Source organism: Dromaius novaehollandiae, chromosome 5 (assembly GCF_036370855.1).
Source record: "Dromaius novaehollandiae isolate bDroNov1 chromosome 5, bDroNov1.hap1, whole genome shotgun sequence".
Lineage (NCBI taxonomy): Eukaryota > Metazoa > Chordata > Aves > Casuariiformes > Dromaiidae > Dromaius > Dromaius novaehollandiae.
Window position 1 is genome coordinate 43,599,609 of NC_088102.1, and position 71,240 is coordinate 43,670,848.

The window sequence follows — 71,240 nt, forward strand, 5'->3', positions numbered from 1 at the left end:
GCATTTTGTCAAGAAGAAAAAAGCCTAGTTTTAAAATAGAGCAGCAGTGGTTTCCTGTTCTTACAGTTTTTGCTTTTGTGCATTCAGATGTTGGCTGTATTGCATCTAGTTGATCTAGTGGGAGATTTAATTGTCTGTAAATGCATGCATTTCAAGGGCTACTAAACCTGTTGGGACTATTTTATGTAAGTTTGTTTTTTCCACTTCTTGTGGCAAAGCTGCTGGTGGAGCGTGGGGAACTCTGGAGGAGAAGGCCTCAGACTCCCTCTAGTCCTGTGAAGGAGGGCCAAATCTTACCCACCCTGATCGAACAAACAGGAATACAATTTTGCAAGCATAGATGTAGATGCTGTGCAAGAATAACGCCAGTAGGGATAATTTGGGTCTTCCTGAAAGCGCTTAAAGAAATGGGATTAAAAAAATTAGAAATCATATCTTGTCCTGTAAGTGAATCCCAAGCCAAGACAGTTATTAAGCCGCTTTGAAAAGATACTAAGTCTGTATCTTCCATGCCACAAGTTGTCACGGAAGAAAAAGAATGAAGGATGAATTAATAAAAATAACCTTTCTGACTGTTCAATCCCACTCCATACTGAGAGAGTATGTATCTATATATTATTTAAATATTATATAACACAAAATAAATATGTATAACTTTTCTGTCAGACGAATGTCACTCAGCTGAACAACTTTGTTGACATCAGTTAATGATTATAAAAGCAGCCTACAGCAGATTGGTTTGCAAAATGCAAATGTAGGGCTGCTAACAGTGAGCAGACAAGCTCACGTCTGAAGTTTCAAGTAACCCAGGCTGTCACAGAATCATGGAACCTGAACTGTAAAAGGACAAACCACAATAAACTTCATAGTAGCAGGAAAGTATTTTCATTGTTTGAAAAAAAAAATAAAATTCAAACTTTGTCATCACATTAAAAACATTACATGAGAAGTAATAAACATATTTACACTTCTGTTTTGATTATAAATATACATTATATACAAAATAATGTTATAAAACATAGAAAGTTCAGTGCTTCTGATTTTTTTAAATTACTGAAATACTAGACTTCAAAATAAACTACAGACAGACAAACTAAAACCCATATTATTGATTTCTGAAGGTCATCTTCAAAATGGTCCTACATGGTCAGAGCAGAAGGTCAGTAGTGGACATTATGAAAGGGCCTAGTCTGCACAGTCCAAAGCAGTAGATGGGCTAGTCCAACGACAGGATTTACAAGGGCAGGGCTATCACTGTCTGAGAGATAGCACAGTCCAGGTTTCTTTGAAGCGATCTTGTTTCCTCCCTCCTCATTCTGCTGCATCCCAAAGCCTCACCTTTTTACAGTGTCACAGCACTTTCCATGGGGGGGTCAATATTATTGCTGTAAATATGTATATAAGAAAATAGTTTAGGTATGCCTCTGGTTTCCAGGGGCAGGCTCCCCCTTTTCCCCTGTGGCAGTGGGTGTGTTGGTATGAAAGAAATGGGACAAGCCTAGAACCTTCTCACTCCATTCTCCACCTGTTGTGGCAGAGGGCTTCTCAGTGGATGCTTCTCTATTGGGCATTTGGAACAACAGAAGTGGGAATTCTACAACCAGAGAAATAGGGGGACGACAGTATTTCTTCTTCAGAAAGTAACAGCTGTGACTTTGAGACTGTCTGCAGTAGAAGGTGGGACCTAATTGAGAAACACAACATAAACCCCCAAATTTGTGTAAGAAATAAGGGAGGGAGAGAGAACGAGGGAGGAGAAGCAAAATGTAATTTCTGTTCACAGTCACTGGTAGTGCAAAGGGCGTGAAAACAGCTGAGACAGCTCAGCCCATATAGGTTCTAGAAGCTGATTGATTTTAAACGCATTTGTAAGGCTGGGATTGTGTCTCTCCTCGTAACGGGGAAGAGGCAGTAGACATTCCTTATCACACCTTTCCCTTCTCAGGGGTTTAAATCCATGAAAATCCTGTCCCATATCGTGGCTTGGGTCAGTCAATTCTCCAAAGCATCACCAAATGAGATGAAATGTAAATTCTGTATCCCTCTTTCCTTCCTCCTCTCACCCCTTGAACTGTCTCCGATACATGCAGCAGGAGAGAGGAGATGCAAATAGATGTATAGCAGGAAGTGTCAATCACTCCTGCCCAATACTGTTCAGGTAACTGCGAATAGAGCAGTCAAGTCTCTGTTTGGGCTCCTTAAGATTCTCTTGACACATTTTAGGCACTTTTAAACCCAGAAAAAATGGAGATCTCTTTTATTCTGTATCCATTATCTGCATAGCAATGTGTCTTTCTTCACACCTTCCGTTGCAACATCTGTGACAGTTCAGTGCCTCCTCATCTACTGGCACCTCCCATAATCAGAGTTCTGGAAAGCCACGGGTCTGTCCATGAGGAACTGGCCTCAGTATCCTTAAAAAATGTATCAAAACAACAACATTTTTAACCCCTTTCTCTTCCCTCTGCCTCCCCTCTTCTATAGCCAATGAGATTTCTGGTATCAAACTTCAAACAAGGGCAGTAAGAACAAAAAGGTGTATTGCATCTTTCGGTAAATTCACAGTCTGTCCAGTTCACCCAGTTCCATCCTCCGCCTGAGAGCAGCAAGTTGCATGTAATTAAAAACAGTCCAATCCAGTTCTGAATTGTAAACAATGCAGCAGGAACGTCCATCTACTGGCATTACCAAATCTGAGGTGCAAATGGACTATCGTCAGTCTTATACCTGTCAGGATGTAAAATAATAGAAGGAATGAGAATGAAGCACAGTGTACAGAGTACTGTGGAGTTAACAAATTATAAATCAAGTATGTCAAACCAGAGTAACTTAAGCCAAACATTCCTGCACCTTAACTAGCAGTATTCAAAGGTTTTGGCTGGGTCCAGAGATAGAGAATGGCTAGCAAACTACTCTTCTGTATGTCTGTATGACAAGTAGCCTCTTGACCTGGTGTGAGGGAAAGGCTATTTAGGCTAAAACTTACAAATCTGGGTGCTTAATATGAGGTCTCCATAACAGGCATATGATATAGTTAAATACCTTGTGTTCAAAAGCATCAAACCTGACCGAGGCTGGGAGAAGCAACCCTGAAAATAAGAATACCTCTTGAGGTGCCTGATGTAAACCTGGGAGTCTGGCTTCGGTCAGTAAGATCTTCAAAGGAACATACGGTATTTAGGTAAGTTAATGGGAATTACGTGTCTAGTTGTCATTTGTATCTTTGAAAAATCCTTTCAGTTAGTCTTAAACTGTTAATATTGCTGGTTGACTTGTATTCCAGCTTGCCTTTAAGCAGAAATCTGATATCCACACTGGCAAGGGAGACAGATTCCTGCAGAGCTGCGTTCACAGATCATTGCTATATGGACAGCAAGCTCCTCTTTCCTGGAGCCTGAAACTACCTGAAACTTGTCCTAAAGATGGCTACACTGGAAGAGACAGTCAAAAAAAGAGCAAACCCAGGTCTTTCTTAGGATCAGAGGATCATCAGCTGATGTTAAATTGCATTTAAATTCACACTGAGCTTTTTCCAGTGGGTCAGTAATTCTTCAGGAAGTACTTGGATCCTCAGTAGCTGCTTTTAAAAGTCTTAGGATTGTTCAATGCAAGGGCCTTCCTAAAAAATCAGTTTTTCTGCATTGTCCCCTAACCTTTCAAAATACCATCAAAATCTTGACATGTTTATCAGTACCACAAGAAGCAGTGGTAATTTCTGTTGGAGCCACAAACACACATCTGGAGCTTAAAGGCCAAGAGGTTGAATTTCCTTCCATGTCTTATTACGGACTCCCTAAATGGTTGTAATTCTTATCCATTAGCATATGCAGTTACCGTCCATCTTTTGCTAGAAATCTACAGATTTACCTCTTTCCACAGAACACATTATCTGTTTTAGTCATGGGGAAAACTCTGGCTTTACATCTATGGGTCTATAGACTCTTACTATTCCCATTTTTGCTGACTAGCTATTTAAGAGGAAATAATCCTACACGGAATTTTATTGGCTGTTGTTTAGTGCTTTCATCTCCCATTGACTTATTTAAGCTCAAAACCTCTGGATTAATAAAATCAGAGCTGCTAATTTATTTTCCCTGCTGTATTTTCTGTTTGCTTTGGCACTCTTGTGCACCACAGAAGAGGATAGGAGAATGCTGGGAAGTATCTGTGATCCCTGGAAATAGTTACCTTCTCAGATGTAATTCTAAATGATAATTTGCCCACTTTACTTTGTGAATTCATGTCTGCCCACGTATGTTTTTAGGGAGCTGTGTACGCACCTCTGTGGCTATGATGCACTCATTCCTTTCTTCTGTTATCACAAAGACAGACTGGTACATTGAATCCCTTGGAGAGCATATCGCTGATATCCTACATTCCGGCTTTTCACTAAGGCAGGGCAGAGAAAAAAGAACATTATTTGACTTCAAACATGCCTGGCTCTAGAAATCTTCTGTGAACATAGAGGGGTGAAACGAGAGAGCCCTGAAGGCGTGGAAGGGGAGGCCAGAGGATGAAGTTTCACATACTCTATATGATGGGCAGGACGTTACACTAGAAAAGTGGAAGTAAGGAATAGGTACTGTCTTGCTATGCTTCTGGCATGTCCAGTGTAATAAATCTACTCCTCAGATCCCTCAGAATAACAGTCACAAGCAGAACTCAGACAAGACTTTCTGTACACAGATCAGAAGACTGATGAGCCAGTGGATACCTGCCTTTTCCTTTTTTGAGAACAGTAATTATTTTTATTCTATCTTCTCTCAGTAAGTAGCTCACTTTGCCTTCTTAATAACTGAAATACTTATTGTTAATGCCTGTATGGCATACTGTTGTTGTCTCTCCATGATGTACTGGGGGAAGGAAAGACACCTCCTAGTTTCATCACTGGGCTAGCCACACTTATTCACCCATACTAGCAACACCCTGCGCAAACACTCAATTCAATTGTTTGACTTAGCCAGGAATACCACTTGGCTATGACATGCATGTGCATACTCCAGTATGAAGATTCCTAGCTTTGTTCTTGTTTGTTTTGTATTTTATCTTCCTGAATCAATCCTTTTTTTTGTATTTTCTCATCTGTTTCTAGACATGCAGGAAGATGGGGGGGGGGCTTACAAAAGACTATAAAGATGACTGCATTCTCACCTGTGTAGTCGGAGGGGAGATTTTTCTCCTAGACACTTTTCACTTTTGTAGTATTTATCCTCCTGTGTCCCTCTACTTGTCAGGTCTTTTACCAGATTATAGTCCAGTTTATGATTCTTGGGTTTGTAGTTTGATTTTTCCAGCCCACAGTCCACTTCGAGGTCTTTATTTTTATTGGTGTTTTTGAGCTGTGAAGCTGGAATGAGATTGCCCTTCTGGAAGTCAGACAGGTTGTTCATTGTCTCCAAGTCCTGCTCTGGGTGCATCCTCATCTGCCTGATGACCATTGCTATCATGCAGAACAGTATGAGCAAAGCCACCAGCCCCACTCCCATGGATATAGCAATCCAGGGGACTGGTTTAGGAGGAAGGGTAACAGGCACTGTATAAACTGGTAACTCGCAGCGGTTTCCCATGAAGCCAGAAGGACAGTAGCAGACAAAGTTGGCACTATAAAGTCCGCTGTAGCATGTGCCTCCATTCTCACATGGCCCAGAAGCACATTCATCTCTGGTTTTGATGTCACAGTTCCTGCCACTATAGCCTGGCAAGCATGTGCAGGTGTAGTCGTTGATCAGGTCATGGCAAGTTCCCCCATTGGAACATGGGTTCCTGGCACAATCGTTGATGTTTATCTCACATTTCTGACCAGAGAAACCAGCCCGACAACGACACACACGAATCTGACCCAGGTAAAAGCAATTGCCGTCTGGGGAAAAAAAGTTAAAAAAAAAAAAAAAAAAAAAAGAACGATCAGTCTGCAATGCACTTCACTCTGAAACCTAAACCTCTCCCTGGTAAGCATATTTTACTGCCTCAAGAAGAGGGAGATTATCTTACAAAACAACTAAATACATCTGCAAGTGCCTTCCAGCTTGCCTAGTTTTATCACTGTGGCTTAAAAAGATGCCCCTTCCAAATATGTAATAAAGTTAATTTAATCTACATAATTCTGCCATCTCTTCCATCCCATGATAAACCTTATGCATTTTTTATTGCATAGAAAATGCCAATCAAAGCCTCCCAAGAGAGCAAAATAAGGGTAGATATGGAATACAGTGGGGGAGAGGGACTAATATATTATAGCAGTAGTAGAGGTCAGATTGGATTTCTATCACTTCTGCACTGAAAAGCATGAACAAGTCAAAGAGGCATGAGATTTTGGATAAAAACACTTACCATTTGCACATGGGTTGCTCGTGCACCTGTCTACTTTTTTTTCACAGTTTGACCCTGTGAAGCCCAAAGGACAAAGGCAAGTGTAGCTGGCCCCTTGTTCTTTTTCCAAGCATGTGCCGCCATTAAAACACGGAGAATCTATACATGTCAAAGCACTGTGCTCACAGTGAGTTCCATAGTATCCAGGGGGGCACAGGCAGTGGTAACCATTCTCCATATCCTGTAAAACACAACATGAGACCACTGTTATTCGCTGTCACCAAATAATAGCTGCTTGCGTGTTTCTTTTTGGTCAACACTGAGTGCTGTTCTACCCCTTCTCATTCACACTCAGATGTGGCCAAAGCAACATTTGCAGAGTAAATATCTGAATGCTTCACTGTGAGGGGTGGAGCCACAAATGGGCCATATTCAGCAAGTAATTGTGTACCTACATAACAGAGCAGATGCAGTACAGGCAAGTCGGCAAAACACTAGTAACACCACTACTGTCTAATGGGATCCCCAAGGTCCCCCAGAGCAGAATAGCATGTATCAACCTACACAGCTGTAATCTGGCCATTTATCTTCTGCATGACAGCCCATTTCTTACATGAGCTGATTTTGCTTTGCCATGGAAAAGTCCCTCCACTTAGAGCACAACAAAACCCTCTGTTCCTTCCAGGTACAGTATGTCCAAAGCCTTGGGAGAACAAAGCTAGGGTCTTGCATCATTAGCTTTAATCAAAATGTGCATATTACATTTGATGTCTATAATCTACCAATCTTTATCAACAAGTAGAGTTAATCACTGTATGTGTCTGAAAAATACATTGAAACACTACACTGCAGAAAACTAAAAATGCAGAAACCTATTTCACAGAAAATCTTTCAGTTCATTGCCCTCATATTGTCTGATGCTATGCTCCCAGAGTAGAAAGCAGATGCTTTCTTTTATTTACTCTTAAAATGCAGATTTAGTGCATATCTGTAGGCATCTCAGTTTGGGAAGCTTATTTTTTTTACAGCTCTGCTCCCTCACCAACCTTAGATCTTGCCAAGATCTCATAATGGCTGCCACAGAAACCTAAGGATCAGTTGACTAGTTCCGATCTAGATGATACATCTCCTCCTGTAACAGGCTTCCTCCACTGACACCTCTAGGGAAGGGTTCAGTATGATAGTTGTGAGCGTCAGTAATGAACCTGTGTACTATCAAATTCCCATTATGTTGTTACAAAACCATTTCTGAAAAGGTATACTTGGGATTGCTTCTCACAATGACTTTACATTTAAAATGCCCTTACCGTGCAACTACCACCATTCCTACAAGGGTTGCTGTCACACTCGCTGATCTCATGTTCGCAGTCAATACCAGTAAAGCCAGGTTTGCATGAACATGTGTAACTGCCCTGGCCAGTGTTCATGCAAGTTGCTCCATTTTTGCATGGTCTATGGTGAGTGCAATAGTTCAGATCTGAAAAGATACCAAAATGTTAGAGAAAAGTCTTTGACAGCTGGGAAAAGACATTCATTTCCTCAAGCCTTGAACAGCACAGAAAGTAGAAACAAAAATGCTTTAGTCAGCAAAAAAGACAGAATTTTCAATAAGAAGTCTTTCTTTTTGCTGTCAGTAGGAATACGGGAGATTATTATTCAGATTATCAGTAACAATCAGATTTTTCAGAGTATTATCAATTTTAGTTATTCCTCTACGTCCACCACAGCAACACAGTAAGCTCTGAATTGTGGGACACCTGGCAAACTTTTAAGTCTGTGAGCGCTTTAGCATACTCTCCCTTTTCGTGTGTGTAAATCCATTAGCTGTAATGGGATTTAGACGCCCCACCTATCAAGCTGGAAAATGTACTTCATAAGCGTACGTTCTCTGAAGGGCACTCCATGGCCTTAGAAACACTTAGTGCATAGCATGTCACGTATTAAAAGAGTAAACCCCATCTTCAAAAAGTGTGCTCCAAGGCATGTTCTGGGGAAGTGGGGAGGAAATAAAAAGAAAACTGTTTAGGCTTGGAGATTTAAACAAACATTAGAAACCTTTTATTGTTTATTTATGTTGCTCTCTTTTTATGAATGTTAGTAGTTTAAACTGTCTAAATGCTCTGTCAAGCTTGATGATGTTTTTTTTCCTTTCAATTTGAGATAGAGGTTAAGCACACAAGTTCATAAGACATAAACAGAAAATCTTTATAAGCACTATAAATACCACAGTAATTGGAATACAACTGGTTAATAGGTAACTACAAGCAGAAAAAATCTGCAACTTTACTTTTCTTGCTTATTCAGACTTCCCCATCTTAATCCTATAACTGTCTTGAAAACACTTAACTTGGTTTGAGTACTTAATGCTCTCAGTGCCAGCAGTGCATATATGGCCTTGAGGACATGACTGCTCAGCTGGCTACAGTTCAGTGATTCAGTGGGTTGAATAGGTGGAAGTGGTCTGATGTACCTTAAAATGGAACCTGTACTTTTCATTCTTGCTTACATGATTTTTCTCTCATGCTCCAGACTTATCACATGAGTTAACTTCCTTGTATGCAAAATAAGGAAGGCCCAAATGATGGTGTTTACTGCTGCTGGAAACTGTTTAGTAAACTGTTATAGTTGTACAGGGAATAAGTTAAACTTAGCTTGAGGAGGCAGAAAGCTTGCCTGTTCAACACTTCATCCATTTTTTTCCAATTAAAAAAAATGCAGCTACCAAAAAGGTGTGCTTGTTTTCAGTTAAAATTGCCAAAAATGTAAGAATTATTGTCTAAGAAAGCCTTGGTACAAACTGATGCTTATAAACATGTACCTTGAAGAGATTTAGTTCTAGATCCTACGGGTCAGATTCCATGGCCCAATACCAAGGAATACCCAATCTAGAGCCATAAGCACAACCTTTGGAACTAACCTTGATCACAGAAGAGGCCACCCCATCCTTCATCACATATGCACTGCCATTGTGTTTTACAAGTCCCGTGGCGGCAGCCTATATGTGGAATGCATTCATCACAGTAGCGGCCTTGCCAACCAGGACGACAGCTAAAAGAAAAGTCAAATTAAAACATTAATGACACAGAAAAGAGCTGAAGTTTCTATTACAAGGTGACATTTTAACTGAAGTTCAGATTGCAATTGCCATCTACTCACATGCACTCTCCAGGCTTGTTACAGTATCCATTCTGTTCAGTACATCCAGACAGACAGATGGCTGTAAAGAGAACATAAAAAACCAGAAATGTTTAGATAAATACATGTGGCAGTATAGACTACAGTTTTAAAAGGGGAAATGCGTGCCTTTAGAAAGGTACTTTGAAAACCTGTTTTGCACTTTCAAAGCTTTGTTTTAAAAATTCTCAGTACGGGGAGTTCTGGAGCAGGAGGAAGTGAACAAGGAGAGCCATCATTTGACAAGCTGCCCTTTAGTTTTTGGTGTTTACACAACAAACATGAACTCTTGCAACTCTTGCTAGAAAAGGAGCAAGAGGAGGTGGCTGGGCCTGTGCTAATGAAAGCCTGAAAAAACGCAACAGGAGGAGCCTGAGCCTATGCTAAAAATTCCCACTACTACACTGCAACACCTGTCCATCTCCTCTGGCAGTAGAAATGGTGGAAGCATTTGTGTGGGCAAGCTGCTAACATTTTAACTTGGAATAGATACCACTGATTCAGCGATATCAGCCAAGACCCTTTCTCTGCAAGCTCTCCCTTCACTGCTGTCACTCACAGAGGTGAGGCACAAAAGCAAGGCATCAGTAGTCGCAGCAGAAAGGGCCAAAGTCCTCAGAGTGCGACTTTCCTTCTCCAAGCACAGAGGAGAAAGGTCGGGAGGAAAACACAGCCCCAGTGGCTACCATGTGACTCTGTACAACACACCTTACCAGTGTTGTTGTGGCCACAATATTTTAAGGACGGACAGCAAAGACAGCTAAAACCAGCCTGAGGCCCGTTGATACAACTGGAAAAGGAGGCAAGCCCTCAGGTTCTGAGTCCTTTCATCAAACAGCTCCCTGGTGTTTTGGGGGCATGCATTTCCTCCAAGACCTCATGAGTTGTATTCCTACCCCACACTAACACTTGAATTAGCACAGGTACGGACCTGAAGAAGCCAAAGCAGGTGATGCTTTTTAATATGATGAGGTAGCGGTTCGTTTTTAGGTGTTTCTAACATATGCGACAGAACGAGGCGTGGACTCTCTCCCAGGGAGTTCCTCATGGCATCAGTCGAGGCAAGATGCCCGTGTTTTGCCCCTCAAGACTGGCTGGCCCCGAGCGAGCGAGTGGGCACGCGGCAGGCCCTGCTTGCCCGCGCTGTGTGAGGAGGCCAAGGGAGGGGGCCCGCCACCGGAGGGGGCCCGCCACCGGGAGGAGAGGGGCCCTCGGCAGCGCGAGGGGAGCCGCGCCCCGCCGCCCCAGCCCCGACATGGCGCGCGGCGGCCGTTGGCGCCCCCGCCTCGCGCCCAACGGCTCCCGCCCCCACGCGGCCCCTGCGAGGCGGCGCGAGGGCGCGGCCGGCGCGACGCGGCGGTGGCTGTGGCGGCCCCGGGCCCGCGCGACGCGACGAGACGCGGTGCGGCACTTACGGTCGGTGCAGTACTCGCCGGTCCAGCCAGGCAGGCAGGCGAGGCTGCCGTCGGGCTCGCAGACGTAATGGCCGAAGCGGTCGTCGCGGCGCTTGCACAGGCGGGAGCAGCTCTCGCCGTAGTAGTTCTCGCTGCAGATCACCCGGTAGGAGTAGCTCAGCTGGGTCTGCGCGCCGCTCTGCACGTCCTGCGACCAGTCCTCGCCCACCGCCAGCGACCGCTGGATCGCCATCTGGCTGATAAGCCAGTCCTCCGACGGCGGCCGGGAGCCTGCGGCGAGAGAGCGGCGTCAGGGGCGGCAGCGCGGCCCCTCCCGCCCGCGACATCCCCCACCCCGAAAAAAAGCGCGCCCACGGCAGCAAATATATATATATATATATATATATATATATATATATATATATATTCTTTAGAAAGGAAGCGGTTCTGCCCCCAGCGCCACCGAAAATCAGGCGCCCCATCGCCAGAAATGAGCAGTATCCGGCTCCCATGTACGGCGCCGTTCTTGCCTATATATTTCATATATATATATATATATATATATATACACACACACACACACACAATACGCATATATGCAAATATAGTGAGCGACGCTGTGTTGCGAACATCAAAAAGAGGAAAATGGGGAGGAAGGTGGGCGACGGGCTGCACTGTGCCCCTCGCTGGTACGCAGCTGGGGGGAAAGGCGCAAGTGTGCTGCTCGTTGCGAGTGAAACCCGCCGGTGCCGGCTTCCCACATCGCCCTGTCGTCTGCAGTATCAGTGACTATTAACCTGGCCTTAAGAGGCTTTGCAGAGAGCTTTTCAAAGTGAGAACTGTTTTGCTGTTGAAATATCCTTTTCCTCTATGTCAGAAAAACATCCCAAAGCCATTATTCCTTTCCAAAGGGCGGAATTTGAAAAAGGTGTAAAATACAGGAAAAGGGAGTCAGGACTTTTTGGCAGCCTTGTAGTTTTCTCACCAAAGAGCTCCTTTCTTTCCCACGCCAAAAATAAACCGGAGGAAACGCAATTGTGTTGGAGATTAGGTAGGGGACAGAATCAAAGCGGCCCTGATGGATATCGTTTAGGGACTAGCTCCTGATGGGAGGATAAAGCTAGCCCTGAAATTATAGTATAAACATGTGAGCGCGGTGAGGTCAGCGCCGCGGCCGCGCGGCGGCGGCGGCCGTTAGCCGTTAACCGTTTCGGGGTGGGCGGTTGGGGGGCGGCGCGGCGCTCCCGGGGCGCGGCCGCCCCCTAGGGGCAGCGCGGAGCCGCATTCACCTTCCGGCAGGTAGTTGGCGGGCGCGTGCCAGGCCTGGATGATCAGCGAGAAGGTCCCCTGCGGGCGGAAAAACCAGCGTGAGCCCCGGCCGGCGCTGCAGCCGCGGCCCCCAGCCCCGAGCCGCGGCCCCGGCCCCGGCCCCGGCCCCGGCCCCCAGCCCCGGCCCGCGGGCGGCGCCCGGCAGCGCGGCGGCACCGCGAAACCACCCCCCTGGCAGCGCTGCCCGCGCCCGGGCGCGCGTTTTAATTAACCTAATTGCGGATCGCGTTACTTTATCTGCGGCACCGAAACGGAGCTTCCCATCCCTTGGGAAAGCGTTTTTCTTTGGCCGCGCAAGGAGCGAGGGGAGGAAGGAGGGCATTTCGTTTCTGTTTTTAATGGCTAGGCACTTCCCCCTCGCTCTGCGCAAGTTTTATAGGGTGCCGATTTTCCCAGCTTACTTTTTTTCCCTCTCTGTTGAACTAACATTTATTTTCCTAAGTGCTTCATTGCTTTTTTTTTTTTTTAAGGAAGTTCTGGAAATAAGTCTAACGACGAAAGTAGTTTGTTTACATGACAGATTAACAGCGCGCTGCGATTAGCCTTCCCTGCCGCCCTCCTGCCCCACAATTGCAATCAGGTTTAAAGTGCAATCTCACCGGCCACGTGAAGTTAAAGGGTAACTTAATGGGGCTGTCAAATCTCTCTGTATCCTCGATGCTGAAGGAGTTTATTCCCAGAACTGGGGTGATGATGCTGCCGAAAGTGCAGGAGCCCGGGGACACCACTGCCTGAAAATGCTTCAAGCAAACGCGAAAGAAGGTCCTGCAGTGGGGGGAGCAGGGCTTCCCGCTCGCCAGAGCCCCGTGCCTATTCACGAACTCGTGCAGCTCCAGTTGGAAGACGCCAGAGCCGGACACCCTCTGCACAAAGGGGAGACATACAAAATAGCCAAATCAGAGCTTACCCAGGCTTTGCCATGCAAACTTGCTTCCATCACCCACTTTACATTTAGCGAACCCTTTCTTTTTTTTTTTTTTTTTTTTGCAATGCGTGATTACCTGCTGCAAAATCATTAACAGAAACGTCAAGCCAAAGATGCGCAAGGCTGTCATCCTTGTGTTATTCAAGGCTTCCAATTCTTAGTGGGTTTAGTTTTCCTCCTGTATTCCTCAAATGGTCTAAGTAAGCTCTTCTCGCTTGATGGAGAAAAGAGAGGCGTCACGGCGATTCTCCTAGAGCAACCTGCTCTTCCAAATATTCCCTGAGCACCAGCAGAAATTGGAAGGTAAAATCCAGGTGTTAAAACGTCCCCTTCTGGGAATTAATCCTGCAGCCAACGACCAAACTCTGATTGCTTAGTCGCCTTTATAAACTCCAAAGCCGAGTGGATTTGGTGAGAGACGCAAAGGGGAGTGCTTAGTGTTGAACTGCTCCTCCTTTAACTGGTGCTAACAGCGCTCGGTAAATGGAAAACTTGCTTCCCTTCGAGCTGTTTATATAGTTGCCTCGCATCCTCGCAAGCTCATTATGTAAACTGTCAGTCAGACTCACGGGCGATCCCTCCCCTTTTCCATCTTTCCTTTCTGGAGAAAAGAACCAAATGTTGTGGAGAGCCCTCATATCCAGAATTAATACCCTGCTGCCGCTGCTGCTGCCGCACTGACCACCGAGAAGCCGAGCTGATTACGAACGAGCCAAGCATCTGTTGAGATATTTACAGCACTCGCACTGGGAGAGTTCCCTCGAAAATCAGACGCCGCTCCGGAGAGCCGCTTTCCCGAGCGGCCGAACAATAGCGGGTGAAATGTTTCACAACACGCCCGCTCGCCCGCTCGCTTCCCCCTCAGCGCCGCGTCCCCGCCGGCGCTCACCCCGCGCTTTCCCCCGAGCTGCCGCGGCGACGCGGGGCAGCGCGGCGCTGCTCCCTGCGGCGCGTCCGACGGCCCGTGGCCGCCCCGCGGCACCTGCCCTGCCCGGCGAGGGCTGGCGGCAGCGAGAAAGCAAAAGTGAAATGGAGCTCGCACGAGGGAGTCGCCGGGACGGCCCCGCCGCCGGGAGCCCTCCGCGCAGTGACTTTTGATCCCGGCCAAAGGCGGGCCACTGCCGCCCCCGGGCAGGCGGCAAGCCAGGGCGCTGGCGCTCCCTGGCCGAGCCCTGAGGGGAGCTGGCCGCGCCGGGCTACCTGGCGAGGGGCTGGCGGCCGGCGGCTTGGCCGCCTCTGCCCGGCGCCGCTCGCAGCGGCCAGCGGGGCGGGCGGCGGCGGGGGGGCCCCTTGCGGCCGCGAGGGGCGAGCGGCGCAGGTCGCGTCAAGCCGCTTGGCAGGGGCTGGCGGCGGGCTGCAGCCCGGCTGCGATCTGGCGTGTGCCAGTAAAGTCCTTGGCCTGATTGCGGCGTGCGCTCATTGTTGGGTCGCGTGTCCCTCATTAAAGCCAAGCACAGAGAAGGCCTTTCATGTGGCTTTTTATTTCAGCTTGTTAAATGGATGGGAGACCGGAGGAGGGGGGGAGGGAGAGATAAACCTTCAGCTGTATGATAATGAGGTCTTGCCACCTTTATGCCAGTGCCCGGCTCGCCGGGCTGCAGACCTTTCCGGGGTGGATCACCTGGGAGCAGCGCAGAGGCGCAGCGCGCTGGAAGTCGCCCTTGAGCTTCTGTGTTCTCCTGAAAGGTGTTTTCGTTCAGCGTTAATTCTCCAGCCCAGGCTCGTGGGGAGGGGAAAAAAAAAAAAAAAAAAAAAGCCTGGGATCTGGTCTGGCTTTCTGGCTCGTCTGGAGGCGAGGCAACATGCCGAGCATCGCATCCCCGCTAAACTTCCCCGACCAGTCCTCCCCGCTCTTACATTTCCTACAATAAACCACCACTTTTCTTAGAAATCAGCTTTGGTCCGGGATGCGGTTAGAGCGTATGTGTGGTCCGGCGCCCGGGGTCGGGCCGCGGAGGAGGAGAGGGCACGGCACAACTTTTGAGCTGTCCAAGGGAGATTTTTGAGCTGTCCAAGAGAGAAAGCCGCGACGCAGCCGCGACCGGCAGCCGCCGTGAGCGGTGCAATTGCATCAGTGCGTGTGTGTTTAGGGAGGGGGGCAGGCCTGGCGTTGGGGTCTCCCTGGAAAGGGGATTAAAACTGCTCCTCGTCGCCGCCGCGCTAGGGCAAGCCAGACCCGGGGAGCACAAGCCCTGCAATGTCGGGGGCTGCGCCCGGGCCGGGCACGCTTGGTTTAGCTCCTGTCCGGAGCAGCCCGGCTGTCGCCTGTGTGTCTGTCTGCCTGCGTGTCTGCCTGCGGCCCTCCCCGGGCACGGACGGGAGCAGTGCTTGCGAAGGAGATAAACCACAAGGCAGAGGCACAAGAGAGGAGCTCTTTTGTCTCGTCCTCGTAAACAAGTCGGAAGGAGGAATGTGTCGCCGCCGATGAACTCGGAATTTTGCAGCGATCCGCCCGGCCAGATCCCGGCTTTACCAGCAGCAGCGTCAACTGTCAAAATCAAATCTGATGCTAATAGCTTCGGTACTAAATAAAATGAGAGGCCAGATAACATCAGTGCTTGATAAATGGTAATGAGTGTCTAACCTAGGGGAACAGAAGGGCTGTGGGGCTCTTTAATTCAGTATTGAAAGGCTAGCTGGGTACTGCAGGCTCTAGCAGATGTTAGTATGTGTGTGTTTTGATTTTTGACTTGTATTGGACGTTTATTAGGCTAACCAGAGCCACCCCACGCATGGCCACTTGGTCCAGGCACCATCTGGCACAAGCAGGGCGGCGTGCAAGAATAGGCCTCGCTTTGGTGCTGAAGATCCACAGGCAGCATCTACCATATGGACCCGGAGCTAATGTAGGTTAAAGCAAGACAACCTCATCTCTGCTTTTCACAGCTCCGCCAAACCTCGCGGAAGCCCTGCCGGCGTGCGCCTTCGCCTCCCTGAAACCCCGGCCCGCCAGCCTCACCGCCCGGCCGCTGCTCCTGCTCGAGCGGCACCTTGCGCCCGGCTTTGCTCGGGCCCGGCAGGAGCAGCAGTTGCTGCGGCTCCCCACGCCTCCCTCACAAAACAAGTATTTTCGGAAGCTCGAGTGCGTGGTGCAAAGCCGACCTAAAATCCCCCTCGAAACTCCAGTGCGATTGCAGCTATAGAAAGAGTCAGTAATAAAATAATAACCCGGGAATATAGCAAACCACCTGCTGCACGTTGACACACAAGCACGCAGAATTTAAATAAAAAATTCGCATTTATAGCATCAAACGGCTGAGCCTGAAACTCGACAGGGAGCGGATTAGAAGCGCAACTCTTGCAAGCTTTTCACTGCCCCACGCGCCTCCCTGGGTCATTTTGGGGAGCGCCGTCGCAGCAGCCTCCCTCCACCCTCCCTGGAAACCCGGGCCGACTGCCCCGCCCGCCCCAGCGTTACCCCCGCTCCCCGTCGCCCGCGCTCGCCAGGCCCGGCCGGGCAGTGCGTACGGGCCTTCCGACCCTAAGGGGGTCCCCCCCGGAGGACCAGTGGGAGACCAAAATGTGCATTGCACGGCCGCCACCCGCTTCGTGCCGCACGGCGAGGCTGTGGGTTAGTCAGGGCGTCCCGCGTGGGAGGTTGCGCGGCCGGGGGGGGCGGCAGGGTCCCGCGGCGGGCAGGGGGCTCCCGTGCCCTCCCGGGCGGCGGGCGCTCGGCACCGCGGTTTTCGGACGGGGCGCACAAGGCGCAGGCTGCGACACGCGCTTCTGTGTTAAATACTTTGTGCGTGTCATTTTTCAGTTTCTGTATATCAGATCCCAGGGGGTCCTTACAATCCGGGGAGGGGTGAGGGGATTTCTTTTTAAAGCAGCGCTTACTCAAACTTGTCATAACGATCTTGTGCAATACAGCCAGCCCAGCGCCTACACAAACGAGAGATTTCGTTAGGCACCTTGGGCGTCTTTCTAGTAGCCTATCTGCCTCTGTCGCGTTTCGCGGGCCGGCTCCCGATCGTCTTTTTGATCCTGAGTTAGAAACTTGCCCATTTATTCCGCGCTCGCCAGCCCTTCAGCCAAAGTGCACAGCCCCACTTTGTGAGCCGGAGTCCCTGATGGCTTTTAAACCCCTTAGCTAGAAAGTTGCACATCGATTCAGCGCTGACACACACCGAGGGTCTAAAAAAAAGAGAAAAGACAAAAAAAATCCCACTCGCTTGTTTTGTTTCTGCCTAAATGTGCATAGCACAGAGCATCTCTCCAGGGAGAGCCGCTCCGAGGGGTGTTAATGTGGTCGATTTGGGGTACAAATGTTTGGAAATGTTTCCCGATTTGCACAGAAGGAGGGGGGATTTGCAAACTGTTGCTGCCACATGGCTCCTCCAGCCTGTCCATTCTCATTGTAATGAGGCCGGCGCGTGCCTCATCTGCCGCGGGGGCGCTGCACGGGCCGGCCGCGCGCGCCGCGTGCCAACTGGGACGGCCCGGCCCGGCCCGGCTCTGCACGTCCCCGTTCGGCTCGGCACGCGCCGGTTCGGCCCGGCTCGGCTCGGCAGGCGCCGGTTCGGCCCAGCCCCGGGACCCAGCGGCGAGGCGCTGCGCGGGCGAGGCCGGAGCCGGCGGCCGGGCCGGCGCCGTGGCAGCGCGCCGCTGCCTGCCTGCGCCCTTTTGTTGCTCCTTGCTGAGCCCATAAAAATAAGAACATTTCTATTAAAGGGTATAACGATCACTATTGAGGCTCTTGCTACAAATCGATGGCTTCTTTTCCATACAAATGCCTGCTTATGCCTTTATGTTCTCCATCTGTTTGTAGCTAACACCTGCCATTCAATAAATCGATTTGGCCATTTAATGTAACAGCTTCCCGGGACATTTTTTCATGCCAGATGCCACAGCAGCTCCAAACCTCCGCCCCAGCCCAGCGCCCCACCAGCACAGCCACCCAGCCAGGCTTTGCCTCGGCAGAGACCCTCTGCCAGGGTACCGAGCAGAGCTGAAAAGCAAATAAAAAAGTCAGAAGTCTCTTTTTTATTTTTTCTTTTTGAGGTTACCTGCCCCCCCGATCTCACCTTCTCCTTTAGCACGGTGGTTCCTGAGTGCTCGGGAGGCAACGTCCCCCGCCGAAGGATAGCAGCTCGCTCGCCAGCACGGGTGCTCTCAGGTGCTGTGATACCTGCAGGTCGCAATCTTCGGGGCACCTGGTGACATTTTGGCTTCCCTTTTATTTTACTAGCCAGCAGATACTTCTCATGTTTTAAGGAACTGGCCCAGGCACAAAGACATGCCGTGACCCAAGCGAGCGGCTGCCCCGTGGCGAGGGGCAAGGCTGGCTTGGCCCTCCCTCAGTGGGAGCTCCTGGGCACGGGGGCCCATCCTGCTCCCTGGTGGTGTTGGGGGCAGCCAACACCCTCCCCGGGCACCAGGCCCCCGGGCCTCCGCGCCGTGGACATTGCTGCCCCCCGGCAGCCAGAGCGTCGAGGGGCAGGTGCTTGCCGGTGCGCTTATTTGCCCCAGGCAGGGGCAAGCCCTGGCTAGGCTTTCCCTGTGCGCACCCCAGGCCCGAGGGGGGGATTGCCCCCACATCCCCACTTTCCTACCCCACGGCGTGTTAAGCTAAGCCCAGCTGAGGGAGAAAGGGGGTCTCTCTTTATAGATGCCTCTTGGCAGGTCTCGGGGCAGGGAAAACCTCGTTGCCAGGCTATGAGCAAGTGAAGTCGGTAATCCGGGATGGGGAAGTTGCAGGGCAGTTTCCTCATGGAGGAAGGATGCAGTGCGGGGCTGGCCCAGTTCCCCTGGAAGAGGCAATCCCAGTGCCGCCGGGGTTTTGTCTGACTGTGTTTGTCGTGTAGTTACTTATGCTCTGAGTGCCTAGAGCCCGTGAAAGGCACCTTTATTGGTTTAAATCTGAATAAATGCATAAAATGAAATGCATAATGCAAAGAAGTAGTTACAGATACGTACGTATTTCAACTCTGGGGGTCTGTTTCTTTCTTAATTAATTCAGTACAGACCATGATACTATTTTCAAATGCACCTGGCTGTAAAAGCCTAATTTCCTTTGAAAATCTGCAGAAAAGCCATGCAGTCATTTGGCATTTTTACCTGAGTTGGCTGGACAAAATTGGGATTTCTCATAGAAAGCAGTCCTGAAGCTATGACTGGAACTGAGAGCAGGTACCTGGGAGATGAGCAAATCTTAGTCTTTCTTTTGAACCACAGAGTTGTGAGTGAGGTTAACGAGGGAGAGCTGGAGAGGAGAGAAATAGCTCATTTGCACCAGAGGCTCCCAAGTTTTCGTTCATACAAAATCATGTATGGAGCAATGCTCAGGGTTGGGACACTGGCCTGAGGCAGCACAATAGCAAGTACAGGTTGGCTTCAGTTAGAGGGAAAAATCCCTCTGCAGGCTCCATAGCAAATGTCCCACAGGCCAGACTTTGGGAACTCCTGCATCAGAAAGCCAGCGTCTTCAAGCAGATGGCAGCCCTTGGCTACTTCGAATGTGTTGAGTGAAGAGATCTGTCACTGAAAAACAGTAAAAGGCAGTTTTAACCCTTCCCCCAGGGAGTGGCATGGATCCACGCTCTGACTGTGTGCCCAGCGCCTCCTCTCCAGCTCCCCGCACCAAACCCACGGGGTGTTTGGTACGGACCCAGCATTGTGACGCGCGAGTGCAGACAGTAGGAGCAGGAAGCCTCAAACCTCTGGCATCTGAGATTTGGCAGAGCACGTCCCCAGGTCAGATGTGCGTGGTGCCGGTGCAGCAGCTGCACGGGCTGCTCAGGCAGGGCAGGATGGAGAGCAGGAGGGGGCTCACGGGGAAAGCCCCTCCTGGGGCAGCCCGGGCTGTGCGACCTCCAGCTCTGCACACCGTGAAGGCGGACACCACGCTGGGTATCTGCCTTCTGCAGGCTGATACGCTGGGCTCGTGGGGGGCATGTTGGCCAGCGTAAGGCATGGCGGTCATGCTGGGTTTTTGCTGTGCTCTTCTCCTCTCCTCCTCTGTTGGTAGAACAGCAGTAGGCGGCAGCTGTTGAACACCCAGGACTGAATTTCTGGTCAAATTTGGAAGCCAGTGCTGGTGTAATAGCAGAAGGCCTGTGGGACTCGGTGGAGTTGCACCTGCTTGTGCACCGGGATAATCTGGACCAAGAAAGTTTTAACTTCTCGGAGCTGCATGCTGGTAAAAGTTAAAGGTATCTAAAATATAGCTGGACACGCAAGTCAGAAAATCCTTTTTCAAATCTCTGCACTGGAGGTAAAACTCGCTAATGACTGAAGAAAGAGAAAGACCATTTTGACTTTTTATGCATAGCATTTATATTTATTTGCAGTAAAAAAGATTTTAACCAGGAGCAGCTGCTTCCACAGCCCATCAAAAGCAATGCTAGATTGTCCAGATGGAGTCACTCAAGACAGAGACATGAATGAGGGCTGCCACCGGCTCCAGGATTTCTGAGTTTGTCCTATTTTAAGAAGATCTCACATCTTGCAAACACTTCTTATGGGAAATGATTAGATGCAGAAATCCTAGTGGGGGCCCATGAGGCAGCCTCATGTGGAGATGTGGCGATGTGGCATGCTGACATTTTGACATAACGTGGTGATGATTTTATGCTAGCACCAGCCCTCCAAGAGGAAAGTAAATATGTGACATATTGTTCAGGGAAACAAAACAAACCAAACAATGAGGTCCTGTGCCCAGTGACTGATGCAGCCTCTGCAGGCCCATGCAAAACCTCTTTTCCTTTGTGATCTGGGGATGCTGGGAAAATGAGTGCATCAGGGTATCCAATACCCATCCCTGGCCCAAGCAGCCCTCCTCGTTTTTTGTCTTTGTGTGCGGCCATGCAGGGAGCAAACACAGAGCACCCGCTGTGTTTCTATTGTTTCTCCTGTCTAATGGCCCTACTTAGCCATGGAGGAGTGGGATGGATTTGCGCCTTGTGCACATTGTTCTTAGGGTTCAAAAGAATACTTAAACTAGAGCAGTAGTTAGTATGACAATGGAATAGAAATGAACATTCACTCCAGTGACTGTGGATGGCACAGGGGCTTAGATAATAGGAGAAGAGAGAAGAAAAATTAATGAATCTGTCTGTCTGTCTGTTGACCCATCAGCATAAATATCTTGTCAGTCATATGTGACAGTAGATCTGTTTGGACGGTAAAAGCTATGCTGATCCAGGCTCCCAGCTGTATTCCTTAAATCAAAAGTTTCATCAGGTAATTTAGTAGACTAAAGAAAGCTGCTACTTGACGACATAGTGAGCCCTAGACGGATGAGCAAAAAAAGCTTAATCTGTAAGTGTTAAATGATGGAAAACAATGGTGTGCGGAGGGCGTGGGGTACCAGGCTCCTGCCTCCTGCTCCCGGGCCCATAGCACGGCCGTCTCCTGCAGCCCGCGGGCTGGCATGGAGATGTTCCCAGCGTCAGCCTGCACAGGAGCCTCTCTTGAGCTGAATAACTGTGGGGACTCCCTGTTAGGCTCTTTTCCGTGCTTTGATAGAGCTGCCCTGTCCCTGTTTAGCCAGCAGGGTGGGAGCAGGAGTCCTTCTGTCACTGGGTGGCCTTGAATGTTGGGGACTTTTTAAGGAGGTGAGATTGCTTAAGGTGACCGCTAACGTCTCCCCGGGTCACTAAATCATCTGCAGGAGGACAGAGGGCAGAGACTGGTCCTGTTCTGGAGGGAGTGTAGCTGTCATGACAGAGGAATTTAGCAGTAGGGTGAGGCTGACTTACTATTTCATTTACAATTCTCTTAAAAGCCTTGAGTGAGGTGCGGAGCCCAGCCTGTGTGGTTTTGTGCATGCCTACACAACCCTGCAGTGGGAACCTGTCCTTCTAGGAGCTTAGGACAGGCTTTGTCTCATCTTACTTTAGCTGTCTAATAGACATATAGGCTACATTAAGCGTCTAAATTTGCTCTTGATTCAACGTTGAGAGATGGGATGGTATCCCCCATGCTAGGAGGGGAATCTGTGCTAGATTAACATCTTCTAGAGATGATCTTCTCTCTCCACTGACTCCAGAGGAACCTGAATGACCAGTTCAAATGGGAGAGCTGATTTTCAGAAAACTAAAGCGAGGTGAGATTAATCCCTTGTTTGGTATCTGAATAGACAAAACAGTCCCACGATGGGAGATGAAAATGAGCAGTGATGCTGTGCTTTGCCCGAAGGAGCGCAGCAGGCCTGCGGCAGAGCCGGGGACAAAGCAGGGCTTCGCTGGGCGTCAGCGGTCAGTCAGAGCTGGGAGGATCCGGCTGCGCTTCGGAGCAGGGGTGGCTCAGGTCCGGGGAGAGCACAGTCCTTACGGCAAAATATGCAGAACGTGTTATGAAGTATGTAGAAATACAGCCTCACAGATCAGCTCTTGCATTTTGACTCTCCTTCCATTGAAGCCCTCCCTCTTTGTAGGTTACAAAGCATTTCCATCTTATTGTTTATACATTCAGAATGCCCCCAAATGGCTGGTGATGAATCAATAGCTTTTTAAATATCTCTGGGTTTTATTCATTTATTAGGGGAATCTCATAGTTAACCCTTGAATAATCAGCTTAAAGGCCAAAGGCAGATTTACTGGCATACGGTTTTCGATGGATGCTTTGCTGGTCCAATGCCAAGACATACAACAATTTAGATATTCAGTATGTTTATTATCTAGGATCTAGCAGAGGCTTTAGCTTTCAGTCTTGAAATTTAGCCAGTGGCAGCTGAAGTCTTTGGAGAATATCACCAAACTGGGATGCTTTATCTCATCTACTGGGAAACGTTTTATTCTGTTAATGATGAATTGTCCAGTGAAGGCACTTTACACAACGTATTGTACAACTGCTTATTTTGGTGCCTGCTTGTTTTCCTGTTTAAGAGCTTCGGCCACATTTTCATGTTCTGTTTCATTTCATGGCTGCTGCAGTCCCCCTGCTGATGAGTGCTGCTTCTTGTCTCATTTTAGAAACAATTCACAGCTGATTAATTTTTGCTAACTCTTCACATCAGGGAAAACAGTGATCATTCATTTACAAGGACTAATTCCAGCTTTAAAGTATTCCTAGCTGTAGCTTTTATATTTGAGAGTTTTGGCAGGGCCTTCATGAACCCTTTCCTTCTGCTGGCAGCCATGGTAGCAGGAGTCGGGATGGGTGGGTTGCCCATGTCCTATTGGCTTGAATTTTAACCACCGTGATATCTGCTCTTTCTCAGAGCAAGCATAGATGGCATGGCAGGAAAATCACCAGGGCCAGTTTCCCCGTGTTAGCTCTCCCATGGTGACCACCACCAGTGGAGCTCTAGCAGGGCTCATCCAGAAGATGCTCAGAGATAAAAGTCAGGCACAGCTATGACTGCTAGTGCAAATCCTGCTTGCTCCCCCTGCCTACTCCTCTTGCTGGGAGGACCCAGCTCACTGAAACACTTTGAGTCAGCATCAAATGAGCCCTGTAATCCCACTAAATATCCTTCACGAGTCTGTTCTGAAATACCTCTTTGTTCTGCAAACAGTGGGAAAATGGTTATGAGTAGGAAATACATCCTCCTGTCAAGGTACTTCTCTGGTTCCCCTGACTCTCTTTTCCAAGATCCTCGCTCCTTAACAGGTGCAGCATCACTACACTCACCTGAGGCTGGGCAGCCCTGCTGGGAAGCTCCTTGTTAATGCTGGTGCAGATGCTCCTTGTGATATAATGCACTGTGCTGCCTAGCACTGTGGTAGGATGAGACTGGTGAGCTGGAGAGGCAACCAGTGTGAGAAGAAATACCTATATTGCTTGTCTGTTGTTTGCACAGGTGCTTAAAGCTTGCAGCTCAGGTTGGAGACTGTGGTCTGTGCTGGATGCTTAAGGGGAGGCTGTGTCTTGGGTATGCAGGGGGTGATGTTGCCTACAGAGATATCAGCATGGAGGATGAAGGAAAGCTGAGAAATGACATGAGAATAGAGGTAAAGGAGCAAGAGTGTACAATGAGGTATGGAGCAGGAGGTGAGACTTGGGACAGGGGGCTGGATCTAAAGAGATGATCAGGGAACCTGCTTTAGTGTGCAGATGTACAATAGCTCAAGTATGGCATATTGCTCTGAAGGCAAAAGGAAAGCAAGTGCATGCCTTTTTGTCATGCATCAGTGCTCAGAGCAGGTTCTTAGCTCTGGCTCTTGTTTCTCTTCTGTTTACTTGCTTGATACATGAATTAATGAAATCAGGCTTAAAAACTGATATTTGTATTAATCATTCAAATTACTTTGAACTGAGCAATCATTTGAGGGTGGTCAGCAAGGGCGATTAGAAGAACGATTCATACAAAAACCATGCTTGAACTGATTGCAACCTGAATGAGGAAATACTGCCAAAAGCCTCTGCACAAATAGGATACTTAAAGGTCTTTGCAAAAGGTATCAATGATCTCAGTATAGTTGAGGTTTGAGGCATATGAACACCAAAGTGATTGTCAGTTCACCCCTAAAATAGCAGGTATTGTTAAGTTTTGTTGTTTAGAAATCTGCTAGAAAGCCCAAGTCTCTGATTGGTGCAAACTCTGAAGCCAAGCTCAGTACAGACATATTTTTCTGTAGTGCTTGAGGTAGACCTCAGCTAACCTGGAGGTGGGCTGCCCATGATCCTGTAATATATTTTTTGGACAGGCACCATATAAATCTTTCTAAGTTAAACCAATGAAAGGAGTCACTTAATTCTGTAACCAGTGGGTTGTGATTCAGATTAGGTTCCTGTGATGCTCCAAACCATTCTCCTTGAATTTAGTCTTGCTAGGAGGTTTGGGACATATGGCTTTATGGGCTGATATGTTCTCTTACTAATACATATCTTACTAGTATCCATGCTGCTTCATTGTAAAGTTTAGTAAATTACTGAAGTCATTGCTCTAGAACAAGTCCTTGAACTTCAGTGTGCAACATTTATATCTATGCTTATACCTGGTAAAGTCATGTAAGGCTGGTCTGAGGGGACCTGACTGTGTGGTGGTGGTGGTGGTTTTTTCCCCTCTCTGTGAGTTGTTCCCTCTATCCTGTCTTAATGCAGTGCCATGGCAATGGGAAGATTGCACTTGTCTGAGCTCAGACTAGCATTCTCCATTAGGATTTTCCCTGTTAGATCCTATCACTTCCCTCCACTCTGCCCTAGTGAGATCTTACAGCCTTTGGGACGTGGGGCTGCTATGGTTTGCTATGAGATATCTGCACGGGTTGAATGTTTGGGCAATAGGGATCAGAGCAGCACCAGGCTAGGTACACGAGTCTAATTCAGACATGCACATCAGGATTAATGTTTTGCATTGATCAGAGTATTTTTTTCCAGGTTGGTAAGAAAAGTCTCCCTTAGAGACCCAGCTCTTCCAACTTCCGTGAGTACATGTTGAAAGCTAGTCTGGCAAAGGAAGCTATATCTGTGGAGATGAGATAACGGCTGGTTGCTTATGCCAACTCTTTATCAGGAAAGCAGCTTGCAAATCTGAGAAAACCTAAGTATGAAAACTCTGGGAGCAATGGTCTTTTCACTGTGGCCGTCTCCTTGGAAATGGGGAGTGTGGACATGTGGAAGTGTGTGTGTGTTACTGTTCAGATGAGGCTTCCTGATTTGATGCACTTTTAGTATATGTTTTCTTTCTCTCCAAAGCAGCAAATTGCATTAATAAGTTGTCAGAAGTTCATCCATGTGTGAAGATTTCTATTGAATTTGGTTATGAACCTGCTGGTAACACCTAACACTGAATATTTGTCCATTCTGGATGCTGTCTCACTCCAAACTTGTACAGAAACCTGCACTGCATGCATGCCATATACAAATCCTCACTGAAGGTATACTGCTTTTCCAGGGTCTATCAGCCTCCAAGGAAGTCTGAGCTGCTCATCAAAGCACTTTAATCTAATGGGGAGAGACGGGGAAGGGCGAGGAGTGGAACTTCTGCTGTCACGAACCCACTGTGGCAACATACAACTCGTCTGGCTTCAGGAGCAGGAGATGAGGAAGGGAAGTGGGACGCCTAACTGGTGTGTCTCCCTTGTCCTGTGCATGGCAGGGCCTGAATCCCAGGTGATGTTTGATAGCCCTGCATGATGCAGGAGGTGGTCATTTCTGCCCACCAGATTTGTCACCCTTGATATGCCAAGCTTTCTCATGTCTGCCATCCATTTTCATGGCTCCCTTTGTGAATGGGCAGGTAGAACACTAGAAGTTTTTAGGACAGGAATTGGGGAGAAAACTTTACCAGCTGCAGTTCGGGTTTGCAGTGTTGCCATGTCTGGAACTGCACAAAGGGGATGGGAAAGGGCCACAGAAATGGTTAGGGACATGGCATGGTGTCTGTTATGAGGAGTAATTAAACAGACTGGGAAAGCAGGTGACAGAGGGTGATTATGAGAGAGAGCCTTAAAATGGAGAAAGTGGAATAGGGAATGATATTGCTATTTCTTGTAGCTCATGAGTTTGGAGGCACCAAATGAGACTATCAGCCTGCAACTTTAAAACAAACAGAAGGAACCACTTTTTACAAAAAAAAAAAGTATGTTTAAATTGTGGAACTCATTGTTATAAGATATCGCAGGCTCAAACGCAATCTTCTATGGATTCAAGAATGACCCTGTACAGCCACCCTTATGTTCATCCTGTTTTCTACCTCCTCTGTCTCATGTCTGTGCTCTCTCCTTGCCAATTTTGCAGTCACAGTTTGCTAGCCAATGCAGTACATGAGATCTCCTCTGGGGCCTATCCTGGCCTTTGCTCAACATGGCAAGTGTGTTGCCCTCATCATAGGTCAAGACTATTATGCCTATTTTATAAGTGGAAACTGAGGCATGGGAAGGTACCCAGAGTCACCAGCATGTAAAGTGTCAGCAAAGCTGTGAACAACAATCCCAGTCCCTCAAGGCCCAGAGCAGCAGTTAGTTTGCATGGTGCCTGGTGTCCCTGGCATAGCCTTACTGCCCTGATTCTCCTCATCTGTCATCGTAGATTTTTTACACTTTCATCTGTTTTCGCTATGGCCAAATGTTGGTTGCACTCTGCAAGGGGCTTGTGCTCAACTCTGTATGTGAGAGGCCACATATTCCTCCTGGCGTTCCCCTTCACCCCCTTTGCTGCTGCTGCTGCCCCCCTTCCCTGTCTCCTCCACCTTGCTCCTTGCTGCCACAGTGATTCGGGGAGGAGTCCAAACAGACAGCCTGAAAAACAGACACCTTGTCAATCAACGGTCTTGATTTTGGAGAACTCTGCTACTGGGAAGCTCAGACCCTGGCATGAAGTGAATCTCCCTACCAAGAGAAGAGATACCTCTATCTAGCTGGATGTTGCAATGCATAGATCTGCTTTGGATTTCGTGTTATGCATGTCACGCTGGCAAATTGCTCCATCCCTCTGCGTCTGCAGGGCCTTCTGCTGTTCCACCCCACCCCCAGTCCTGGCTGAATAGAACTTTTTCCAGAGAAATGCAGGAAGGGAGATAAATACGTAAAAGCAATGGCCCTAACCCCAGATCTGGCATTGCATTTAGACTGTTTTTCCTTTCACTTTTTTGTTCTAGTTCAGTCTCCTTCCTCAGTGTATGACTTTACTTTTTGGTCTCATTTAACTTCTGTCTCCTCCCATGTGCTGGTCTGCTTGCTGTGTTCCTGAATCCCTCATTTCTCCCACTATAAAATAATCACTTCATAGGAGAATCCAGCAGAGCTGCATCCCTCCCTTGTTAGCGGCATCCATCTTTCCACTGTTGTCCCTTCCTCTTTGCTTTCTCTGTTGGTGATTCTTATCCCTCTTTACTGTGGTGTTTTTGCACCCTTTTTGCTATTATTAACTGCACTGTTTTATCTTCTTTCTCCATCCCTATTCCTGACTTCTCCTTTCTGCTTTCTTGGTGCTACTCACTTGCTGTCTCCCCATCCCATTTACTACAGTGTTTGGGCTAGGCGCCGGCAAGAACACACGCTCTACCGTAGCAAAAGACAAGACTTGGGAAAATGCACTTACTGGGAATATGTGACTTTGGACTGATACAATGAAAGAACGGACTACTAGGTTAGCTCAGTGACATGTTTTTTTAAGTAGACAGTAAATAAATGTTTAACCTGAAATACATCTTTATTGCTTTTCTCCATCCAGCTATTAAAAATCAGGTAAAGGCAGTGAAGAGCTGCCCATGTTTTCAGTGCCTCCACTCACACATCTTCGCACCCTCATGCGCTCATAGGCTATTCATCTCTCCAGCAAGTTCCCTTTCACTCTCCACCTTTCAGTCCAGCAGCCTGATTTCTTTGAGTCATGCTTGTGACGTGAAAATAGCTGTAGCTGCAGAGAGCTGATATTTCCACGAGAGTATGGACATGTTCTTGTCTGGTGAGACAGAGGCAGGGTTAAACTGGAGTGTGTTTTAGAGGAACTGAAAGTGTGTTGTAGGCACTCGTTTATGGTAAGTGAGACATTTGCTTAAAAAAGGTGGATAGTCTGTGAGTCAACACCTTTATGCTGCATCCTGGTTCCTGGAGCAGCTGGTGCTTCAGGAGCTGGTGGCTGCCAGGCTCGGTGGGAAGGGCTGCCGCATCGCTTCTCTTGCAATGAAGAGCAAACACGGGTAGTCTTAGTACTGAAACACGTCTCCTGTCTCTCATGTGGCTGCGGTGCTCAGCAGTGCACTTGCATGTGGCTCCTGCGCCTCGAGGTCTCCCGCTTTGCCTCAGGTTGGGAGCGTTCGCCTGGAGCCACCTCCCTGGAAATAATCTGGGGGAATGTCACATCCTCCGGGCTAGAAAGCCTGAGTGCTGCTGCCCAGCTGGCGCTCAGCAAGTGCTTGGGCACGAGGTGGAGCTTTTGGGGGTCACACGCAGTTGCACACCAGCTGTGCGAAGAGGGTTATGCTCACATGGTTTTGCTGCAGGTGGGAGCACACGTGCACAGGTACGCACAGTGGCTCGCCTGATGCGAGGTAACAGCTGAAGCATCTGAACTCTGCCTCCAAGGAGAAAGCTCGTGCTTTCCTTTTCGCAAGCAGAGTTGCAAAAATGCAGCTGGCTCAACCAGGGGCTGTCAGAATACAGTTTTGTTGACCCAAGATTATTCATTTAGCAGATCACATTTGCTTGTAAATGTGGGAATTGCTGGGTTAGTCTTCATAAAAGATAGAAAAATTGGCAGCAGAAGGAATTTTTTAAAAAACAAATTAAAGTAAAGGAAAGAAGTGGGTGTGAAATAAATTATTTGCACTGGAGTGTTTTCCTTTCCGAGCTAGCAGAGAATGTAAGGGTATTTCCTGGGGAGAAGAATGTCACATTTAGAGGTGTCCTTCCTTTGCTAATATGAAGGTGAAAATCCGTAACAGTTAAATGTTTCCAGCTCAAACATGCCCATTACTGGCAGAAGAAACTCTATGATTAGAGTTCACTGGCCCTTTGGGCCTTCAGTTCAGTTCCTACATAGATTCAATTTGCCGCAAAGAACAAAGTTGCAGTACAAATGATCAAGGAAGCTTTTACGAATCTTGTTATTGTTTCACATGTGCCTGAGTAATTCCTGCAAAGAAGGAAACATGAACTAATATAACATATTTATCACACAGCTCAGAGAATGCTGTGGCGGTTGCCAGAGGAGACTTCTGTTCATAAACCTGCCTATTGGATTTTTCACATGAGAAAAGATTTTCTAGACGGCAACTCATTCACCACCCTGCCTGTTCGGAGCCGCTTTGGGACCAGCCAGAGCTCCGGCGGGCCCTGGTGAGCTGCACTGCTCTTGAGACGCTCTGAGTATCTTCATGCTACAGCAGGAGTATTGGATCCAAAGGGTTAAAGCTGATGCAAAATCTCTGCAGGGAAAGGTCAACAATGTATGAAATGAAAACAGATCAGTGGATCTTTATCATAGCCTCCTGAGCCTAAAAAAACAGATCAGAGCACAGCCTTTATAGTAGACTCTTAGTCTGGTAGACCCCTAGCTCTTTGCTTATATATCTTCATCTCCTATAACCCGAGCAGAATTTTTTTCTCTCGTTGTAACAACATTCAGCTCAGGACTGGCTTAAGGGCATGGGGGAAGAGAGGCAAGGAGATTCTTTGAGTGTCTCACATGTAGCTGATAGGCTTTTTTGAAGAGAGCATATGTGCGTCTGAAGAGAGCTTTTTGGTCTTTTGACCTTCACACCTGCAGCTGGTTGCTGTTCTTGTGGTTCACTTATACAAGTCTACTCTTCAGCTTAGTTCCTAGGCTAATTTGCAAAGAAAAGGCAAGACACTTACTGTGTTCCTTAACAGCAAGGTTCCTTACGTTTCTAGGTCCTTCATGTTTTGCAGCGAGGAAGAGGGCCTGGCTTTGTTTGTATCAAGCTTGAGAGATGGCCCCAAGCAACGTGAAATGACACTGCTTGAGAAATGTCTCCTACATGAGACCTCCAGTATTTCTGACTCCTCTTTGGGTGAAAAGCATCACGAGAGCAGTTTTTCTTTTGTGTCCAGAAAATGTAGTCTGTGGTATGAGTCTTACGTTCATGAGTGCGACCGTGTATGCCTGCATGCCTGTGGAGGGGCAGTGGGTATTCGACACTCAAAACTCCAAAAGTTGAAGTTTGTGTTGAGTGTACTGAGGTTCCATATTGAAAACCATCCTTGCAGTTTCATGTGTTCAACAGAGGACTGCACAAATGCAAAGCTTCTGTCTGAGTCTAAGCATCCTTTCGATGAGGTGTTTTGAGATCTGAGCTTACAATTCTGCCCATTACAGAAAGATGATCAGCTGAGTAGTCAGGTCCTGAGCTGAACTGTCATGGTGCGGGCAATGTTGGTGTTTGGAGGTGAGTTTAATCCAGTGTGCAGACAGGACCATTTGCAAAACTGGGACTCCAGTTCAGGCAGTAAACACTTCAGAGTGGGAAGGAGATGCAAACGTTGGGTATGGAATATGCAAGACAGTTTTTAATCAGCCTTCATTCCATTGTATTTCTTTCATTAATCCTCCAGTGCAATTAACCTTTGCAGTAGGTGAACTTTTTCCTTTTTTCCTTGTCCTACAGCTGAGTGATACTTTGTGCCCATTCTAATTATTTGTGAAATACAGCATCTTTATGATGCCCTGGTAGTCCAGAGACTTCGGTCTGGGGCAGGAAATTCCCATCATTAACGGTTTTCTGAGCTCTCTCTCTCCAGAAAATGACATTTACTAATTACATCATTTTGATGTATATGATACCCAAACCAAACATGTTATAAATTAGCAAAAGCTCATTTGTTTCATGAAAAGCATTGTTCTTCTTTTATTCAATGACCTTTTTGTTCCTCTACATCCTGGACCAATCAAGTGCCGGTGCAGTAGCTGACTTCTGAGCACAGACAATAGCTTATTCCGTCTATTCTGTTCAGATGACTGTAGGAATAGGCAGTCACTTTGTCATGTGGAGACTGGAGGTTGTATAAAACCCTTTTTCCCACCATTTAGAGAGACTCTGAATCCTGAGAGGAAAACCCTGTCATAATAATAATAATAATAATCCAGAAGCTAGCGCCCATTGAAGTTTTCTCAGCTTTATGATTTGGGTGGGGTTGGAATGCAGCCCTCCCCGGCTGAGGCACAGCTTAAATTTTGGAGCTATAGCATAGATTGGCTTTCTCTACATTTCTAGCAGCAGGTTGGGTTTTTTCAATGAACTTTAAATGCAGTCTTCACAGCGAAACTCCGGTGCTCGCGAATGTAACCTGTTCAGGGGCTGATTGATGTAACCCCACTGATTTAGCCTCCAGACCTTCTGGGATGGGGAGTGCCTCTCTCTTTCGTGCTAGTGGAGCCGCCCAGCGTGATGGGTCCTGCGGCCGGACTGGGTCCCCTCCAAACTGACAGAGCGGGTGCTGGGGGATTCGGAACGACCCCCCTGTACGGAGCAGGGATGGAGAGTGGAAGAAGGAGGAGGACTAAGATGTCTGTAAATCCCAGGACGTGCGGCTGATCTCCAGTGCCTCCAGATCCCCAGGGGCAGCCCTGAAACGCGGGCTGAGAGGCGTCACATGCACTCGGTGGGGTTAGGAGAGGGCCAAAATACCTCGTTAATATCATTCATGTATTTCTAAGCAGTCATTTAATACCGTTGTGCTTCCTACCAGCCCGTTTGGAAGCCGGTGTGTACCATTCACAACAAGTGTTTATCTTCCAGCTTTAAAGACAGACGTCAGAATATTTCCCTCCTTATTCATGCTCCATCTTTTCTCACAGCCCAGTTATTCATGACATCATCACCTTTTCCTCCTCAGCCCCAGACACAGTGTTTCTTTGGCTACAATTTCCTGGACAAGAATTTGCAGTTTGCATTGGGGGGGGGGGGGAACAAAACAAAAAAAACCCAGTTATTTCATATGGAAGTATTAAATGAGAAATACAGCCATGGAAAACTCAGAGACACACACACACACACACACGCAGCAGCAGCAGCAGCGGCAACCACCACCACCACCAAGGTTATTATAATTAATTTAAAATCTGTTTAGAAAAGGGTTCCTTTTATGTTGGACTGGCTCTTTAAGTGGCTCAAGAAGTATGAAAAACAGGAAATCAAACTGCCTCATTAGGAATTGACTCTGCTCGGTAATTAGAGGCTAGAAAACAAAACAAGGAAAAGCAGGTGGCGAGTGAGCTCCAAGCAGGCAGCTATTGTATCATTTCAATGTTCTGTAGGGTAATGACATTATTTTTTCAGAGAAGTGTTACTTCCATGGAGAAGTAATTACAAGAATCATCCCGAGTTTAATAGTAAAGTGCTGCTTTCTCCGAACTGGATACCAAGATTGTTAGGTTGCCTTGGTCTGGAGTTTAATTTATAATTGGGCAGTATTTTGCTGTATTTAAAAAGAGAACTCTGTTCTCCAGCATTGACTGCTTTCCCGCTAAAATCATGTTAAAAGCAATTAGATACCATATTTTGCTGATACAATCAGATGCGATAACGCTAGACATTAATATCAATTATATTTTCTAACAATAACCTTTGCTGAGCAAATACTGCCAGTGATTTCCAGCAAATATCTATTATATTTTAGTCATGATGGAGCTTTTTTAAGAGTTTGCTGTCTGTTCGTATTTTACTCGATCAGCTTTACAGGAATGCCTTTTTTTTGCAAAAAGCTCATTTCCAAATTCTGTGCACGATTATTTGCCAAAAATGAATTTGAATTGTGTGAGCAGCAGCCATGCTGGAGGAGGGTGCTGGCTCCTCCAGTTGTTGGTGGTAGTGGGACTCTCTGGCTCATTTCACCACGTGCAGGTAAGACACACGCTGCAAGTGGCAAATGTTTGTGGAGAAGGGGGACAGTGCTTTATAGATCTGTAAGATACGCTTGTAAATAAATCAAACCCTTTCCCAAGAATTAAACAAAGGGATGCAAAAAATCTCAAAAATGACCCAAGCATCATCAATGTTTTCTGTGCGCAGAAAGGAAACAGCTTTCCTTACCTGGCTCTCCTGTGGGTAGAAAATAGAGGCTATGTTTGTTGTATGCATTTTTTCACTGGGAATTTTAGTGCTGATCTCTAAAAACCAACAAATCCTAACTGATGATAAAGCATCAGTGTTTACCTACTGTGTGCTGTTGATATCCTGTCAGGATATGGTGCTGTCTGGTGAGTAAGTTTTGGCTCATGACGGTCCGGTGACTTTTGCATGATGGAGTAAAAATCTGAAGATCTGTAGGAGGAATATCGAACGAGCGCAGGCTGGTAGCAGTGCTAAGCTGACGCGGGAGCTCCCTGTGGCTTTACTGCTCCGCTTCGCAAGCGCCCGCAGGGCCCTTTCCCGCGCCCCGGTGCCGCGGTTCGGACTGCTCCGGGCTGCACGCGGTGCCCGACGGCTGGCGGTGCCCCGCGCAGGGAGCTCTGAGCCGGACAAGGGGTGAGACTAGACGGCAGGAACCCGAAGAGAGGAATGAAAAGGAGGGAGGTTATTGGTGGAGAAGAGGCGCAGCGGAGAGCGGGCTGCACTCTGGGCAGGCGCCAGGAGAAGCCCTAGGTCGGCCCTAGGGCTTGTGGTTTAACCAACGCCGCCGAAGCGTGAGCGCTGGTCGCGGCGCTGCAGCGGGCCACGGCGAGGCTGGCGGCTGCCTTCGGGGCTGGCCTCTGGGCGCGGGAACCACCCGCTGAGCAAAGGGACCTTGTGTTGGCAAAGATCCGGCATGCAGAAAGCACCACAAATCGCCACCCGCCCCTGGGTGGATTGGCCCCAGAAAAGGTGGATGTGGATCTGACTGTGCTTTCCTGCAAAGGTTTCCCTTTGCTTAACAGATTTGCATTTCTTTCCCATTGCGTTATGTACACTTGCTGCAAGGCTAGAGTTTTCCTTACTGGCACCCTGAACCCTATTCCTAGATCTATGGACATTTACTATAAGTGCTTGCACTGAGCAAATAATCCATGAATATATGTTGACATTTCTAAATCAATTTGCTTTGGCTAGTACTACACCTGTCTAGGGATTACCCTTTGCAAACATTCAGTGGGCTGACTTCCACTGCCGTAATTATTTGCAGAAGGTGTGTTTCAGCATCTCGGAGGCACATCTGAAACTGGGTCATAAGTGCGCTAGGGTGGACCTGCCTACGCGGTACTTGCTAGGGAGCAGATACGGTTCCAGGCAGCGCAACTGTCTGATTGCAACCAACCGGCATGGTCTGAACTGGGGTAACTGTCACGTGGGAGGCCTTCGAGCCTTACCTTGCTGTGATTCATCCACATAACCAAACATGAGAAACTACCTAAGGGAACACAGAAACAAACCTGTGGAAACCATAAATACCGCTGGACAAAAAAGCTCTGAATTCGTCAAATGGGAATAATTTGTTGGGATCCCGCAGTAGCAGGCACAGCTAATGAGTTCCTGTGGTTTCCACAGTTCAGCGGCCGAAGGAGAGAAGGGGGGGGGAGCATGTCACGCTGCCCCCATTATTGCTTTAATCGGGCTTTTGTAGGTGGAATTTGTGAACTCATGAGAACGAAAGTTTCCTAGCGCTGGCGGGGGTCCAAGCCACGCTTCGGCAGACATTGTGCAAACTTCCCCGCACATCTCCCGGGGCTGATTTACGGCAGGATGAGCGGGGTCCCGGGCCTCCCCCAGCATGGCCCAGTGTCGTCCCCAGCCCGCGTCGCACCCCGGGCGGGTGGCGGAGGCGCCCATCCCCGCGGCCGCGGGCGCTCCCGCGCGTGGCCGGAGGGAGCGCTGCGTCTTGCAGATCAGCCTCCGTCCTGCTTTGCATCGGCCTTGCTATTTCAGTCCTGGGAACCCCAAAGTTGCCAGATTAGGTTCTTTCGTTGTTTTTACGAATGGCCCTCAGGGGCTGAGCTGAGCTGTTAAAAATAAGGCACTAGAAAGACAAATGGTTTCCGGGGAGGGGGAGGGGAGAAGGGAAGAGGGTTCGGACAGCTGTAAAATGCTGCAAGGTTAAATAAAACATCCAACTACTTGTGTATTTCTTCCTCGTGTTCCTGAAACCAAGAACGACCTGAAGAAACTGGAGGAATCATTCTGCTTGCTGTGTATGTTTTTCTTTTAAACTTGTTACACAAAACATTGTTTTTTTCAATTTCAGGAAGTCTCTTGATGCCCTTTGGTTGATTTTGTTTTGCTTGTTATCTGGACAACTAATATTTTTTCCTGTTACAGGGAAAAAAAGATTTTCCCAAGCAGATTAAAGATGTTTTTTAAGTGTATGAATGGTGACATGGTTCACTTTCATTGCTTTGTTTATTTTTAATAATGAAAAACACCTTAATTTATCGTAGCAAGACGTCCATCCTGGAGTAAACCTTGAATTGAGTTTTCGCTTGTTGTTTCTGATTTGTTTGCGACTCTTATCTAAGAGAACGCTGCGAGTGCTTTCTCGTGCTTTTATGAAACCGTGGCATGTGACGGAGTTTTCTCCATGGCATATTGATGTCTGCAGGACAAGGAGAGCAATGACGCTTGTGAAAAGGGCCTACTTGGTGTTTCTGAATTTCAAAAGAAATTGTAGTTAGCTTTAAGAAGGTAGACCCATCCAATCCTGATATTAGAGCGATCGTTTGAGATGACCTCCGTTCTTCTTTGAGGAGCATGAGGAAAGAAATGAGCTCTCGAAGTGAAGAGCATGTCTGCAGAAGAGCAGCTGAGATGTCATCTGCCAGGCATGCCGTTGGGCATGAGGGCCCCAGGGACTCTGTCCACTTCTCTTTTGCAGCTTAGGTTGTTATTCACTCTTGGGGAAGGCAGTCAGGCTGTGCTGTATTTTACAGCTATATTGACACCAGCAAGACAGTGGAAAATCACTGGGCTTTATTTCTCTCTGTGCGACCTAAGAAATATAAGCCAGCCTGTTTGTCAAAAGGGAATTTGGTATGAAATTTACTGACTACTGAACAGTTGTCCAGGTAAGAAGGAGGTGCCTGGGACATTTTTTCCTGGGGCTGCAGTGCGTTAATGGATGGAGGATGGAGGGCAGCCCAGGAATGATGAGGTTTCCATGCTGCTGATCCTTGCTGGCACCAGGGTGGCTGGCAGTCCAGGGTGCATATGACAGTGTCCCCTTGCTCCACGTTCATGGCAGAGCCTCCTTCACCCAGTATTCAAGACGGTTCTCTGCCATACTCTGAAGCCATGAATAAATCAGTGTGACACAACAGAGTCTGGACCCTGAGGGCATCATCCACCACCGTGCCTGGAGGCATCCCAGTGCCCTCGGGGTGCAGACCCACCGTACTGGCCTCCCGCCCTTGCTCCCCGTGATGGCCTTCTCCCCACTCACTTACCGCCTTGGGGCTCCTTCAGTGAAATGGGGACAATACTTCCTTTTTCTCACTTTCCTTCTCATTACCTGTGGCAAATCCTTCAGGGGCTGGGTGGTCTCACTGCTAGGTGTGTGCAGAGCGGCAAACAGCAATGGGCCAAAACACTTCGCCATTATTGCCACCCTTGACAAAAAATGAATCAGGTCTTCTTTGAAAAAATGAAGCATTTCCCGCTCTTTCTTTGGATCAGTGTTGGTCCCTGGCTGATCATTATTTAAAACCTCATCACTTACCCCTCAGTTTTAAACTAGGGTTTTAAAGAAGAAAGGCAAAAATTGTGAAAGAGATATGAGGAAAAAATAGTCATAACTGGCTTTAAAACCAAGAAATGGTATTATTTGGCCACCAGTGAGTATGGGGCAGGTACTGGTAGGTGCCAAACGAGGTGCAGCTTGCAGGTCCGTGAAACATCAGCTCATATGGACCCCTGCTCACTTTGCATAATGCGACAGAGACGGACGTCGTCTGCCTCAGAGGAAGGTTTCAGTCATGCATTTGTCCATTCTCCATGTTTCCCAGGTCCTAAGTGCTTTACTTTCTGCAGTAGGTTTCCCTCGCTCTGACTGATGCCCTCCACGCTCACGTCATTGGCCTTGGTTACAGTGATTCTCCATAGTCATGAGGTGCTCCTAGGACCTTTTTGTTTTATGACCTTTTTTCTTCTCTCGTCGTTCTCCCCGCCACACTGGTGTGCGGTCCTGCTTTCGAGGTGCCAGGCGTCATCCTCTTCATCTTCCAAGACCAGGCTGGCCCTGGGTACAAGAGGGAGCTGAAGCGGGCAGATGTCACTGGTGTTGCCTGTCCAGTGCAGGGTCCTGAGCCTGCGCAGGGGTGCGGCAGGGCACCTCCGAAGCCAGAGATAAGCTGCAGCCTGCATGGCCTTTGCTGCAGGGAGGGCGCCTGCATGAACTGAGGAACCGTCAGCGGAGCAATTTCCACCACTCAGCAAACCACTGCAGAGATTCACACTGTCACTCAGATATCTTTTTATAGATGGATCTGAGACTGGATCCAAGTACAACAAACATTCCCATTTGTCCATTTGCCTACCAATCTGGAGGAAACAACTGGGGTTGTCCTGCCCACCGACAGCACGGAGGAAGCGCAGCTAAGATATTTTTCTTGGCACAGAGATCTCTAATGTTACAGGCCTGCACGTGCCACCTGACCCCAGTTAACAGCCTCCATCAGGGAATGTAACTCGTTTCCTCTTTCTTTGAAGAAAAGGCTGTGTTGGTTGGACTTCTGGGACAACCGGGCTGCTGGCTCCTTGTTTGCAATAGCGATGTGCTCACACATGTTCTCCTCCATTTTCTCAGCCAGGCAGGGCAGTGCTGGGAGTGGAAATGCCCGCTGATGGCGTGCACCATCTCCCATTCGGGGGGGCTTCAGGAGGGAGGTGCTTTTGAAAGTCGGCTGCCTCTGGTGGCAACCCTGGAGTGCCCAAATGCTGGCACCCTTCGCCCTCAGACGGATCTGGACCATCACAGTTTGCCTAGAACAGGACGCGTCTCTGCTGCAAAGGGGGAACTACCTCTGCCAAGCCTAGGACTTGTTCGTTGGCTTATTACCAGAAACAGCAGTGCATGCTCCCTCATACGCACTTCTCTTCAGTCCTATCTATAGTATTAAGATCATATGTTGCATTTACATGGGTGTCTTTCACCCAGATAACAGCCTTATTCTTCCTAAATACCACTAGGCTCAGCCTACCCTGTCTCTGGTAGCCACCAGTTTTTACCTCCTTCACACAATGTTTTTTAACAACCTGTGCAAATAATAGTAAGCCCCAAACTCATCCTAAGGATAAAAAGCACAGAGAAGATGAGGAAATCTCTTTTTTCCGGAGTGAAAAAACATTCTCTCCCTCTCTGATTTATCTGAGTTATCTGCCTAAGCTCCTGTAGATATTTATATCATATTCACTGTTGTAGTCATATGCATTTTCTTGATGCAGTCTATTTCAAATGTCCTGTAAGCAGAAGGCAAGTTTGTCTGAGGAGCAGACGTAGATGAATTTCTTTGCAGAGCTTATGAGAGAGAGGCTTCCAAAATGAGAGACCGCCTCACTCAACAAAGTGCCTGCAGGCAGAATTCAACGTTTGCCTTTCCTGGATATCTCATAACGAAATCACCAGTGCATTCTGAGCAGGCACTTTCAAAGAAGAAAAACAAAATCTGTAAGCAGGAATATGGCACAATTTCAGCTGTAACTACAAGGATCTGGATCTGGTGGTGAGAACAGCTGCACCTCGAGACCTCTTGGATAAACAGCTGGACCAGACCCAAGGAAGGGCTATTATTACTTCTTTATTACGTTAGCAACCGAAACATGCAAGGTGCTGCACACAATCTCTTTTCCAAATGATGGTGGTACTGCTACTACTGTTTATATAAGCTCTTATTGTGGCAACAATGGAAAAGTCCTGGTCAAGCCTGGAATTGTGGGCTATTAATTTCTGCTTAAGGACAGGGGAGAATATGAACCCAAGGGAATTCTGAAAAAAGGGGGAAGAGGGGCAAATGTCAAAATCATGTTGTTCTTGTGAGCACAGCCGCGTGGTGCCCTTGCACACTGTATGACCGTGTGTCATGTTTCCCACACATCAGGTGTATTCTTGCACTGTTTTGGACATGACCTGCAGGATTTCTTCACTTCTGTTTAGACAGCTGGGGACAGCACACTGAGTAAGTGTGCAGGATAGTGATTGACACATTGTGACCACTTCTGAAATCGTAAATATTAGGTAGGAAGGATCCCAGCAGCTGATATTTGGCTAATTGTCAGTAAGCAGTGCCACAGGTCTGGCGTGCACTGTTGTCTTAACTTCTTTGCCAAGCACATTTGTAGGCTCATTGCCCTATTTTCTGCTGCTGACTCGTGCAGTCTTTAGTTTATTTGGTCCTGTGGCAAGTGTGAGAGGAAGCTGAGAAGACAGTAATTGAACTTGGATAGGTGGAGGGTGGATGTGGGGCGAGGAATGGAGAGGATGTGAAGGACATCTCCCAAACAGCAAACATCTCACCAGGGTCTCACTCCTAACACAAGCAGTTAAAACTAATGGATTTGTCCTACTCATCCTCAGGCAAATGGACAACTCGTTTAATAACAGGAGAACAAAGGCTGGGAGAGGAATAGCCAACACTCCAGGCACATAAAAATATGAAAGGAAACCAAAACGTTTTTGATTAGGTTTTAGTGTGGGCCTTGTAACAGTGCTGGGAAATGATGAAGCATCCTCAGCATTCATCATTACCCCGATTTCAAGACAATAGGTCTGAGGGGCTGCTTGCTGTAGGGTTGGGTCAGCTTTTCCTGCCAACCTTGCAGCCACAGTGAGCATCCACATCCTGGGGAGCCCCTTACCAGGAGGCACAAGAGGAGGAGCTGGGCTGATATGGAGGGTTGTAAGGATCACAGCTGAGTTGGTAACACACAAGCAAGGGCTTAGAAGTGCAGGTCCCGGCTCCCTCTCTCCTCGGTGTTTGCAGCCAGGGCGCTCGGAGGGGTGGCCGTGCCCAGGGGAAGGGGCTGCCGTGGCCACTCTGCTGGGCCAGCCCTGAGCAGGCTGCTCTGGGCCCCGTGCAGAGGCTCGCTGTGCAGCACCCGGCGCTACTGTAGCTGCACTTGGCCTGCCTCAGGTTCCTGGTTTGTTAAATAGAGGTGAGCGATTACTCTTGCCCCTCTCACAGGGCTAGCAGGCTACTGACGATTTGTAGTTAGGAGTGCCCATAATCTCTTTTAGCTGGTGCCCTGTCGCTTTGTACAGACAGCAAGCTTTGGGGAGGCACTCACCCTGGCCAGCGTTTCCTCATCCCCTTGTTAAAGGAAAACCCTACTCCTTGAGTCCGCCAGTTCCCTCGATACAACCATACGTGATATCACACAGTGAGCCTCGGCTTTGCAGTGCCATGTTCCCAAAGGACCGTGGCAGGCTGCACGACCCGGAGCATGGCTCGGCTCCTCCCTAGGAAAAGTGCAGGGGACACGTCCGAGACCAGCACGGTGTTTCCCCTGTGTGAGGCAGGCAGAGCTTTAGCCAAAATTGCCTCGTCCATGAAAACCACCCACAGGGCTTCACAGAGCTGTGGGGTCGAGTGCGTGTGTCTAGAGACACAGGACGCGTGTTCCCACTTCAGACATTTAAGAGCAGCAGTGTAAAGGGCTCCCCTGGGAGCCCCTGCCGCCTCGCCTCTGGAAGAAACACAGCTGCAGAGCATCACTCAGGAGGAGAAGGCTAACATGCGGGAAATGGAGGTTGTCTCAGATGCCTTGAAAAAGCTGGTAGTGCTGAAGTCAGAGATGCTGTTTTCAGCCCATAGGCTCCTATTTTTTGTGGCAAAATCATATGGCTGAGGTCATTGATCACAGCTGTAAAACAATGTGGTTTTTAGGGATGCCGAACTATGACATGATCCTACGAGATCAAGTAGAAAGAAAATCTTGACTGCGACAGGGGAAAAAACTCCTAAAGTATTAGACCAGATAACCTCAAAAATAGTCAAGAGAACTAGTGAAAAACTGCCCAACTATATTTCAGTATGCATAAATAGTCTCTCTTTTCTCCCAATGTTCTTCACTATGAAAGGAAATGTCATGTTGAGTCAACTTGTGACCTGAATGAAGTGACATGTGTTTGTTTATTTTACTTACACTCCTGTTTACAATATGTTGCACTTGGTGGACATATTTTTGTGCATGTTATTCCATTCCAGCATCAAAATATATTTTCATATTTGCTGCCCAAACTCTGGCTGAGGAATTGTGTTGCTGGATATCAGTCACATAAATGAACAAGCTCTGTGTGTGTGTGTGTGTGTGTGTGTGTGCGCGCGCGCACTTGCTAACTAAGTACTCATTGCTCTGCAAATTAAACTTAATTATGCATACAGAATAGTGATGAAAGCCTCTCTGCTTTTTATCAGCTACATGATTTTAAGGAGGAGGAGATGGGTTTGCTACCCGGACCAGTTCCAGGAAAGTGTACTGATGGACCCTAGGCAGGCGTTTTTAACCCTTTGGTTAAGGTTTATTATGTATGAGGCACTGTAAGATACTAATCCAAGGAATATTTGGGGGGCTCCTTTTCACCCTTTGAGTGTGCTTTTGTTGATTTGTTCCTGTCTTCCATATAGTGCATGTGAACACTGGTTGATGGGTGCATTTTCTGTGGGCCATGGAGAGTATTTGCCACATTGTGGCAAAGCCTGCAGCACCCTTGTTATGTGGCGTGTTTCTAACTCCTGTTTGGATGAGGTATGCTTCACAGATGGAGAAGGGGATGCCTTCTGACTGTTTGCAAATTATCAGTAGCTGTTTGTAATGCATAACCTTATTGGACAAGAAACTATTTTCTCACTAGCCACCTGGATGCTTTCTATACAAACTGCACATGCAAGGTCTATTCATGTTGGCCTACACAATGGATTTCCTTTCCATGAGCATTCTTGGAAATAAAGCTTTGCTCCCTGAATCTTTGTGAATAACAAGCTTTGTGGATTCCACCTAAACAAAGCAATGGTTTTAGCAGCAAGAGCATTTGTCAATATTGTTGTGTTGCATTTTCCTGCCTCCAGGTTATTTCAGCAGCTCACCGGTGTCTCCAGCTTCTGTTCGAGTGTCAGCACATATTTACAGAAGGGTTGACTCCGGAGAATGTGGCAAGATGGAGACCAGAGCCCTGGATTGTTTTATTGCAGGAATCAGATTAACTCATATGAGCTCATGCTCTGCTCTTCATTGCATTGTGTTTGGCAGTTCCTGCAATATGATTGCATCTAGGTTAAGTGGCATTGTTTTGGAGTCCGGCAGGGAACAATCCTGTATTGACTAAGTGTGGGGGAGGGACAAGATGATCTCATTGGGTTTCACCATTTTTGTTACCTGTGCTTCACTTGCATGTCCATTGGTCTAACTTTCATCTCTGCCTGAAGGTGATTATTCTCCCTAAACCACAGATGGGATTGCTCCATGAAGCAGAGGTTGTCGTTCAGAGCCTGTGTGATGCCAGCCAAGCTAGTGCATTAGGCAGAATGGCTTTCCCGTCTCTAGCATGGGTTGGGAGACACGGTCTTCCTGTCAGGCACTGGATTAAAGGGCCTGCTTTAAACAAGCGAAGGACCTCATTTGCCTACTCATCAGCATTCGTGCTTGTTTGCATTAACTCTCCCACTTCCCACTTCCTCCACCGAGTGCTGCTCTACTGAGGGGAGGTTCTGGGAATAGCCGCAATGCATCAGTGTGGAGAAGCCCCCATGACTCTCCTGAGTACTGCACAGAGCTTGGAGGATCGCGTCGTTCTAGCCTAATGAGGTCTGCAAGAGCATCTGCTGATCATGCTGTATGCTGTACAAATAGCTCTAGGGGTGGACTTGGCGCACAACTCATATGCACTTGGATTTTGCAGGAGAAAACAGGGGACTGCTCCAGACCTACGAAGGTATCTGGGCAGTTAAAATCAAAGCAAATCAATTTCAGCACTTTGAAAATCTGAGTCTTTCTTTACTATCAACACCTAAGCAGTCTCATTTAAAAGCTGTCATTGGTTAACAGTAAAATGCAGCTCACATTTGAACATGTTGACCCTGCATCATAGATCTGAGTGCAGATCAGCTGAAAAGACTTGGTTAAAGGCCAGGAAAAATCTGCCTTGAACAGGAAAGGTTGTAGGAAACCTTATTTTTCACATGGAGCTGAAAGGAACTAAAAGATCTTTCCTCTTCTCCCTGGAGACACTTCCTAACCCTGCTGGCGAGATTACTGAAGGAGCAAGAATGTGAGGAAGTAAGAGAGACCTTCACACATCACTTTACAAAAGCAGTGGTTGGTTTCCCCAGAAGAGCTGAAGGAGTTTGTCTGGAATAGTTGTTGCTGGTGCTGTTTCTCCTCCTGGCTGCCCCTGTACAGACTGACTGGGAACATCAGTAGCTCTTGCAGGGCACATGTTATAGAGGAGCTGATAGGCAATAGTCCAGGGGCAAATGGGAAAAAGGGGGTTTGGCACCGGGTGTGGAGTGCTGGAGCTATTTGTTTGTGCCCGAGGGCTGTTCAAGCTGCAGGAGGGGAGAGCTACCCCCAGGTTTGTCAGCGAAGGGAGAGACCCTGATCCTCTGCCCACTACGGTGACCTGGGAGACCTTCTGTGAGCTGCACCCGCCACCTCGGAGCTGCAGCACTTGGGCCTCTGTCCCTTCAAAGCACATAAACTTACCTCTGAATCTTTGATCACAAAAGGTATGAAATGAATAGGAGTGTTTCTTTCTGACTTATTTGGAGGCGGATGTGGTGGTGGGGGTAGGCTTTTCCAGTCCTCCTGAAATTACTTAATGGGAAGAACCTTGTTTGCCATCAGGACCTCCTTCTTCCATCTCAGTTTCTATCTGTCGGTGTCTGTCTTTCTCCACAAATCACAGTTCAGAAGCAACAGAGTGGCTTCTTACCTGCCACAGAAACTTTATTTTATCATAATTATGTTTTACGCAGTGCTTCCTACAGGTTGGTGACACTCTCCGTCTAGGTGATGTGTGATGTGTGCCAGACACAGGGCCCTGGAGGGCTCCCCCTCCTGCTGCTCTCTGGACAGGAGTTTGGGCGGGTCTCCGTGCAGGTGTGTTTTGTGAACCTGCTCTGTTCTGCGGCCCCGTGTGCAGACAAAGTAAACGCGCATGTGGGTCCGAAGCAGCAAAGGCCCCTCTGGGAGCTGACTGGATGATGCAAAATGCAGTGAACTTGGAAGAACGGTGAATCACACTTGCTGCTACTGCTTGGGCTATTGTAAGAGGAGTCAGCTGGCAAAACCCTGTCCCTGGGCAATTTTAGAAATAAGATGTTTACTCTCTGCTATGGCAGCGGCATACTCCAAAGATATACTGCCTCATCTGTTCCAGAAAACTACAGATGCAACTTCTCATCCGTTCACAGAAGCTTATTTAGCTCATATTTAGTCAAAGGCATCGAAATACTTCCAAAAGGAGACCAATGTCACCATTTCAATGCTCCAGAGAAGGAAACCGAGGCGCCAAGAAACGAAGCGATGGATTCAAGGCCACCTGCAGGCCAGCTGTGACCTGAGCGTTGGGTGTACATACTGTTCACAGCACGGCCTCCGATAGCCTACGGGAGCAAACCGCAGCACCCCACGGCTGCTCCGAGAGGAGGCTGGGAAGCTGAGCTTGTAGAAAGGCATTCCTGCAGAAAGGGAGAGGCAGGTTTCCTTGGGGTTGAGCACAAAAAACAGCGATGAGCAGTATGTACTGTTGTACAGATATGTCAGAAAAAACCCTGTTTGCGCCAAATACATTGGAAAAATTGTTTTCGAATGGCTGATTGGTGTGAAGATACGGCTTCAAAATAGTGTCAGGAGCAGAGGAACCGGAGTGATATGCTGGGGAAGTGATATGCCAGCTGTCTGTGTTAAGCAGAGGAGGGTGTTAGATTAGGAAGGGACACGGGAGCATTTACTCCCTCACATTTTTCCTCAAATCTCTAAAAAATCCTGAGGAAGAGGACAATGTTTTCCAGCTACGGGAGCTTCTCATGCCTGCACTAAGACAGGATAGGGTTGTGCTGCTGCTATAAAGGGGCTGTCCAGTGCTCCCCGGGGCCAGCCTCTGTACTCCTCCCTGCCAGCCACCATGGAGCTGTGCGGGGAGCTGCAGTGCTTCCTGAGCCACCTGAAAATAAGCCCCACACATACAGAGAAAAGATCAGTTTTCCATCAGCGAGTGATCCTTGTGCAGCCTCCCTCCCCTAGCACTGACATGAAGGAGGATCGAGGGAGGGCTGGGGTCTCCGATCAGCAAAAATCTAGCTGTGGGACTGGTTTCTCTAGTGTCATTAGAAACAGAGTGAAAGGGGTGTCAGCAGCTTGCGAGCAAGGAGCTAGAATAGCAAGAGGGGATTAGGAAGGGGGTCCTTGCCCCTGTTGGGGGAGCACGACAGAAATGCCTTTCCCGTGGGGCTCCCTTGTCCTTGCTGGGCGTTGGAGGACAGGCAGAAGGTACTGGATGGGAGATGGGACCTTTGGACTATACAGAGCTCAAAGAAACAAGTGGATCCTGTGATTTCAGAGATCTTGGAGCTCTTTCCTGATTACCTTGGTGCAATTAAGCCATCCTGTGGGGATGGGTGAGGGGAAGGGCCATACAGCTACCCAGGCGCCCTACCTTAGGCACACGAGTGCCCCTTCCTATGGTGGGGCAATGCGGCTGGGAGGAAGGAGCGGGATTGAGGGGTTGTGGCCCCCGGGTCTCCTTCCCACAAACTCTTCCCAAATGCTCCCCCCATGCACGGACACGCAATTTTCATTGGCAGCATGATCCTGCAGCTGCCATGGAAGATCCAGGCAAATCTGATTTGGAAAAACAGAACAAAACCAAAACCCCAGGAATGAAAAGAGCCCTCTGTCACGTGCAGGTTATTTTCAAAGGGTGGCATTGCTGTTTTCCCAGGCAACAGCAGGCTGAGAGGCAACTTGGGTGGGCAGGTGACCAGGGCAAAGCAGAGCACTACCAGCTCCAGCTGAGATCAGGATGCTGTTTACAATAAACAGAAAGCTATAAAAGGAGGGAGGGAGTGCAGAGAGGGAGTTGCTGAGATCTCCATGGAGACACTTAACCTGCTGCAATGGGTGCCTTCAGGGGATTGGCACTGACCAGGTCCTTAGGAAGAAAAGAGCCTGGCACAAGAGTGGCAGGATCCACATTATGCTGGCAGCCCACAGCAAGGTGGAGCTTTCCAGGCCTGCTATTCAGCACACACACAAAATGGCATTGAAAAAACATTAAGGTTGGGACCCAGGTCACGGAAAGCCAAGAAATGTGAATGTGCAGGCCAGCTGTTTGCTCTCAGACAGAGGCCCAAAGCCCTGTGAGGAGGGGGAGTGGGCAGGGGAGACAGGAGGGCAGGGAGGGAAGGGAGGGATGCGGTCGCTTGCCTCAGCTGCCAGTGCCAGGGCTCTCCTTGCTTCTGGTATAGGCTGAGAGGAGCAGAAAGTATGCTTTGGATTTATCTTTACTATTATTGTGTCGGTGCAGTATTCACTGGGGGATAAAGAGTGAAGGGTGGGAAAAGAAACTTTGCTGGAGGATAAAGGAGTTGAGGGTAATTTTGTGGTTCACCCTGAGGAAGGGCCAGCACCTGTTCCTCTGGCTGGGGATGTGTGCAGGATCATGGTCTGCTCCCTGCCTCCTCCAGGCCTCTGGAGAAGGCCTGGGATGATATCCGTGGCTGAGCTCTGTTGGCTTTGCTTTATAGCAGCAAAGGCAAAGCTCCTCCCTGCCTCTCTTCCCAGCCTTGGGGAAGGAGACGAACATGTGTCCTAGGGTGCCTTTCACCTGTTCATGCTTTGCGTTGTCGTTTGTCACCGTCGTGCCTGAGTATCTTGTAGTCTTGTGCTCTGTGAAGGGGAGAGGGATGTAAGGCTGGGTCTGCTCAAGGGCAAGATTCAGCCTACTTGCTTTAGGGACCTCGGAGTATGTCGGCACAGTGAAAAGACCAGACTCTCGATCCCAAGCTTATTCACAGCCAGCACACCAAAGGTGTGCGCCCCCCCCCCCCCCCCCAATCCTTGGGGTCAGTGCACACTAAGACTGTTGCCACTATTTCAGCAACTTGCCATTCTCAGTTTGGAGCCAGGAGCATTTTCTTAAAATGCTTCTCAGCTATAACTGTGGCTGTGTCAGGACATCCCACATTTGATGGCCAAGTGGAAGAAATATGTACCAGATCAGCAACAGTTCACACTAGCCTGTCTGACTATGCTGACGATGACCAGCAATACTCACAATGCTGGAAACAGCATGGAGGCAACTTACCTAGCTGCTATCTCTTGACGGTTAGGTTCCACTTTGCACCAGAGACTTGTGCTAGCAAGTGGCGAAGAGGTGTGCAGGGTGTCCATGTGATCTGGAGAGCTTGCTGACTTGTGTGTGGTCACACCCTGCAGAGGACAGAGGTGTGCACCACTGGTGGAGCGCTAGACTCTTGAAGCGTTGACATTTTAGAACGTAAGTTTGCAAAATGCCTTTTGCAGCTCGTTCCTGGGCTCTGGGCTGCCCTGGTATCGCTGTGTCCAGAGTTGGGGCAGACAAACCTGGGACTGTGCCTGCTTCCAGGCCCAGGACCTCTGGGCATTGACCTCTGAACATGCCCAGCACAGACAGGCAGCAGTGGTTCAACATGAAGCAGAGCCAGTGCAGCTGTGCAGCAGTGGCAGTGCTCACCCTTTCTCTGGAGGCCAGGCTGTTGCAGCACTTCTCCAAGAAGAGGGAGGTGCCTGTTTAAGCTCTTCCCAATCTCAGGAGATGGAGATCCATGCTTCCTGGAGGAATGTCTCAGACATTTCATGGATAGAATAGACTTGGGATCAGATATTTATCCCCACTTTTCTTGAGGAAACTGATTAGGGTGGGGGCAATGTTACCAGTTACTTCTCCTTTCAAAGCTCCACCGCTGTCCCAAGAGAAATGCAAGATTCATGGCATTAGAGTGAGATGAGACAAGGAACAGCTGTACTCTGTAAGCTGTGGTGCTTGTCTGGCAGGGGCAGATCTGAGTTGTGCTTCACCAGCATTTTGGACCATCCTGCTTGAGGGAGGAAGGGACTGGGATACTCAGGGCTGTAGTTTCCAGAGATGAGTTTGAACTGGTGCAGGAGAGTGAAGGGAAATGACAGCATGGAGCTGGACCTCTTACCTTCTTTCCTGGAGACTGGGTATCAGCAATACATATGATGAAATGATGGTATTGGTTGTGCTCATGTGCCAAGTGCTGCGTCACATGGACATGGAAATCACCGAATCCACCTAGTGTAAACAAAGGAAATGGGGAAGTGATTTACTGTAAAATTAATGAGAATGTGCTACATCTCAACAGGGAAATGCACAGACCACACATTGGGGTTTGGGGAGGGTCAGCAAGGCAGAAGGGGGACTGGGCCAGGGAGAACAGTTTTCTCCGCAGGCTCAGGAGGGAGTGCTGGGCTTGTCCAGGGTGGTCCTGCTCTTGGAAATGGGGCAGGCAGCTCCTGAGGACGGCCCTGAGAAAAGGTGGCTTTTCTTCATGCTGTGGAGGTGTGACTGGCCTCTGTCTTTGTTAGTAAGGTGGAGAAGGACTTTTTTTCCCTATATCTCTCAAGATATGTTTTTTTAACTGTTTCAGTGACCTTCTGGTATCAGTGAAAGGGAGGCCCACTGATGCTGCCTGCCCTGTCACTGCTCCTGAGTGGTGCTGTGGAGCCATGGGGTGGACACCGCAGTGGGCAGAGTGAACCAGGCCGGCTCACAGGCATGCCTGGAGCCAGCTGGCTCTGGAGGCCGTGTAACCTGGATGACATGATCCCAACCCTGAGCTGGTGTGTCCAGGAAGTACCCGGCTTCCACTCTGAAGTTGGGTTGTGCCAGGATGGCTCGTGCCAGGCTGGCTCTGAGCACCAGCAGGCTTGGTGCACAAAGGTCAGCGCCTCCTTCATTGCCATGCCCCTCTTCCTCTTGTACCCTCTTCTGCGCAGCAAGGGTGGCCCAGGGACACCACGTGGCCTTGCTCCGGGGATGTTGCCAGTGGAGAAACCACCTTCACGGTGTCATTCCTTGCTTCCCTTCCTCCTGGGCACATGCTGCAGGAGCGGGGAAAGGAAGGGCACGTGCGTCATCAGAGGGACAGAGCTGTAGTTCCCCAAACCCAGCTGCTTTGAGAGGATTGGAGGACGATAAGAGAGTCCCTAAACCCGGCCTCTGCCTTTGTGCTGGGCAATGTACTAGCAGTGGCCTTCGTCTGCACAGGCCAAAGGGGAAGCACTGGTGTGGGGCCACGGTCTCGTCATCTGGGGATACGTGAGGCAAGGGAGTGGTCGGCTCTGTCACGAAACTGTCCAACCAGCACAGGAGTCATTTCCCTTTTCCTATATTCCCTGTGGGAAGCAGTGGGGCTTTGGCAGGTTGTGTGAGGCTGAACAGTCATGCCTGAAGTGCGCCTCTGCCACAACAGGTCTATATACCTTGGCAGCTCTGCGTCTGGCCCTGCGCTCCTGCTGCTGCCATCAGTGGTGTGAATATAAGCAAAATGGATGGAAGAAAAAGAAGAAAAAATGACAATGGAGCTGCAGGGACAGGCACCACCCAGCTCTCTTCTTTCATCCACCAATTTGCCTCTCTGGAGCAAGGCAAAATTTCTCCAGATTTACTCCAGCAGAAGTCCAAAGGGCAGTGAAGCAGTGTGAGAGACAATAATTAATTATGGCTTGCTCTTAGCTTGGCTAAAAGATGTATAAGTGTAGATCAGATTATTTGCAAGATTTCAAAGAGGATGTGTTGAGATTCCTCCTAACATTGAACATGTGAGGGACAGTTTCAGAGGGAGAAAGGTGGTGGTGTTCTTTATATCTGCTCTGGTAGGGATGTTAAAATCTAGTGTTCAAAGAAGTATTACTGTATCAAGGCCAACTAGTTTGTCTCAAGATATTTTCCATATCTGATTCATAAAATTCATGGTAATAGGAGGTACTTGAAAGAGTGAACATTTGCTTAAATAAACATAGGATAGATAAAGATCAGGGAGGAATTAGGGGAGGTCATCTATATCCCTTTTGTGCTTTTAACAGGAAACTGAGTCTTCATAATCCTTCTCTTTACATTTCTCCCACTCCCACCATCTAAATTCTACCCCTTATAATCATCTTCAGTAGCTCTCCTACCCCATAGAAGCTTTCAGGACAAGATTAAAAAAACAGACAAATCACAAAACATGAAATCACATGTCCTTTTGTTGCATTGGTAACATCTGTGGCTAGAGGACAATCAGATCTTATGCTTCAAGGTATCAGTTGGTTAGAACTGAATTGCTTCCCCCAAGCCATCACACAGCAATATAGCCCATGAAGTACTTCACGGGAGCACTTTCTTCTAAATCCCAGATATGGGGCTCTGTCAGGCATGGGATACCAGCAGCAGCGGAGAGATGAGCTGAACAGAAGTAGCAGTGGGATCGGCTGGCCTTTGGAGGGCGTTAGTCTTGTCGATCTTGTTATGTAGCCCAGATGTCCCCTGATTTTTAAATGCTATCTTTCAAATCCTCAACACATCTTCATTCCTACCACCATGACAGTCCTCTAAGCTCTTCCCCTTCGGGCTATTATGAAGAAAAGCTCCATGGGGGAGACAGAGAGAGATGAAAGAATAGCTAAATTTGAATGGATAGACTATTTTATGAGCATATACAAGGCAAGAGCAGTAGGCCACACTGGTTCATTTGAAAGGCATGATTCAGAAGATATAACCTGTTAGTAACCTGAACTGCTGATTTGCATTTCCCCTGAAGAGTTGCTTTTCTGAGTTTTGGTGTTGCATAAAATGTTCAACAATGACAGTTATGTAAACTAAATGATTAATAGATCAAAGATTTTTCAAATTATTTTCAACATGATGTTTCCTTCATGAAGCAATGCCAGCTACTAACACAGGCAAAACTGCTTCTGAAAATGCTGGATAAATGCCTGCTCTTGCTGGTTTTCCACACAGCTGGAAAAAATTCCTTGGAAGGAAAAGTCCCTGGGCAAGTAGCTTATATCAAAAAAGAAGGTTCTCCTTAGACATCCTATGAACATGCACATCTTCAAAGCCTTTCCCAAAAGCAGCCTGGACTTTGGGAAGGTGCGTTGATAGGGGACCACCCTCTGAAGCATTTGCCCAGAGGGCCACAGTGAAGGCTAGGGGAGAGCCAGGGCTGCCTTTGGCACCTGCTCTGAAAACAAGAGCCTCTCTCAAGTGGCCAGGTGTTGCACTCGCAGATGATCTTCCATTGAATGCAGTACTTCTCTTGAAGGACATCTTTGGGGCTTTGGAGGGAGCCTGCCTCATACCCAGAATGTCTGTCTGTGGCTCTGCGTGTTCATGCTGGGATCCTCCAGGATTTCTCAGGCCATGGCCTTCCGGAAGGGCTTGCCCCAAGCTCTGCAGTAGGAGTGGAGGAGATGCAGTGAGCTGTGAGTCTCAGTCTGATTCATGTCCTGCCCTGGGAGAGGCCAGCACATGCTGCCCTTTCCTCAAGCTGTAGGAACCGCTCCCATAAGGTGGAGTGATTCACACAAGTCCTAATTTATTTTTTTTAATTTTCTCCCTCTTTTTTATTTTCAGAGGCTCCACAGCATCAGAAATAGTTTTGCTGAAGTGTTTTGATAACTTTCTGACCCAAAGAAGCTCAAAGTAAAATCTGCTTTACTAGTTCAAAATAAAACCATTGCTTCTGAGGCACAGGAGAATACATGGGAGAGACTATCTTTAGTAGTCTTAATGTATTGTAGTCTTGCAGTGGTTTTGCTCATTTAAACATAATTTGGCATTAAATGTAATTTCTCTACATAGTGTGGAAAAAATGGATGCTGGGATTCTTTTTCAATTCAGAGAACCTTAGATTAATTGACCAAAAATTACTGTTTGCACATAATCTTTTATTTCCAGACCATCATATTTTCTAAAAATATACTTAGAGCCCTGTGACAAATTGTAATGGCTCCAGATTAGCTCTTGCAATGAAGCTGAGGCAGTCTGTTGAGCAAATCAGCTATTTCATCAGCCTGTATTTATATTATAAGAAACTACACTGTAGTATGATAAATTCACCATCTGGTCACTTACCGCTGTACACATCTGTATTATCAGTTTAGACTGTAACGATGGGATTCATCCCTTCTCTATTTAGTGGATAGGTGTTTAGTCTAAGTTAGTTATCTGTGCTTCCCGGTAGTCCATGGGAGCATCTTCAAACAGCAGTTTAACCTCCTCTCCCCCTGTTAACACCATCTATCTTGAGAGGGGATGAATTATCTTTTGGACATACCTCTTTCTCTCTCCATTGACTTGTGGGAGTGCAGAGATGACTAGCTTAGACCAAATGACGAGCTGGTAAATGGGCTTGTGCTGCATCAGCACCTCCTCTGGTTCTGTGCCTGCCAGTGTGGCAGGGTACCCACAGCTGTCTATGAGTATTTGCAGAAGGATGCTTTAAGCTCACACAGCCAGGCTCGAGCTGTCAAACCTATGGCTAGCAACCTAAAGGCTTTATTTAGATATTACAATAAGAGCCTGGCTCTTGATCTCAGTGGAAAGAGTCTCAGTAGTTTCTGAGTGCGGTTGCACTCACTTCCAGAGGTATTGTGTGCCCACGGTTCAGTTACTCCTGGAGGAAGATTGCCTCAGTAAGTATTAAGGACTAAGAAGTCTGAATTTGGCCCCATTATAGAGTCATTTCCCGACAGTTTTCCTTTCGTTGTGTCTCTAAGAGTGTTGAATATCTCCTTAATTTTCTATATTTATTTTCCTTCCCTCTTTTTGTAGAGCGCATTGTAAAAGGCCCTAGTTATGACAATGTCCTTTCGGTTCAGGAAATACTTGTATCAGAGCAGTTGCTGTTCTGTATGATGAGGTCATTTCAAGAGAAAGGTTTTGCAACATGCGCAAGGTTTGCTTTGCCTGGGGGCTGGCAGCTGAATCTGGGAACTCAGGCCAGACAGGGCACACAGGCAAATACCCGTGAAACTTGTGCAGTACTGAAGTCTCCGCAGTAGGAGGAGTGAGCATAGTTCCTCGAGAAGCAGATGGATTCACTACACTCTCCAGGAGCACGTAGTACTGAAACTCAGATTGCCTGGAAAGCACACAGCACGGTGCACAGTGCTGTCCTGGTGGCCATGGTATTGCCTAGTCCTGGACAATAGTCTAAGTGGAATAAAATGTAAAAGATAAATTTTCTTAGGATAAGTTTGAGTTTGCTTCTTGCTTTCCTTCATCAGTGGCCAGTTAAACAACAAAATGATTTGGCAATATCCTTGTTCTTTAAAACCAGTAAAGGCGACTGTGTGAACTTGGGGTCCATGAGTACAGCTGCAGGGGTCTTGTATTCTGGGTTCAGAAAGGTTACTTTAAGACAAGACTAATTGGGGAAATATGTGGCATGCAAGCTTGGCCATAACACGAAGGTTACTGAGCGCATGTGGGCCATCGTGAACAGTTCCTGTCCTCAGTGGGACATTTGTGGGAAAGCCCCACCTGACTGTGACCTCTGCTTCCCTCCGTGCATTCACTCTGCCTATGCTGGCCACTCGATGCTTAGCTCTGTGAGTAGCAGGCTTTCAGAGCAGTTTAATCAAGCTTTTAAATTACACAGGCCATTAAAAATGCAGGCTTTGCAGTGGTGGTGACTCCTATCCAGCCCGTCATTTCCATTAAAGGAACAGATCTGTTCAGCCCCTTCTTGCTTTATCAAACTGGTATTCCTCCTGAAAAGCACCACGATGTGCCATCAATATGGCGATGAACTTGGGAGAGCAATCAGCCCCACAGGCTGAGTGGGGATCCTGAAAAAAACATATGGTTTTCCCAACAATGGACAAGATAGGTACACAGATAGATGAAACTGGAGGTATGTGAGCGTATATTGAGGTCTTGACTACACCGAATGGCTCATTTCAGTGAGACTCACTGCAGAGTAGTACACTAACACCTGCCACTAAGGCAGGCAGAAACTGCTCCTCGTTGTTTCAGCAGTCTAAAACATTATATCTGCAATTGTGCATGCTTATCAAAACTTGGCCTATAATCTTTACCTGAGGCTGTTTGCCTGAATTTGCAGAAATTCATATAGGCAAAGCCTGGATTCCCACACAGCTAGGTACAAGCTGTGAGCTATCCCGGGGACTCTGGCCATGTGGGGCAGGATGAAGCTGACGGTGCTGACTAATGCACAGGTTCGACCAGGAGAACCTATCACTTTCAGATTAGAACGTAAATGAGTATATTACAATGAAGCTACAAAACCACACAGCCATCTTCTGATGCAGCTGAAACAAAAATAAGCAAATGCAATACAGACAAACTCAGAGGCTAAGGTACGGCCTTATTTGTCTCTGGGTTTTCCATCTGGATCAGAGAACTGATCTGAAACGTAGCCTCTCTGTGAGAGCTGCGCCTTCCTCTGCACCCCCAACAGCAGCAAAGTGAACAATGCTTAGCATTTGCTGCCAAATCCTATTGTAACATGGTTTATTCTTGTCTCTGTGAATGCACTGGCCTTCTCTGTACTTCCGCAGTGCAAGTTCCACTGTGCTAATGGCACCAGTGCTGTTGCAGACTGACCACCAGCAGTTCAGCCCCATGTCATCTCCCTTCTTTGGAGCAAGGCTCAATGGGATGATGCGACAAAAAACCAGATGTCTTAAACAGGGCCCCTGGGCTTCCTCCATTGCAGCTTTCACTGCACTGGTGCAAAATGCTCTGGAAAAGCCTAATGTAGTAGTCTCTATCTTGGTACAATACCTAGGAGAACCCTTTGGAGCACATGCAGGTGACCGGTCAATACCAAATGCTGGAAAAAGACCAGCTAACATTCCCCATGTGTCTTTTCCTAGAGAATCCAGTTAGAACTTGAAAATTTTCCATGAACAGCTGTCTCAAAAAGTTCGTGACTCTCTAGATAGACGTTTATATCTTTCTCTGATAAAAAGTTCATGAACATGGACAAAAGTTCTGCATTAGTCACAGGCAGTTGACAAATTACATAACTAATTTTTATGCATTTGTGGGGTGAAATGAGATTCCAACATAGCTTCACTGGTACCTCAGCCAGCGCCTGGAGTGTTCCTTTAAACAGCCCTCTGAAATTCCCAGAGCCGTTGTCTGAAACCAGCACTTCAGTTTGTGACCTTTGTGAATTATGGTAGTATTAGGCACTGGGCCACTCTGATGCAAGTTCCGCGAAACCTCAGCCCATTTCTAAACTTCCATATTGATATATTTCCTGGTTCCAGTGGTGCATAAAAGAAACAAACCCGAGAAAGCCCCGCTCTGGATTTTCCCCTGCTCTCTTGAGACTTAAATCCATCAAGTTACTATATTGACTGTGCTATCACACAGGTTCTCTAGAGTATCCAAGAGGAGAGGCCCACCTTTTGCTTGCTGATGCATTCAAAGCCCAGGTCTGAGTAGTGGAAGACAAACTTTACCATATTTAATTTCCTGGGGATGCATCAAAATTATATATATATATATATATTTTTCTCATCATCTATACATGGCAGCAGTTGATCACATTACATTTTGCTTCAATTCAGTTTCCTGAGGAGCAACTTCATCAGCCTGATATTATAATAGGTTAGCTCTTATCCTTCCCCCCATTCCATGCCATTGGAAGTATTTTGCATCTTTCTGCATGCACAAAACAGCTCTGATGGTGATGAGTTCACCTGAAGAAAGATCCTCCTGGCAAGGAATCCTGTGGGGGATGTAGTCCTAATGTGATGCTTCCTCTTCTCTTCCATGTAGATAACAGTCACATCTTTGTATTCTGATGACTCCTAATAGCCAGACTAGCCCTTGAGAGCATGAGCAGCCAGCACAGATAGTGACCTGTCTGGTACCTAAACAGCCCAAAGAGCTGCTTGAGAGAGCACAGATCCTGCAGTTTTGCTGCATGCAGTGCACTCAAGTGTGGGCTCAAATAATTTAGCTTCTCACTAATGCCTTTAAGGCATTACTGCCAGATCTTTAGTCTTATCTCCTTCTGCTGCACCTCCAGGCCCTAATCCACACTTTCATGTCTCAGGTCTTCTGTGATGCATCTTCTTCTGTGGTGCCCCTAGCAGAAGGGGTCAGTGCAGGGTCCTCCATGCCATATGTAAAATTGGATGGAATGAACAGTGACCTTGCTTAGCATGTCATTACCTGCTTGGTACTAATGACTTCTAAGCCTAAGTCAGTGGAGGAAGAAGCTGAAATAGCCCAGCCTGAAGATCAGGAAGGTTTAGTGCAGCTGCATGTGGCTGGCAAAGGAATATGGTGTCAGGAAGTGATACACTTGTGCATGACGGACAGAAAGGACAAAGGTGGTGGGAGAGGCCATGGTGGGGCTGAGTTCAGACCTGATCTTACCCTCAAGGACAGACCTAGCCACTGCTTTCGCCAACATAGTCACTTGATGTTTTCGGATCTCTACAAACTGTGGCGGGGAGAAGAAAGCAAGCAAGTCTTTTCTTCATGTCTTTTATCTCTCTTTGACCTCTTTCCTCATCTTTCTTCTCATCCCCATCTTCCTCTACAGGAATATCTTGGCATGGGCAGCAGTACATCTCACCCCATCCTGGGCTATGTATGGTATGTGAGCTGTGCTGTATCCACCACGGGCTCCTGGCCCCATCCTCTGGGCACCAGCTGATTGAAGCTTAGGGTAGGGTGGGAGCAGATATCACTGGGAAGCCACATGGGGTGGATGGGTGGCAGAAGGAAGTGCTTAAATGGTATGAAAGAGAGATGTTGTTTGCACACTTTAAAGCCTCTGGAGGCCAAGCGTACAGTGAGCACCGCGGACTTCTTGTGCTCTTCTGTCCACCAAGCTCCCTATGGGACATAGCAGTCCTCCTCAGTTCATGGACTCACTTAAACTTTCCCCTGCGTCATGTCTCAGGCCAGCAGCTCTGTTATTCCCTTCATTCCTTCCCTCCTCCGCAGTACAACACTATTCCTAAAGAGTTTTTCACTTTGGCTACTTCTGCACTAAAGAACAAAGTATTAAAGGTTTGCAAAAGTTTCTGTGTCTTTTAAACCTCCCCCATCAAAAAAAAAAAAAAAAAAAAAACCTGTCAAAAGCATCTCAGTGGATATGTTTTTATTAAAAGATTGCCTTCGACTTGCCTCCAGGATAGCAACCCCCAAAGAGAATTCTTCAATGTTAGAAGTGACTAAGTACAGAGGGGTGGAATTAGTGCTGAACGGATGATTTGTGATTATTACTCAAGCACACTTACATTGTTTCATAGTTTACCAGGCAAACCCAGATGTCTTTGCCTTTTAACTTTTCACAGACAAAATTGGACAAAAAGATTAAAAATACTGGATCCCACTTTTCAGCTGTGGAAAGCTTCCTAGTTAGGCTTGTGTTCCACTGAATGTGGAACACATGCACTTAAATCCTTCCCTGTGCAACAAAACAACAAAGTGCTGTTAACTGGGAAAATTAAGGGTTCTCCTGACTTGCCTTGGATGTGTCTTGCTGAATCACAGCCATATGCCACAGTATGCCTAATCTGTGCATGGATATTGCAACAGGACACGCTCTCCCTGTACAAACCTAAGCTGCGATAAGAACCGAGCTGGAATTTCTCCTGGAGTTTTCCCAGCCTGCTGCTGAGCCGTGATTGTTCCCAACAGACATCAGTGCCTTAGAGGTACAGCCATAGGCAACTAATGGAGTATTTCTCTGTAAGCATTTTCTCTGTAAGTGTCTGGTATTTGCTACTTACGTTGTCTGTTCATGGTGCTTAGTTGCTTTCATAACATGGTGCTGTTTCTGTTCCCTGACTGGAAGAGTAAGTGTGCCTTTTCAGCAGGAATTCCAGGTTTTCAAACCTAGAAATTGATTTCCGCAAAGGTTTACTCCCACAGTTTCAGTGCTGGGAAGGGTCTTGCTAATAGAACTTGATTGTAGGAATCTTTCCAGACTCTGCAGGCACTCAATGCCAAATAAACCAAACCAAACCCCCAATTTTTTTGTGACTTTCCCTCTGAATAATCCCCTCCCCAGTCAGGAAAGCTGAGTTTCACTTTGACCTGCAGACTTTGCGGTGTGATTCCCCTAGGGAAGGCAGGACATCTCTCCGCATCCCAGCTTCCCCAACTGCTTGTTTTTCCCTCTGTGTGAAGGCCCAGCTCTGCAGGGCTGTCTGATCAGCAGTCCTTTCTCCTGCCAAACTGTTTGTGACATGAGTCTTCCTCTCTTCCTCTCGCTCCACCACCCCGCCAGTGCCTTCCAGCACTGAAAGGTCAGGCGCATTGAACGCAGGTGTCTAGCATACTTGGACAGAGCGCAGCCTCGCAGGGCTGTGACAGACAGGAAGCCTTTTACTCTAATTAGTCTTTACAGAAGTTTGGCATTGCTCCTTGGAGCAGTTTCCCCACTGATTAGCAGCACGTATCCAGCTCTTCCTTCTCACCTAGCACGTCCGAGCTCATGCTGTCTCCTGCTGGGTTGCAGAGCTTCAGCTGTGGAGCACGTTGCTTTGAGGAAGCAGGCAGGGGATATGTAAAGAGGTAAACACTATTTTCTGACGCTGAGAGGGATTTCTTTCAACTTGGCCACGTTCGTGATCTGAACATGGATCATTTTTGTTACCAGCTCCCTCTCCCTCCTCCCGCCTGGCCCAGACTTGCCACGCTTTTGTCTAGTTAATCACTACAACTCTTTCCAGGGCTTCCTGGGGGCTCTTTGGTTGCTGGGTTATGAAGACCCATGAGTTCATTGTTTAAATTAAGTTCTTCTATATGGAAACACCACTGGTTTCCCATATGGTCTTGGCAAAGTCACCATCCGCTCCCCACCTAAATTAAATTTCACTAATTGAATTAGTTACCATTTTATCAGCTGCCGCTTTGCAGTAGTTTGTGAAGCCCCAGGGGCCCAGGCCACGCGCAGTCAAGAGCTTCCCCACCTCACTCTCTCATTTATCATCGTGACAACACGCAGCACTGGGAGAAGCAGGGGGGTGGAGAATATCCTACTCTTCCCAAGCATCCCAGCCATCTCCAAGCATCCTAATGATTGACCTCTGTGAGCAAAGCAGCCCTGCGCTGACCCCAGGCTGCTGAAAGGAAGCATTCTCCCCTTTGTAAAAATCCCCCTGCGACCAGAGAGTGGGCTGTGCTGAATGCAGGAGTGTCAGAAGGGAAGCCCAGCGCAGAGGCAGTGATGCCCAGGATGATTTCAGGTGCCATATGCCAAGGGGACTAATAGCAACAGACCTGGGCTCGAGGGATAATGCTGCCCTGCTGGCCTGTGGCCTGAAGAGGGAGAGGAGGCCACGTGCAAAGGGATGGCCTGAAATAGGTCTGCCAGTGTCTGGCAGCGGAGCGTGAAGCGTGTCACCTGCCTCAGCCCCCCCCATCCCTCTGAAGGCACTGGGAGCTTCGCTATTGTTGTGTCTGGCTTCTGTCCTGGCGAGATCCGGGGGCCCTGTGGTGCCGGTACGTGTGGTGGGTGCCGCAGTGCTGCCATGGGTGCTCTCAGCTGCTGGGACGGGAAGGGCTCCTTGGTGCTGCCGCTGTCCGGTGTCTGGATGAAGTAGGCACTGATTATCCCTTTGAAAGTGTTGACTCTCCTGTTACAGCTTTTGGGGGCTTGGAGGGGGAGAGGCACTGTAGAAACATTATCACCCCGTGCTTTCTGACATCCTGTCACTGCATCATCATCTCCTTTCCGTAGGGGAGGAGAGGGACTTGCAGAAATGGCAATCACACAGCAAGCAGGCTGGGGACACAACCACTGGACTCTAACCACTAGGAAATGCTTTCTAAGGGCATATTGGCACTGCGTAATGCTTCGTGGTGTGGCAATTACTCAGTAGTGGAAACCAGAGGTGGTAAGGCTGGAGAGCGCTGTGTGGGCTTAACAGCCTCCACTTATCGGTCATACCAGTCAGTGCTCAGACCGCTTGCAGAAGGTGTCTAATTTAGATGTAGTCAGATCTGAGTTTTCTTTGTGGGCAATACAGAGAACTAGTGACAGTGATGATCAAGTTTGGTACCTGCAGGAGGCCTCTAAATAAGAGCCTCTGGCTCCTATAACCAAACTCCATTGCTTTCAAAATAACTTGTCAAATGGTGACCTGATTTTACAATGTGAGTTCCTGATGCAAAAGTATGCAGCTCACCATGAGTGGAGGTAAGCCAAACTCAGGAATAACGCGACTACTCCAGTCTTCAGCTGGGGCAGCACCCTTCCCACAACCACCTATGCACTTTCCCTTCTGGGCCATATATCTGAGAACAAAAACAAAAATTCTATTAAATAATCATCAAAGCTGAATGCGCATTTCACTGGAGTCTGGTTAACACCCAAAATATCACATGGCATTAATAAAACGCCATCTCCTTTCAGAAAGCCCTCAAGGATGCTTGAATATCTGAAAAAGAACAGTCCCAAGAGTACTTCTCCACTCCTTGATGCTCAGTGGTTGGTCCTTTATTTTTATAATATTCACCAATTTATGTCCCCTGACCAATTTTACCATTTCCTCCTACATCATCCAAGAAAAAACCCATGCAAAGGTCATAGTAATGCATGAGTTGGAAAGTATTGGGAATGAATCTCTTGGACAGGAAATGCATTTTCTCCAAGTTGATTACTGGTTTCACTACTGTGAGTAGTTTTGTAGGTTTTCACCTGCGTTTCTGCTAAGATACAACTACTGACTCCTATTTTTTCTTCTGTAAATAGCCTTTAACAAAGGTCAGACACTGATTCTCAAAGCAGACCATGACTGCATCAGTGAGATTATAAGCTGATGGACAAAAGCTGTGACAACATGTGAAAAGCCCAATGCTCAACAAAATAGTACACAAGCAGAAGGGCTGAAACTTCTGCATGGCCTAGAGGTCTGGTGCTCCAGAAGGGTGGGGATGGCAATTTGGAAGAGCCTCAGTTAGCGAGAGATTCAGAGCAGTGGCTGCAACACTAGCAAGGAGAGGAGGGTGTGGGGTCTGGGTGGGAGTAGGGAGCATGGGTGGAGCGTAGGGGGATTTGGGAAGGATGCTCTGGTGTGGGGTGCTGAGTGAGGTGGTGCTGGTTGTGACATGAAGTGCTGTGGGGGAAGAAGTGGGATGTGTCTGCTGAGCAGTCCTGGAATGCTTTGCCAGGCTGCCTCGCAAGTCACTTCTGTGAGCTGGAGATAGAGGTGGGCCATCTGTGGTATGCAACAGGTTTAAATGTGACCGAAATTGTGAGCAATCTCTGGATATCCCAGATGCATTTTTCTAAGCCTTTTCTGCTTGCGTCAAGGCTTTGTGTGCCTAGTGATGTGTTGCAAGGTTGGAGGCAGTAAACCTGAGCAAGTATCTTGAGGGTCTCTTGCATGATTGTATGTTGAACAAGCCTTCTCTTGATGAGCTGGAACAGCTGCTCTGGGAAACACTGTGACACAGGCCTGTGAAGCACCACTGTCCCCCCTCTGAGGCCACTTTTGCTGGCAGCTGCTGGCAGGGCTCTCTGTGTCCCGGGGAAGGTAGCAGAAGTCAGCAGGCTCCAGACAACCACCTCTTCTTTGTCCCACATTCATGCAGAGCTGGGGTTGAGCAATCCCTCAAATGTTTACTTTACTTTTTGAGGACAATGGAAATTTACTCCAAAGCTTTGCCTCATCAGTTCTGGGATGTTTGTGGACAATAGTGTTTCCAGCACCCTTCTGATTTCTCTTCTGTCTGGCTCCTCCTGTACCAGAGGCAGCTGGCTTTCAGCGATGTTATTTTTTCCCCATTCCATTTGAATTCGTTCCCTCCAGAACTTGCAAGAAATCTTCATTCAGATCTTCTTCTGAATTTGCATGAGCCAAAATATTAGTCATCAAAACTTCCAGTCCTCCACACTTAACAAAAGTTCTCCTTTTCCATGAAGAAGTCCTAAGGGGCTAGAAGCACTGCATGGGAGGCAGAGAAAACATCCTCTCTCCAATTGGGACGAGAGGCTAGTTTGCTTGGCACCTCCAGGAGGGAGGACAGACTTGCCAGCATCCACTAGCTCCATCTAGTGAGGAGAATATTGCTGCATCAGTTAGCATGGAGATTTGGGGCCAGACCCAGCACCCATCCCTGTGAGCCCCCTTGTAGGGAGTCTCGCTGGCTTCCCAGGGACTCTGCTCTGCATGGGTTATGCCAGAGGATGTGAGGCTGGCTGAAAAATTTGATCAGAGAGTCACTGTGGCTGTGGCTGCAACGTGAGGTGCAGAGGAGGCATGAGAACAAGATGCAGCATGATAAACCAGCCCCACGGGGAGGATGCTTTGGGCCCAGACGGTTGCTCTAGCATAGAGCAGTTATCAGACAGTGACCTCCTGCAGAAAGGGTGAGTTGGGATATCTCCTGGTGTGCTGCGTGATAGCCTGCTTGTTCCAGATCATCTGTGGTGGCAACCTCTTCTCTCAGAATGGTGGACAGTGAGCAAAACTGATCTTTACCCTGGCCTTGAACCTGCTTTAAGATGGCAGTGTCATGTGTCTTCCTACCTCTAGATGCCATCATTTTATGGCTATCAACAACAACCACTGTCTGTCAGAAATAGGGGTCAGCACCAGAAGTTCATCCTTCCACTGGACTTACTCTTGAGGACAGAAGAATTAGCTTGGTAAATCAAAGCCTGCATTAGCCACAAGAGAAAGATTGGGCTCTAGTGTGAGACTCCTTAGGTCTACACAGGTTTAGAGTGTCTTGGTCCTCTTTATAGTAGGCATAACAGTGTGTGGTAGCACACTGCCACTGCACGCAACAGCACCATTTCCTGGGGAAGAGAGGTGCTTTGTATGTGGCCTTTTCTTTTCCACTACTATTGCTGTATTTCGCGTTTTGGCAAGCCACCCCCAACCCCCATCTTTCTCTAGGCCTATTAGGAGGAGGGCTCTGAAACTAATTTATCTATTCCCTTGGCCGTTGAACCCCTTGGGTTCAACCATGTTTTTTGCCCAATATATGGCTAAAGTGCACGAGCTTTAAGGGCATTTAATAGATCATAGTAGTTTTAAATTTTGTGACAGTACGACAAATCTGAAGTTAAGATTTGAGACTGGGACTCCTAGCATATTCTTGATTGCTGTTGTTGGACAAGGTTAGTGGAATTAGAGATTTATTTGGCATTTCTTGTGTTCACTCTATAACTCTCTTTGCTTTAGCCAGTAGATTCCTTCAATGACCAAGATAAAACTTATCTGTACAGTGTTCATCCCTGCCATCTCACTGCCTATTGAACTCAGCACTTTCATGGGAATGGCACCTTGAAAGATGGGAATCTGGGAAGGACACAAGAATAATTGTAGATTACCTTCAGGGTGATCACTTAATGTGACAATTTGGGGAAAAAGACTAGTACTGTCCTTGGGTTGTGCCAGGAGGAAATCAGGGTGCCTCAGGAGGGCACAGAGATGATGCAGTTCCATGAGTTACAGTGCTGGAAATCACAATGGCATACTGGGTCCAGATCTGCTAGCCAGGTTTGAAAATGGGGCGTGAAAAATTGCAGATAAGTCTGAAAAGAGCTAGAAGAATAAAAAATGCAATCTAGAAAACCTGCTTTTCACCTGAGGAAATGTTATACTCCTTGAAGAAGGTTAAGAGGCGATTTTTATCTCTGCTGATTAAAATCTAGATCGAAAAGAAGTATCTGACACCAGTGAGATTTTTCATTTAGCCAATAAAGACTGGTAAACTCTGCTGGCTGGAGGTTTAGGAATTCAAAGCTGGAATAAAGGTAACATTTTTAAGAATAAGCATAACAATCTAGTTCATTTGAGCAATCTTGGGAACTGCAGTGTTATTCATAGATTACATTCCTCTATGGAAGAGAAAAAAAAAATCAATCTTTTTTTTAAGAGCAACGTTCTAGTGATTCCTGTCTCCCTTCTAAGCAAAAGCAGATGATTTATGCATGTTTTGAAAACGATTCCATGCTTGGTGCCTGCATATACAGAGGATGAGACTGTGTGACCCAAGAGGTCTCTTGTGTTTCTCTGTATTTTGTTTCATTCCCCCTTGAACAAATGTGTTGGGTCAAACTCTTCAGCATTCTGCAGATGAAGCTTCCCTGCAGTTTGGAAGCTGGTGAAGGATTTTTTTCCCTCAAGCCCTTTCATGGTTCGGCAAAGAGGAAGTCTTGTGCAAAGCTGACCTGCGGCAGCTTCTTTCTCTTGGTCTCTCTGCTTGGAGCACATGTTTGACACCGTATCATGAGGCAACAGAAAAGAATGGCAAAAAGTCATTTTTATCTAACACCAAATAAGATCTTCTACCAGCAGGAGAAAAGCTGTATTGTTGTGTTCTGTTTCTGTGTTGCTCTGGTGCTTCAACCTTGGGATTTCATTTTTCCCTACCACCCACTAATTTACTCCCCTCCAGGGTCTCTCCTGCCTGATGCAGATTTGAGGAAATGCACATGCCCTCACACTAAGACAAATATTGCAAGAATGGGAAGATTCCAGGAATAGGAAATATGGTATTACTCAATAAATGGTAAATAACAAACACCCCCTCAAGCCATAGGAGAAAAAAGCATTCATTGACCTTCTTGCTATAAAATAAAGAAAAGAGCAAATGATTCAAAGACGTTTGATGCCCTTTTACAGTGTGAATACTGGATTTATTTACTGGAATGTCTAAGATTCAAGCTGGAATGAGCGGAAGAAAGCGAGGGGCTTTCCTCCACGCATACTATAACAGAGAGAAGTCAAGTGTCTTTGCATTGTGCAACACATGATTTCTGTAACTTTAATTGAAATGTGTGTGGGGGGTGATTAGATTGTGTTGATACAATGCTGCTTAGGGAAGTTCTAATTCCTGAAGCTCTTAGCAAAAGTATTTGCAATGAGGAGAGAGGGAAGGGCTGGTAATGAAGACCTTTTTTTCTCAAGAACTCCCATTTGGAACATATTACTCTCTTGCAACATGGGATGGATAAACATTGTATTAATGATTAGATGGAGACCAAAAGCTGAATTTGTTTGCATTTGATGATACAGTTGTTCTATTGACTGTGTGTCTTTACTCTTGGGAAGAAAGAGCTTCAGAAGAGATAGAGAAAACGTCCCAAACTGGATTGCACACGGAATGGAGGAACAATCGTTTGAACTGTGACTAAAACAACTGGTATTTTACCTCTGCACCAGTTTCACTTTCAAAAAGTGCCCGTCAAGTTATCAGGCTGAGAGGTGATCATTTCAATCTGTTAAGCTTCCAGTGATATTCATGCCAAACATCCCAACACATGGACTAGGAGCCAACATATCAGAAGAAAAAGAAAACAAAAAACATAAACAAACATAAATAGAAATGAAGGGTTGTACCTGGGCTGATGCAAAAGTGGAGAAAAACAGCTAGATTTGCCCTATGTAGGGATTCCAGTATGATCCTTTGGGTCATTTTTCAAAATCTGCCTTTTAATTTTAAGCCATACTCCTCAAGTTTTCAGGTGCTCCTTCCAAGTGCAAAATGCTGCCTGGAAGGAGCACATAAAAATCCCAACTTCCTGATGGCTGCCCACCCAGCCAGCCCTGCTCGCCCTTGTCGTGGCCAGCCAGGACAGAGAGGAACTCCTCAGAGGGACACCACTCACCCTGGTGATCTGACTGAGCTCTAGGAAGGGCAGAAACAAATGTGTTTCACAGGATTTTGTGGCTGGAGCTCCCCCGGTCAAATTTTTAGAAATTTTTCCCATACAAGTGAAAACAATGGTTCCCCTTTTAGATAGGAAATAATTCATTGGCACTTTCTGATCTGAAATTTCTCTTGGAATAGTCTGTCACCAGGAAAAAGTCCAGCATTAGGATAATAGACTTGGCATTTTTTTAAAAATTCAACCCTCTGTTAATCTTCTAATTTATTTTCATGTCCAAAATGAGCCAGATGTTCTTTGCTGGTTTTACCGTTATTGTAAAGTTGCGCAGCTTCTATGGAAAATGTTCATTTGGTCTGGGTTCTCAATTTTTCTCCGGGTATCTTAAATAGTCACAAACTCAGTTCTGAGCCCATTACTGAATCTAAAGCTCCCAGGGATGAAAAATGCTGCATTTTAACAAAATGAAATACTTCAGTAGTGATCACTTTCTAGATGGTGCTCAGGTGTCTGGCGCTGCAGTGAAAGGTTTCATTCGCAGTCACACCTGCATTTCGAGCAGCCTGAGAAGGGCTGAAGAGGGCTTCATGCTGAGTGAAACAATCTTTCCACCCTTTGTGGTTAGGTCAAATTTTGTTTCTCACTTATGCATGAGTGGGAATGATTGAATGTCAAGGAATGAGGAGCAGTGAAATTCAGGGTCCATTAGACAGAAGGATAAAATCCAGGCATATGGCAGAGACTGGTGGATTAAGAACAAAACAAGACAGGGCAAAGAAAAATGGGGGCAGGAACTCATAATTGTGCAGGAATCTCAGCTGTGATGTGACCCCCCCAGCAGGGCTAGCAGGGTATGGTGGCTGTTCTGCTGTGCTGCAGCCAGGACAGGGGTTATCATTTCATTTCTCTTAGCTGGATGTGAGTTACCATTGTGCCACCATCTATGGCCTATATCATCCAAAGCAGAAGGAAGAATTTTTTATAGAAGTTGTTCCTTTCTCACTGACAGTTTGCCAGCTCCTTTGCACGGGAGATTTTAATTGTTTAGCTGCAGTGACCAATAGAGAAAAACAACTCCAAAGGTTACGAGCTGCCACAACATCTCTGCAAGCTATATGGAATGCCCAAAGCTAAAGGGTGCTTTCAGGTGTCTTCACTAAAGAGGCATTTTGTTTTGAAAGGGAGCTGGTAGTCAGGTCAGCACGCTGTATGGAAAAGTTACTACAATAAGTGGATGCCAGGTAGCACAGACCGTTAGAAGAGTTTTCTATGGCTTGATTCTGGTTGAACTTTGCAAGTGCAAGGCAGTAATGTTAGGTGGTGGTCAGTAAGCAGTAGCTAGCTGTTTACCTAATAGTGTGCTGGTAAATTCAGTTTGAAAGAGCAGTTGGAGCATTTCAAGCAACCCAGAGGCAGGCAAGGAAATGTAAGCAGAGGCTAGCAGCCTTTCTGTTTTCCTTCTCTGGACATTTGTATATAGCTCATTAGATGCATTATATGATATCATTATTCTCTATGTCTGTAGATTAACTCACTGCAGAGTCATCTCAAAAATCTTCATTGCTGACTACAGGCTGGTGGTCACACGAACATGAGAGTCGGAGGGGAGTTCGGTATTGTAGAAGAAAGCTGGCATGAGCCAATTTTGTGAAGGCCGTTAGGACAAAAGGAGGGATAACCTCTTCCAGCATGTATCTGAGATGCAAGGAAAGGTGAACACAGAGTCCCATTTAGAAGACCCACACAACGCAGCCCAGCTCCGCTGGGGCTCTCATACGCAAACATGGGCAGCATCTGTTTTGCACAGTGTGGAGTGCCAGCGGGGGACCAGGCTGGATCCCACATGGTGGGAGAGGAGGGTGGGGATTATTTTCGGGGCCCTTTGTGACATGGTTAATTTAGATACATCTCAAGGAGCTGTTTTGACTTGGCTGCCTTTCCAGCAGCTGCCAGCTGTGTATAGTATTTTGAGTTTTCCGGCTTTGACAGATGAAGAAATAGCCTCACCTGTGAAGCCACTATAGGAGATAGGAAGTCCATGTAGCTGTCTTGTTAGCAAAGAAAGGAATTTGCCTGGGGCTGGCTGCAGGATTTTATCAGAATATCACTGATCCCCTCTCCATGGTGCTTTCATTGATGCTCTTTAGGATAGTCTTTATATGAAGTTGTTGGGATTTGGGTGGGGGGGAAGTAAGAAGAGGTTTGGAGAATCTTAGGCACTGAAGTCCCATTACCCTTTTGAACTTGGATTACAACATTTAAGCATTCTTTTTTGACCAAGAGGCTGGAGAAGTAGCAGAGGAATTATTACATCCCTTTAGTGCATCTTAAGTTTATACAGCAGCCAACACTCCATATTGTTTGTGGGAAGTATTTTCAACTAGGTGATGGAGCAAATGAGAGAGTTTTCTCTGACGCTGAATCCAGTGTTTGTTGCTCATTTCAATATTATATTCTCATGCAGTTGACTAACCGGCTCCACATCTTGTATGGTCTTGCTTGTGATTTGCATTAAAAGGCAAGGGCGGACAGGCAAAGTCAGAATACTCAGGGATAAAGCAAGGTTATCTGCTTGGGTCCATTATTAAACTGGCTTAAGGAGAGAAATCTTTTTACACTTTATCTTGGACATTGCATTGCAGAAGGGGGCTGAAGGGTTTGCCTGGGTAGACCGGGAGACAGAGGAATTTTACATGGGTGGTGACAATGCTTGCATGTGTGGAGGATGCTACAGAGCTCATGGGCAACCCTGAAGATAAGATAAGATCTTTCCGACACTGTGTCGAATGAACTATTTGCAGTCAAGGCTTTCTCGTTGTCCTTCTTTGCTCTGCAAGCAAGTTTACAACTGACATCTTTTGGGATTAAATATTTTAAGCCTGGTCTTCAGTGATTCTGACACTGAACTGACCAGGAAAGTAAGGATCAAGTAATGCAGCTGAATAGTTAAAGGTGTGGTTTACTGGAGAGCTAAGAGCGCTGCACCATAATTTGTTATTAGCAGCCCTGGATATAGCATGCAGGTTCCTGGCCACATAATACACTAGTGTCCAAACAGCTACCAAACTGGCTTAGCAGCCTTGACTGGAGTTGCATCCATCCTGACTTTGGCAGATAGGATAACATCAGTTAAAACAGCTTTGTCACCTTGTTGTGTTACGCATGTGGTCATTATTAGGTACATTGTTAGGACTGCATTTCTTACCTGCTCTGAGAGGAAGCACACGAAATTTAGCAAGGAGAAATATAGCCACATACAGAAAGGAATTTGGACAAGGCATGCCTCAGAGCTTTCTTGTTGCTCTTCTCTCTTCATTTCTGCAGAGTTTATTTAGTAGAGGATAGAGATGGGGCACTTTCTTCTAGAAATGTTGGTGAGGATCACAAAGGAGAAAACAGAGCATCTAGTGAGAAAAAGACAATTCAGCCCTAAAAAGGCTATATTTTCCCTCACACCAGTTCCTCAGGTTTCCCTTTACATGTAGTTTGCTTTGAGGTGCATTTAAGGCCTAGCAGACACAGACAATTGCTGCCTCGCGCGCTGGTTCGCAGCCTGGGAAAGCACTCTCAGAAAAGCCCCCGGAGGAAGTGTCCCCAGCACACCTGTTGCCAGCTCTGCGATCACCAGAAGAGCATCTCCATGGGGTACTCTGCTTTCAAATAACAGTGTTCCACCGCTGGCTGAGGATGTACAGTGGTCTGTCTGGCATTGTAAATCATATTTCAGAGGCAGCCCGTGGAGAAAGCACACAGTAGATAAAGGCTGTCCCTGGGAAGGCTGATGTATATCAGAGTTGTCTGTGAAATGCTTTTTCCTACTGTTTCTTTAATATTTGCATGTGGAGTCTGGCAGCCTCAGAATTCAGCATTCCAGTGAAGCATAGTCACACTTTATAGACTGTAAGCTTTCAAACTTTTTTGGACATCAGTGGACAATCCATTTACCCTTCATATTTTCCTTGAGACCTCCATGGGCATTAATGAGGTTGCCTGCTGTCACCAGCAATAGAGCTGTTGTTTCCAGGGCTGGAGTGCCTTGCCTGAGACTTTCGTTCTGCCTGGCCAGCGGACATGCGGTTGGGAGCAACAGACCAGGAAATGGACCCTCGTGTGGGCTTATGACATTTGGTGCCTGAATTAGTACAGAACATGGCTGGTGGCCCTCCCAGGTTAGGGAGATTTTTTTACATTTAATGATGCACAAGACCAAAAGGATGACCTCTGAAGCACATGCTACGGTTATACACACCAAAGGAACATTGCACACACCCCAAAATTTTACTGCCATGGTAGATAAAACTGTATGATCCCTTTTGCATGACACAGTCACACCGGTATAAAGGTACAGAAATACCCAGACAGAGCGTTGATATGAATCTGGGTGGTGGTGAAGCCAGAGCTGGGTGTCAGTCTGACTGTGTCGTAGTCTCGACTGCGTTTAAATGCGGCTGATGGAAAGGACCTCTTTACTCCAGAAGGGGGATTGGAGTAGAGTCTCCAGCCTCCAAGCACCCTCTCTCTAGGGTGCTTGCCAGGAAATGTGATCAAATCCTCATCTGAACCAGAATGGCTCTTCTCTGCTTACAGCTGTTGCAAGCCATCTGCAAACCCCAAACCCAAAGAGTTTAAATCCAGGTGGTAGGGCACACCTCTCACGGCTGACACCTCTCCCAGCTCCAGCCTGTCCTTGCACCATGCAGGAGTGGGGGAAGCAGGGTGAGAAGCATGTCCATGAGTGTTGCAGCTCATGGCAGCTTGTATAACTGCGTTCATAACCACAGAGTGGTTCCAGGAAAGAAGTGGTCTGTGAGTCTTAAAAGCTATGCTGTGCTTAAGCTATGCTTAAAAGCTATGGCTTCCCAGGGCTAGCCCTCTAGGGAATATTTTGTAAGAGTGCCATTTGTGAGGGAGTTCATAATTAGTTCAGTTCAGTCCTGGTCTAGTAGTGGAGCTTTGACTGCACTGAAATTGCTGACTGCCCTTAACAGGGATGGATGTGCATCAGGTTCCCATGATGGAAGTGACTCTGTACCTCCCACCAGGAGACACTATGGACAGAGGCAGGTGAATCACTGACAGCAAGGGACACCCTTCCCCCCAGTCCTAACCTCCGTTGTTAGGGAACCCTCTGTTGAGGGGAACCTCACAAATGTGTGAAATACGGGAATTTAAAGGGGCATTTTGGAGTGTAGAGCAGTATTTCTCATGGTTATTTTACCTAGTGAAAACTGCAGCAAAGTGTGTGA

At 47.4% G+C, this 71,240-nt stretch overlaps 1 protein-coding gene across 1 annotated transcript; it reads right to left on the reverse strand.

The window, feature by feature from the left end:
* Nucleotides 1–869: 869 nt before the first annotated feature.
* DLL4 (delta like canonical Notch ligand 4) lies at nt 870–14,190 on the reverse strand. Its single transcript, XM_064512628.1, has 11 exons — nt 13,208–14,190; nt 12,806–13,069; nt 12,167–12,224; nt 10,899–11,168; nt 9,466–9,526; nt 9,227–9,357; nt 7,617–7,786; nt 6,331–6,550; nt 5,152–5,860; nt 4,281–4,389; nt 870–2,727 (listed from the first exon to the last, which is right to left on the reverse strand). The coding sequence occupies exons 1-11, from the start codon at nt 13,259–13,261 to the stop codon at nt 2,722–2,724; spliced, it is 2,052 nt and encodes a 683-aa protein (XP_064368698.1). The 5' UTR covers nt 13,262–14,190; the 3' UTR covers nt 870–2,721.
* Between the last annotated feature and the right edge of the window lie 57,050 nt (nt 14,191–71,240).

Bases quoted from the DNA above. Each gene is read 5' to 3' on its own strand.
- DLL4 (XM_064512628.1), bottom strand. From the start codon at position 13,261: ATGACAGCCTTGCGCATCTTTGGCTTGACGTTTCTGTTAATGATTTTG. The intron at 13,070-13,207 runs GTAATCACGCAT...CCCTTTGTGCAG, and splicing joins TGTTAATGATTTTGCAGCAG to AGGGTGTCCGGCTCTGGCGT. The intron at 11,169-12,166 runs GTGAATGCGGCT...CTCTCGCCGCAG, and splicing joins CGCCAACTACCTGCCGGAAG to GCTCCCGGCCGCCGTCGGAG.